Genomic DNA, 60,948 nt, shown 5'->3' with positions numbered 1-60,948 from the left:
ATATATATAGAATGATATATATATATATATATATATATATATATATATATATATATCATTCTATTATTATTGTAGTATATTATTATATTACTATTATATTATTATTATATTAGTCATTTTTCATGACTACATTGAAACTAGAATAGAGAGAAATCAGCATGGAAATTGCAAGAGGTACCATAGATTGTTGTACATGGAAATAATGGTAGTAAATAGTTTTTGATTTATTAAATACAGTTATATATTACAATTATATATTTTTGTTATTTAAACTATATATATATTGTGAAATTATGGTTCTTTTCTCAAAGTGACACACGACCCAAGTCATGCTAGGTTTTTTGGTGAATTTTGACACACCAAGTGCAAAAGGTTGCCCATCATTGCCCTAGGGTCATATTTGCTGGGAAGCTCAGGGGTATAAATTAGCAGCCAGGTCAGGGGCCAGTGCTGGCTGCAACCGTCTTACTTTTGAGAGATAGTCTGTTATCAGCACCATGTCCAGGGTGGAATCTCTGAAGCCTCTTGTTGTTTGCAAGTCGTAAGCCTGTATGTCAAAGACTTTATTTGTTGCCTGCTGTGAAGACTTCTGTTTTACGTTTGCTTGAAGACCGTGCAGTATCATCGAGATTGTACATTCTGTTTTCTAAATTGCATTAACTTTATTTTGGCTGAAGTAAAGCCTTTATTTGCTTTCACTTGTGTCTAAGGCTGTTTCTGGCGTAGAACTGGACAGAAAGCCAGGTAGCGGTAGTGCCCAGAAGCACTTTGCACTGTTAGCATTGTCTGTAACTTCATTGTGCATTACTGCATGGAAAAATACAGTTCTAATAGACATGTGGTCACACCCATCCACTGAAGGGTTAAGCAAGTGATGACGTGGAACTGGAGGGACAGGCTAAAGGGGCTGAGTCATGACCATGTGACAGTCATGATGAGAACTTTGAATGCTATTTTCCTGCTTCTTAGCAGGGGGTTGGACTGGATGGCCCATGAGGTCTCTTCCAACTCTACTATTCTATAATTCTATGATTTCCTGTTGTCCCTGTTTGATGATGAGAAGCCTATGGGTAGAAAAGTAAGTGGCCAGCATGTGCTCTCTCTCTTGCCATGTGAAACTCTTGCTATGCTTCTCGGTCATGAGACACTGGTCATGAGTCTATCTCCGTATATACTGATAGCAGATCAGGGGATCCTGGTGTGTATGTAGCTGTACAAAATCAACGAGTCAAGATTAAAGCCTCCAATGTGAGTTTGGATGAAAGCCAGAGTTCAGGTGTTTCGTTTTTATAGCAATGAACAGCACAAGATTGCAGGTTGTGCAGTAAATATCTGCTAACTTCAGATCAAAGACTCTGCAGTGTTTTGGTTTGATTTAATTGCTTGCCCTGAGACAATGAGCCTCACGTGTAGCACTGGGAGGATGCGATAGTAAAACCTATAAATCATGCACCTATACCACGGGGTTTTTGTTTTCCCCCGGCACTTTTGCCAAGATTTGGCAAATATTCCAAAATCTGGGGGGGGGGGGGGGGGAATCCAAAATTCCAAAGCAATTTTGGTCCCAAGTATTGCAGAAATGGGAGACTCAGTTTGTAATAAAAGAACACCACTCTGGGTCTCCATTCAAACTTGGCGGGTGTACATTACTTCTCCCCTCGTCTCCTCACTCTGCCAAGGTTTCCACTTCTGATTTGCTCTCCTCCTTTTTCTCTTCTATTACTTGAAGGGTTGGCATCACTCAATCAGAAGAGAAGGTCCACCCTGCCTTTTCCAGAAGTGTCTCTATTAAACACAAGGGAGAGACCCACCTAAAACCAGGGGAGCAGAACTGGGCCAAGTATTGATGGGTAACCGGAACTAAAACTGACCCCCCCCCACCTTTGTACCCATAAGACGACCACATCAAGTCCCTTTAGTAGGCTGGGCTGTGGCTCAGGCTGGTTAGCAGCCAGCTGCAACAAATCACTCTGACCAAGAAGTCATGAGTTCGAGGCCAGCTCCTGCCTGCGTCTGTCTCTGTTCTATGTTATGGCATTGAATGTTTGCCTTATATGTGTGCAATGTGATCCACCTTGAGTCCCCTTTGGGGTAAGAAGCGCAGAATATAAATACTGTAAACAAATAAATAAATAAATAGTGAGATGCTGCAGTCTGAGCCCGATAGGGAAATGCAGATGGGAATTCAAGAAGGAAGTTGGGATTTCAGGACAAAAACAATGAGCCACATTCAAAAGAGGAACGCCATCCAAACATGAGTCGAGACTCTTGAGATGCAGGGGATTGTTGCATTTATTGGCAAGGGAAGGAGGGGAAATTGGGACCCTCATTTGTAGAGTATGTGGGGATGGAGCAGGATCTGGGCTCTTTGGAAGCAGGAGAGATGGGCAGAGGAGCTCCAGCCAGACTTTTCTGGTGGTCCCTGTCCATGGATCCAGGCATCCTTCAAGGTCAGACTGTGAAAAGAAGAGGGAATCAGTGTTATGACAACAAAGTAAGCTGCAGATGCATGGAGTTTGTTATTAGTATCTTCCCAAATGGGATGGAAACATGTCAATTTTCCATGCCACAAACGTTTCCCTACATCTTAGCTTCACCCTCCTCTTGCTCCTTGGTATTAATTTGGTTCTAGCTTTCTATTTCCAGGGCTGAAACCTGTGAAACCATATGAAAGAGGTCAGAACATGTGCAGAAGGCTCTCCTCCCAGGGAACAACACAGTCATTTTCCACTCACCTGGGAAACTGAATACCAGTCTGGACTTATCTATGGTCATATTTCCATTGATCTAAGAGTGGTTTCCTGATGTTTGGTTTCAGTGCTGTTGCTCATCCTTGGGAAGACCTGCTCCCTACGTTATTTCTCCTTTGGGGCCCCAAGAAATGAATGAAGGGAACCAGCAGGAGATACCCAGAAGTTGCTTTGGAGGATGAAGGATCCCTAGGTGGACTCCAATGGCCACATCTATATTCCCCCAAAACCCTGTGACTGATCCCACTAGTCACTTCTTTTCAGGATGAAGATTGGTGAGCACTCCTTGGGCGCTTAACTACTTACAGGTCCACCTAATCGTAGCATTGTCTAGCCCACATTTGTTTGCAAGAAGGTCATGGGAGACCTAAAGAAAACACAAACTCCTTTTTAATTTGGTGTGGCATCATTTCTGGATTTTGGATGTCTGCAGGGGAAAATGGTTGCTGGTCCATTTCCTATGTATCCATGGATCATAACCAAATTCATAATTTTGCTTTGATGTATAGATAAGGTTGGCTTATACATGAGTATACATCTAACATCTTTTCACAAAAACATCTGAAAGGGAGCCCTTCCCATTTCTCTTTTAAATCTTAGCTCAGTTAAAGGTTCTTTGGACATCCATTCTGTTTGTTTTACACTTCTGTTTTTTTCTCCTTGCTGTTTGCAACTGTGCCTTGAGGATCTCACTTTTGAGGAAGTCCCATCCACCATTGACTACTAGGAAAGGGGGAAACCGAGGCCTTCCGGCACAAGGGAATGGGACGAACACTTGCCTGGAGTCATGCAAATGTCTATGTCTCCCAAAGGGCAGCACCTCTTGTGCCTGCCACAGTCGTGATCCGAAATGCAAGAAGTTAGCTCCTCCAGATCACTCTCGTCAATATAATCTGGGCAATACCTGGGAATTACTGGAAGACAGAACAAACAGAAAAACTTTGAGGAAACCCAAGCAGCTGCATTTGAATTAGACAAAGGAGACTTAGCCATTGCATGCAAATATTTGGGCGCAGGTTTTATCTATTTTGAACGGTCTTCACTCCTCTTATCCTTGCATGTCATACATTTCCATTGACTATTAACATTTGTAGATTTAACTTTCTATTGATTTCTCCTTCAATCATTCTCCAGTATTCTTACACTCGATCGCATTCCCATATCATGTGATTAAATACCCTTCTTTGTTCACAACCACGCCAACACCTGTCCTTCATCCCTGGTGAAAAAACGTGAAAGTTGTGCAGGAGTTCTGTACCATTTTTTGTAAAATTTTCCTTCTTGCTTCACTTAATGCATTATACAGTAGAGTCTCACTTATCCAAGCCTCGCTTATCCAAGTTTCTGGATTATCCAAGCTATTTTTGTAGTCAATGTTTTCAATATATCGTGATATTTTGGTGCTAAATTCGTAAATACAGTAATTACAACATAACATTACTGCGTATTGAACTGCTTTTTCTGTCAGATTTGTTGTAAAACATGATGTTTTGGTGCTTAATTTGTAAAATCATAACCTAATTTGATGTTTAATAGGCTTTTCCGTAATCTCTCCTTATTATCCAAAATATTCGCTTATCCAAGCTTCTGCTGGCCCATTTAGCTTGGATAAGTGAGACTCTACTGTACTTATACTTTCTACATTATACTTAGAGAACAGGATAGTCCATTTGAGAAGGTGATTAGAAAATGTTTGAGAGAGGAAAAGAAGGTGGCAGGGGATCCGTACGAACAAATTATAACGGGGAAAGAAGCAATGATAGAAGAAAATTTCCAAACATGGAGAATGGACATGGAAATTGAGCGGGAAGATATCCAAAGGGAAATAAGCAGTAGAGCAAAAGAAACGTATGCAGGTTTTATCTAGAGCAGGGGTCCTCAAACTTTTTAAGTGGAGGGCTGATTCACAGTCCCTCAGACTGCTGGAGGCCCGGTCTATGACAAAATAGTCCAAAATTAGGATTGTTGTTGTTGTGCGCCTTCAAGTCATTTCAGACTTAGGTCAACCCTAAGGTCACAAAGAGTCAGAAATGACTGAATGAATAAATAACAACAAAGTCTAAAGTTTAGGACAGAGGCCAGGTCAATGACCTTGGAGGGCCACATCCGGCCCATGGGCCCTAGTTTGGTGACCCCTGATCTAGACGATCTCATAAGACCATAGGTAAGCAAAGAGACCTCCAAAGACCATCTAGATGGTCTCATAAGACCATAGGTAAGGAAAGGGACCCTCAAAGGCCATTTAGATTATCTCATCAGACCATCAGAAGACTATAGGTAAGGAAAGGGACCTCAAAGGCCATCTAGATGGTTTCATAAGACCATAGGTAAAGAAAGGGCCCCCCAAAGGTCATCTAGACAATCTCATAAAACCATAGGCAAGGAAAAGGACCCTTAAAGGCCATCGAGACGGTCTCACAGAACCATAGGTAAGGAAAGCGACCTCCAAAAGCCATCTAAATGGTCTCATAAGGCCGTAGCTAAGCAAAGAGACCTTCAAAGACCATCTAGATGATCTCATAAGGCCATAAGTAAGCAAAGAGACCTCCAATGACCAGGTAAACTTAGGTCAACCCTAAGTCTAAAGTTTAGAACAGGGGCCAGGTAAATGACCTTGGAGGGCCGCATCCGGCCCACGGGCCTTAGTTTGGGGACCCCTGATCTAAAGAGCTTTGCCCACTCAGACATCAGAGGCAGAGAGGGGCATCTCTGTCCAGGTATTACTCACCTTTCCCAGAGGCATCAGGCATCAAGGCACAGAGGGTCAGGAACGCAAAAAGGAGGACAACTGAGGACTTCATGGTGAGGCAGGAGTGAGCGAGTGATTCTCCAGCTCTGCCCACCTCCTTTATATCATCTTCCAAGAGAGTTGGGCAGCCTCATCCCTGGAAGCTCTGCAGGGAACAAAGCACAAAGTATGGCTTGTGAAGTGACATTTATGGCTGAAAAACACTGATGGGATAATGAGTGTATGTCAACAGGAGCCATGATGTCCTGCCCAAAACAACAGCACGAGGAAGCAGATGTTCTGACCAAGAATTGGGGAGGAACACTTCCTGAAGAGAACCAGTGCAATGGTGAGACACTCCTGGAACAGCCCTAGGTAATTTTCAAGTGTAAGCAAACAGTATTTTGGCACCCCCCCCCAAACCAATCACTGAAAAACAAAAGGTAGAAGGTAGAGATGAATAGAATAGATAAAAAAGTTACCTTACAAACCAGAAGTGTATTTACATCATTATATTCATATAGTTACGTTACATAGAAAATAAGTTATATCTCAGAACAGGAAAACTTCCAGAAGAGAACCAATGCAATGGTGAGACACTCCTGGGATTGTGGCAATGAAAAGAGGAGCAGGACCAGGCCAAGGATTGATGGGAATCCAGAGCCTAAACTGAATCCCCAACACGTGACAAATGGCAACACCTGTCCTTTACCCCTGGTAAAAATAAAACTTGAAAGTTGTGCAGGAGTCCTGTCCTGTATCATTTTTGTAACATTTTCTTTCTTGTTTCCCTAAGTACATTATATGTTTCCTTTGCTATATTGTTTATTTCCCTTTGGATGTCTTCCCTCTCAATTTCCATGTTTATTCTCCATGTTTGAACTATTTCGTCAATTATTTCTTATTTTACCGTTATAACTTGCTCATACAAGTCTTTTTTCTCATGTCTGAAACATTTCCTAATCACCTTCTCAAATGGACTGTCCTGTTCCCTAATTCTCTCCCTCCGTCTATAAATCCTTTGTCTTATGGCCCAACTTTGGATCCAATTTCCTGTTCCTATACGGTTCTGAATTTCTATTTGCTCTACAGGATTTCCATCTTCTGTGTCCAGGTTCTCAACTAGTCCCGGGCCTGGGCTGTGGCGCAGGTTGGTGAGCAGCCAGCTGCAACAAATCACGAGGTCATGAGTTCGAGGCCAGTTCGGAGCCTTCGGGGTGAGAAGGGCGGAATATAAATACTGTAAATAAATACATAAAATAAATAGTCTTTTCCAGCTGCATTTGGATTAGACAAAGGAGATTTAGCAATTTCATGCAAATATTTGGGTGCAGGTTTTATCTATTTTGAACAGTCTTCACTCCTCTTATCCTTGCATGTCATACATTTCTATTAACTATTACTATCTGTAGATTTAACATTCTATTGATTTCTCCTTCAATCGTTCTTCAGTATTCTTGCACTCGATCGCATTCCCATATCATGTGATTAAACACCCTTCTTTGTTCACAACCATGCCAACACCTGTCCTTTATCCCTGGTTAAAAAAATGTGAAAGTTGTGCAGGAGTTCTGTACCATTTTTGTAACATTTTCCTTCTTGCTTCCTTTAATGCATTATACTTTCTACATTATACATTATGCTTTCTACATGATACTTAGAGAACTGGATAATCCATTGGAGAAGGTGATTAAGAAATGTTTGAGAGAGGAAAAGAAGGTGGCAGGAGATCTGTATGGACAAATTATAATGGTGAAAGAAGAAATAATAGAGGAAATTTTCCAAGCATGGAGAATGAACATGGAAATTGAGAGGGAAGACATCCAAAGGGAAATAAGATATAGAGAAAAAGAAAAGTATGCAGTTTTTACCTAGAGAGCTTTGCCCACTCAGGACTGAGTGAGGCTTGTCATACAATCACTGGTTAATTATATGAGGATTATTATTTATACAGTCGAGTTCCAGATATCCGACATAAAAGGGTGGGTGGAATGTTGGATAATCGGAACATAATATGGAGGCATAATATGGAGGCCCTATTATCCCTCCCAGCAAGCTATGTGCTTGCCGAAGGGAATACAGTTCAGTAGAGTTCCGGTTAGCCGACTTCCGGTTATCCAACCTACCGTATTATCCGATGTGCTTGACGGAGGGATGGGCCTCGTCCCTCCAACGAGCACTCTGTTTAGGGAAGCCCGTTGCAAGTTGCTAAGCAGCAACACACACCGGGCTTCTCTAAACCGGGTGCTTGCCAAAGGGAAGATTCTCGTTCCTCCGGCAAGCATGTCGGATAATACGGTATGTCGGATAACCGGAAGTCAAATAGCCGGAACTGTACTGTATTTTCTGTTGTAAGCCACCCTGAGTTCCCTTGGGGAGAGGGCGCAGGATACAAATAAAGCGTTGTTGTTGTTGTTGTTGTTAATATTATTGACACAACGACATTGTATGACACAGCAAACATAATATGTATGCTGGATTTTGTATCACAAAATCAAACACTTCCCAAGTTTTTAGGACTGTGTGATGTATTTTCAGATGATGCGCACAGATCACAGTAGGATGGCCATTATTATTATTATTATTGACACAACGACATTGTATGACACAGCAAACACAAATCGTATCACAAAATAACAAGTTGAACACTTCCCAAGTGTCTAGGACTGTGTGATGTATTTTTGGATGATGCGCGCAGATCCCAGTAGGGTGGCCTTTTGCAGTTGGCAGATCATAATTTTGTCAATGTCTATTGTTTCCAAATGCCGGCTGAGATCTTTTGGCATGGCACCCAATGTGCCGATCACCACCGGGACCACCTGCACTGGTTTCTGCCAGAGTCTTTGAAGTTCAATCTTGAGGTCCTGATAGCGGCTGAGTTTTTTGTCAATGCAACTGTCACCTGTTATGGCAACATCAATGATCCAAACCTTTTTCTTCTCCACAACTGTGAGGTCTGGTGTGTTGTGTTCCAGAACTTTGTCAGTCTGGATTCGGAAGTCCCACAATAATTTCTGCCCACCTCCATTTTATCATCTTCCAATGAAGTTGGGTAGTCCCAGCCATGGAAACTGGATAGGGAAAAAAGCCCAAAATGTGCCTTGTGAAACGACCTTTATGGCTGAGAAACACTGATGGGATAACTATCATATATCAGCAGGAGCCATGATGTCCTGCCCAAAAAGCAGCACAAGAAAGTACACGAGGCTCCATCAAGAACTGGGAGGGAGGGAGCACCTGTAGAAGAGGAGGTCCACCAGCATTTCCCAAAAGTTTCCCCAAATCAATTCAAGGGTGAGACATGCCTGGAATTGGAGCGATGGAAAGTAGATCAGATCAGAACGACTTCCGGGTGAGCGCCCATGGCGGCGGACATGGTTTCCTAGAGCTCGGGGAAACCTTACCTGATACCGTACCAATCGGTTCATAGAACCGTCCCCTTGTCATGGATTGAAGTGACGAGGGGGCAGCCAAGCCAGTGGAGAGCCCGACGACCCCAAAGGTTCGCCGCTCCTCAAGAGCAGGGGTCCGAGTGGGTCCGGGACTTCTGGCTAGCTAGGCACGGATCACGAAGCAGGTTTCTCCTGCACAAGCCGCTCGCCGCGCTCATTTCAGTAACATTATGAAGAATACAAGACCGTAAGAGCAACCGGATTTAAGGGGGATCCGGCATAACGTGAGTAATTCTTACTGGATCATTAACTTCCTTATTAAATTCGAGAGTCACAAGTAAAGAAAGAGATAAAGACAGTGGAACCGGCCAAGTGATGAGTGGACAATGGATTTAACCATTTGGTAACACATGGGAGATTCACCCCTTAAAGGGATTTGGAGTTATAAGTGATACAACCTATCTAATAACTTTGATTCTGGAAATACAAAGTGATAAAACCAGAAGTACTTTTTTTATTCTCTTTTTATTCTTCTTTACGGCAGTGAATGCATTGCGGTAATTACTTGCAATTAAACTACAAACAGCGAGGCAATAAATATTAAATGCCAAATACCAAATACAAAAAGCTAGGTAACTGTCCGCCATAGGAAAAAAATAATAATAAAGAAGCTCGGTAGGCAACTATATTTAGCACAGAGACGGGACCGACCTTGGAAACAGCCTTGGATCAGCGGTGTTGTGGCTACACTTTTTAACCCACGCACGCCCGGGAAGAGCTGAAGAGTAGTCTCCAGCTCAACCCGGAAGCGGCTAGCTCCTAGAAGCAGGAAGCGGTGGGGAACAACTTCTAGAGGGCACACACCATAGAGAGGCATTCCGGAGGACGCCCCGTGAAGACTAATAACCTGCCTAGAGCGACTCATAAGTACTGAAACGACGGACAACTAATAGATTGACAAGTAAACACAAAGAAGCCTAGTGAACATCCTTCCAAACCCCCTTACTCACTTCAAACAACAGGCAAAATGACAACCTTCCGAGGGAAATATGAGAAAGACTCAAGAGATATGAAGATTACACCAAGAAGGAATTCCCTCCCAGAGGACACCAGCTGGAAAGACCTCCTACGGGAAATCCAAAGTATCTCATCCAAACAAGATATACTCCAGAAGGAATTACATGAAATGGCCATGAAACAAGATACACAACACAAGCAGCTGCAAGAAGATATGGCAGATCTTAAAAAAGAAATTAAAGAGGAAATAAGTTTGATTAAAGCAGAGGTGATAAAAAATGCTCAGGAGATTTCTGGACTAAAACTCCAAAATGATAAAATTGAGAAATCACAACTGAAGACCCAGAGGAAAATAGAGAGCCTAGAGGCTAAAAACAATAAAGCAGAGAAGTTGCAAGAAAGATTAGAGCAAAACATTACTGACTATCAATTAAGGCTTAGGAACATACAGGAAGAACCTAAAGAAAATATCAAACAAATTACTGCCCAAATTATAGCAAAGATTCTGAAATGCACTGAACAAGAGGCTAGTGACCAAATAGACACCGCTCAAAGAATCCACACCAACTATGCGAAAAAAAATAAAGTGGCAAGAGACACAATTGTTCACTTTGTTAAGAAAAGCACAAAGGAAGAAGTCTTCAGAGGCGCTAAACACTGTCTAACGACATATAAAGATAAAAAAATAATGATATACAAAGAGTTCCCTCAATCTACCCTAAACAGTAGGAGGAAATATTTCTTTCTAACGGATGAATTAAAACGTCTGCAAATTAAATTCAGATGGGAAAGGCAAGAGGGACTGATGTTGACCTATAAAGAAGAAAAAGTGTGGATTAAAAGTGAGGAAAAAGCAGACGACTTCTACAGAAAACTAAAAAGGGACTTATCACAGAAAGCAAAACTACAACCTCCGAGCCTGGAGAAAAATCCAAAGCAAGCGAAGAAAAGAAGGCAAGATTCGCCGAAGGAAATACAGTCTACCCTGCTTACAGACGATAATCCGGAGGGATCCTCGGATGAGGAGGAGGATGCAGTGAGTGATAGATCAACTAATGAATAATTTCTTAGAGTCATTAAGGGTTTTTACAAACAACATCAACGGTTTAAATTCAAAAATTAAAAAAAAAAAGATTATTCAACACTTTATTGAAAAATAACTATGATATCACGGCGCTACAAGAAGTACACATTGCAAACAAAGATGTCAATTACTTAACAAATAATAGATTAGGGAAAGCTTTCCACTCTCTAGATGAAAAGAAAAAAAGGGGAGTCACCTTATATATTACTGAAAAATTAAAACCAGTTAAAGAGTTTAGTGACCAAGAAGGCAGAGTCATCGCAGTCAAAATCTTTGTGGGCAATGAATCCATCCTAATATGCAACGTTTATATGCCAAATGGCCCAAAACGTAAATTTGTAAAACAATTGAGAACTAATATTAATCAAGTAGAAACTGATCATCTGTTAATAATGGGAGATTTTAACGGCATTATGGATTGTAAGATGGATAGATCATCAACGAAAAAGAATAGTAAAAAAAATGTTAAAAAATCTTTCCCCAAAAATATGTACCAGCTCATGGAAGAATTTGATCTATGTGACATTTGGAGACTAAAAAACCCTACCCAAAAAGACTTCACTTACTATTCGAACAGACATGAAATTTGGACTAGAATTGATATGGTATGGGCCTCAAAAAGCTTAGCATCTAAAATACAAGAGATAAAAATACAGGCAAGAGATCTCTCAGATCACTGCCCTATAACTATGACAATCAATAAGAGAAAAAATATGGTAAGTTGGAAATTGGACAATAATTTGATCAAGCAGGAAAAAGATATAGAAAAGCTAAAACAGATAACTAAAGAATATTTCCAATTAAATGATAAGGAAAATGTTGCCCCTCAAACCGTCTGGGACGCCTATAAGGCGGTGGTGAGAGGCTTCTTCATACAACAAAAATCAAGAAATAATAAAATTAAGAACCAAAAATTACTAACAATACAAGGAGAGATAGACAAACTTGAACAAAAATCAAAAGCAAACCCCCGAGAAGGAGATATATTAAAAAAAATAAAATTATTACAAAAAGAAAAGACAAATTTACAGTTAGAATCTATTGCGAACCAATTAAAATGGGCACGACAAAATGCTTTTGAAAATGCTAATAAACCGGGGAAATGGCTGGCCAGAATAATTAGAAAAAAGAAAAACAAACAACAAATTATAAAAATCAGTACAAAGGAAAAAGATGTATTCACAGATGACGAAATTAAAACGGAATTTGAAGAATATTATAAAAAATTATATGAAAAAGATGAAATCAATCCAGAGGAAATAACTAAATATATTTGCAGTCAAAAACTACAAAAAATAACAGATGACCAAAGATCAAAATTAAATCAAGAAATCACCATAGAAGAGATTAAAAAAGCAATTCAAAAATTAAAACTAGGCAAAGCCCCAGGCCCAGACGGCTTTACAGCCGAATTTTACAAAATTGAGCAAGAAGAAACACTGCAATTTTTTAAAAAAATTATGAACAGAGCCATTAGCGAGGGACGAATCCCAGAATCTTGGAAACAAGCTGAAATAATCTTGATACATAAAGACGGAACAGACTCGAGCAATGTAAGGAACTACCGGCCCATATCACTATTAAATAATGATTATAAAATCTATACCAAAATACTCGCAGAGAGATTCACAAACTTCTTAAAAGATTGGATTACAGAAGATCAGGCAGGCTTTCTACCCAATCGGAGTACTAAAGACAATATAAGAATAATTCTCGATGCAATAGAATATTTTGACCAAAATCACCAGCGAGAAGTGGGCGTCTTAGCATTAGACGCAGAGAAAGCCCTTGACAACGTCAATTGGGAATTTTTCAAATTATTATTTATAGAATTAGATATGGGGACTCAATTCCAAAACGGGATAAATGCAATCTACTCAAACCAACTGGCAAAAATTAAAGTAAATGGTCTATATACTGACAAATTTGAAATACAAAAAGGAACAAGGCAGGGATGCCCACTTTCCCCCCTTATTTTCATATTTACTTTAGAAGTCTTGATGAGATCGATTAAGAAAGCAGAAAATCTGAAGGGTATAAAAATTGACAAGCAAGAGGTTAAAGTCCGTGCCTTTGCAGATGACGTGATTTGTATAGTTGAAAACCCAAGAGAGAATATTAAAGATTGGCTAAAAATGATTGAAGAATATGGTGCATTGGCGGGTTTCAAAATCAATAGGAAAAAAACAGTAATACTTACAAAGAATATATCAAAAAAAAACAAGAGGAGTTAAAGGATATATCGGGCCTGGAAACTGTCAAAAAAATCAAATACTTAGGTATATGGATTACAAGTAGAAACAACCAACTTCTGGAATTAAATTACGGAGCAAAATGGCATGAGATTAAAAAAGACCTAGATAGCTGGAAAAATTTAAAACTATCACTTTTGGGCAGAATAGCGATAATCAAAATGAATATCCTTCCTAAATTACTATACCTGTTTCGCAATATCCCCATTATCAGAGGTAAAAAAATATTTACGGATTGGAATCGGGAAATAAATAAATTCATTTGGCAAAATAAGAAACCCAGAGTAAAATTTACAACTATGACCACTCCAAAAGAAAGGGGGGGGCTTTGACTTACCAAATCTACAATTATACCATGATGCTTGTGCACTAGAATGGATAATAGACTGGGTAAAATTGGAAAAAATCAAATTACTAACTATAGAAGGATATAACTTACGATGGGGCTGGCACGGATACCTATGGCAAGATAAGAGGAAAATTGACAAAGAATTTGGAAATCATTTTATTAGATCTGCCTTAATCGCAATCTGGGAAAAATATAAACGATACTTATATAGGAAAACCCCCCTATGGTTTTCGCCTCTGGAAGCAAGTCAGCGCAGACTATTAGGATAGCAGAATTGGCCGACATACAAAGATATCATTAAAAAAGAAAGTATTACAAGAGAACCACCACCAGCAAAAGATTGGAAGGAAATTCAAAAAAAGTATATAAATATTACATGGCTTCAATACTATCAAATAAAAGAATGCTATAAAAAAGATAAAGTAATTGGATTTAATATAAATACGAATTTCTGGGATAACTTACTCAAAAGGGGAAAAAAAATCATAACATTAGTTTACAATAAAATATTAGAATGGAATACGGAAAAGGATATAATTAAGGACTCAATGTTAAATTGGTCCAGGAATGTAGGCAGAGCGATAACAATAGATGAATGGAATACCATCTGGAATAAAAATACTAAAATATGCTATTCAATTGAGCTGAAGGAAAACTGGCTAAAAATTGTTCACAGGTGGTATCTAACGCCAAAAAAAATAGGATCTATGTATAAAGATAGAAACAATCTCTGTTGGCATTGTAAAAAACAGGTGGGCTCATACTTCCACATGTGGTGGAGTTGTAAGGTTATTAAAAACTTCTGGTCGATAATTCACAGAGAATGTAAAAAAATCTTTAAAGTAAATTTTGAATGCAAACCAGAATATTTCTTATTAGGACTATATAACTTTATAAATAAAAAAGACTTGAACTCGGAAACAGGGGAAATCAATAAAGAGAAAATTTTTATTTATGCCATCACTGCAGCGAGAACAGTAGTAGCCAAAAACTGGAAAGAAGGGAAGAATCTCACCAAAGAAGCATGGCTGGAGAAATTAATGGACATCAAAAACATGGACAGATTGACGTACTTGCTGAAAAAGGTTAACGGAAGACCAATGAAAGAAACGAATTGGACACTTCTAGATAACTACATGCAAGAACCAGCGTCCTAAGACAGGAAACGTACAGGAAGTGAAAAGATCGGAAGTTTATCTCCCCCCCCTCTCCCCTCCCCAACATCCCTGATAGAGATCCTTCCCCCTCAGCTGTTACCCTTACCCCATTCCCGTACCCCCCTCCCTGAATCATATTCATCAACCCCACACCATCATCCCTATAGATCCCCCACCTTCCCCTCCCCCTCCCTCTCTGATCCTTCTGTAACTCATAAAAGTTTAATAAAAAGCATTAAAAAAAAAAAAGAAAGTAGATCAGAACAAAAAGAAATGCTCACATGCACTGACTACGACAGCATGAAATTCATCCCTGGGAGGAGTTGCAGAGAAGCAGGCAAATGCCAAGGGTAGAAGAAGAAGTGTAGGAAACCTCCTGGTAGGAACCCCATGGCTGTGTCCATGTCTTCAGCCAAATCTGGCTGGTCACCAAGAAGGACTCCCTGGATTTTTGTGGTGTTTTCTGGCAACCACACTTTCTGGGATCATTTCTCCTTATATTTGTCAATACGATGTGAATTAAAGGCATGAGATTTTAGCAACTACTCTTTCTGGGATCCTTTCTTCTTATATCCTTCAATAGGTCCTGGATTAAAGGCATGAGATTTAAAAACCACGCTTTCTGGGATCATTTCTCCTTATATTCTTCAGTAAATTGAGGGACTCAGAGCAGCTAACAGTTGGCCACAATTCAGTGCTATCAACATAAGACAATGCAACTCAAAATTTATGTAAATCAAGCAGCACAAAACATTTCTAACAACTTATTTATTTATTTATTTATCATGTCAGAAGCAAACCAAGGGTACAGTCGTAATGTATTTAAAACACAATCAAAGTTACTAAATGTCCTTTGACCAGTAGCTGGCCACTTGGAATGGCTCTGGTGTCACTCTAAGAAGGTCCTCCATTGTGCATGTGGCAGGGCTCAGGCTGCATTGTAGTCAGTGGTCCGTGGTCTGCTTTTCTCCACACTCGCATGTCGTGGACTCCAATTTGTGGCTCCATTTCTTAAGGTTGGCTCTGCATCTCGTTGTCGCACCTCAGAATAGTTCACCTTGCTATAGATATCCAGTCAGACACAGAAGAAAGTCTTTTGGAGTTTTATTAAGCAAAGCAGTTATATAAATCAACAGGCAATCAAAAAGGTTTTCAAAGTTGCAATGAAAGAGTCAATAAGAATCCAACTGTATCATAAGTAATGAAAAGGTCCATTAGTCCATAAAACACAGCAAAACTAATAATCCATAAAGCAAGGCAGTAGTCAGTAGATACCAAGAACAAAGCCCAAAAGTACAAAGATCCAGGAACACATGAGATGAGAACATCACATAGAGGAAGCGAGGATTTGCTTTGACAAAGAGCTATCAGTAAAGTACACTTTTAAAAGCAACCCAGAAAGGCGTTTCTTTTCCCAGAGCTGGCCTCTTTCTTTCCCGCCAGCCTCTCACTCCTTCGGACCTGAGAACCCCTCCAAGATAAACGGTCCTCCCTAGATAAATCATTGCTTATGCTATCGTTATCTTGCACCTGAGACGGGACTGAGCTCTCTAGCTCATTATTTCCCATGGGGATGTCAGCCTGTCTGTTATCTATAGTTTCTGGGGTCAACAGTTCATTCTGCTCAACCTGCAAGTCTCCAGCCTCTGAGTCAGCCTGCATTTCCATGCCATCAACTTCTGACTCTGCTGACTCGTGTATCTGAAAACCAAAATCCCCTTCTTCTTCATCCTGACTCTGGCTAGCCTGTGGCTGAGTCACAGCACTCGTGGTGCCAGCGCGCGGTCTGTTCAGCTCCTTCCAAGTCTTCTGCGTGCCCAGGAGGGAGTCTCTCCTCTGGTCTCAGCCACTGATTGAGGTTCTGGGTTCTAGACTGCCGCTTTTGGACTCTCACTTGTTGAAGTATCTGCAAGTATCTCTGCAGATCTTAGGAAGCTATTCCTTGATTTAAGGCATTGGCGTGCTGGCTGATATCCGAACACAGAATGGACCAGAGATGCCACTGCCTTGGTCCTTTCACTGTTGGTTGCTACTCCTTGGCAGATGTCAGGTGGTGCAATACCAGCTAAACAGTATAATTTCTCCAGTGGTGTGGGGTGTAGACACCCTGTGGTAATGCAGCATGTCTCATTAAGAGCCACATGCACTGTTTTAACGTGGTGAGATGTATTCCACTTTGGGCATGCATACTCAGCAGCAGAGTAGTCAAGCGCACGGGCAGATGTCTTCACTGTGTCTGGTTGTGATCCCCAGGTTGTGCCAGTCAGCTTTCATATGATATTATTTCTAGGACCCACTTTTTCCTAACAACTCATATAAATATGTTGTCAAAAGCTTTCATGGCCTGAATCACTGGGATGTTGTGAGCCTTTCAGGCTGTATGGCCATGTTCCAGAAGCATTCTCTCCTGACGTTTCACTCACATCTATGGCAGGCATCCTCAGAGCTTGAGGATAAAACAACACAACATGAAAATATAGAATTAAAACCAGCTGTATTAAAACCAGCTATATTAAAACCCCGCTCTATCTCGTTGCCATAGTTGAAGACCATTGCCATTGAACACAATTGCTCATTGTATTCTCTGAAAGCTTCCTCCCAAAGAAAAGTTTGTGCCAGTTGAAGCTTCCAGATGGTCTTCAAGGGTAGCCCTATGTAGAGCACATTACAGTAATCCAGTCTGGCTGTGACAAGGGCATGGACCACCGTGGGCAGATCAGACTTCTCAAGGAACGGGCACAGCTGGAGCACAAGTTTTAATGGTGCAAATGCTTCCCTGGACATTTGGGCTTCCAGGTTCAGTTATGAGTCTAGGATCACCCCCAAGCTGCAAATCTATAGGATCTATAGGTATCTCTAGGCTGATCCCCAATGCAAGGCTGGAGATAAAGGCCTTCAAGAACAAGGGCATCAAACTAACCCTGGACAGGATTTAAACAGGTTTTCATGCAACCCCATTGACAGCACTTTTGGCTCCCATCACAGTCGTTGTCCAACTTGCACAATTCCATGCACATTATATCTCTCCTTGGAGGAAGATCTGGGCATTTTCCCATGTTTTCTGGAAGACCAAATAAGCAGAAAAGCTGTGAGACAACCCACCCCAAAGGGCCAGAGAGCTACACTTAGATTGGACAAAGGAGACCAGCTCATTGCATTCATATATATGATCACAGTTTATCTAAAGCTGCTGCTACTCAGTCGTTTAGTCGTTTCCGACTCTTCGTGACCTCCTGGACCAGTCCAGGCCAGAGCTCCCCGTCGGCCGTCACCGCCCCCAGTTCCTTCAAGGTCAACCCAGTCACTTCAAGGATACCGTCCATCCAACTCGCCTTCGGTCGGCCTCTCTTCCTTTTTCCTTCAATTTTCCCCAGCATCATGATCTTTTCCAAGCTTTCCTGTCTCCTCATGATGTGGCCAAAATACTTCAGCTTTGCCTCTCATCTCCTTCCCTCCAGTGAGCAGCCATTGGGCATTATTTCCTGGAGGATGGACTGGTTGGACCTTCTTGACAAGGTCCAAGGCACGCTCAGGATTTGCCTCCAGCACCAGAGTTCAAAACCATCTCTCTTCCTTCGCTCAGCCTTCCTTATGGTCCAGTTCTCGCATCCATAGGTTACTATGGGGAATACCATGGCTTTGACTATGCGGACCTTAATTGCCAGTGTGATGTCTAAAGCAGTGGTTCTCAACCTGGGGTCCCCAGATGTTTTTGGCCTTCAACTCCCAGAAATCCTAACAGCTGATAAACTGGCTGGAATTTCTGGTCATTGTAGGCCAAAAACATCTAGGGATCCCAAGTTGAGAACCACTGATCTAGAGAGCTTAGTCCATTCTGAAAAGAGGGATAGAAATACCTTGGAGGAACATCTATGTCCAGGTGTTACTCACCTCTCCCGAAGGCATCAGTCACCAGGGCCCAGAGGGCCAGGAGAGTGAGTAGGAGGACACCAGTGGACTTCATGGTTTTTCAGAACCGAGTGAAGTTCCAGCTCTGTGCACCTCCCTTTTATCTCCTTCCGAGAAAGTTGGGCAGCCCTTCCATGGAAGCTGAGGAGGGAACAAAGTGTAGAGCCTGACTTGGGAAATGGCCTCACTGGGTGAGAAATACTGATGAGATAAACGGGTGAATGGCCGCAGGCGTCACCAGGTCTTGCCCATTGAGCTGCCCAAGAGGCCAAGGCTGCACAGCAATCCAATGCCAAAGCTTCTTTGCTGGTGAGATGGGGTCTTGCACAGGCAAAGGTGTGGAGAACAGTGGGCATGTTAGCAAAACCTACATTCCAACGGAAGATTTCTACAATTGGACTATCTTGGATCATGATCAAGGAAATATATGGAAAGACAGGGAGAAACTGGGGCAGAACACATCAGAACTTTGCTTGTCTTTCTCAATGAAAGGTTAACACATTTCTTTATCTTTCTGAGCCCACAAGAGCACCTGTGACGAGGAACAAAACATTATAACTACATGGTGATAAAAAGGGAACGTTCCATCTCTTTTTGTAAGAAGTAGGCAGAAGGAGAGACATTTCCTTCTAGATTCCTTCCTTCTAAGGTTCATGCAGGACCCATTTCCTGAAACAAGGTGCTCTCCCTTGATTCTCTGGCAGGACATCCAAGACTGTGTGCCAAGATCCCGCCAAACTCCGATAAAGAACTTGTTGTGAAACCTTCTGCAAGAGCCTTCATAGACTTTGGGCACATCCACAAGGACCTGTTATCTAATCTGATCTCTTTTTTCGATAGAGTTACGAGTTGGGTCGATACAGGGAATGCCATGGATGTAGCGTACCTGGATTTCAGTAAGGCCTTCGACAAAGTCCCTCATGACCTTCTGGCAAACAAACTAGTAAAATGTGGGCTAGACAAAACTACGGTTAGGTGGATCTGTAATTGGCTAAGCGAACGAACACAAAGGGTGCTCACCAATGCGTCGTCTTCATCATGGAAAGAAGTGACAAGTGGAGTGCCGCAGGGCTCCGTCCTGGGCCTGGTTCTGTTCAACATCTTTATTAACGACTTAGACGAAGGGTTAGAAGGCACGATCATCAAGTTTGCAGATGACACCAAACTGGGAGGGATAGCTAACACTCCAGAAGACAGGAGCAGAATTCAAAACGATCTTGACAGACTAGAGCAGGGGTCCCCAAACTAAGGCCCGGGGGCCGGATGCGGCCCTCCGAGGTCATTTACCTGGCCCCCGCCCTCAGTTTTATAATATAATATATTGTATATACATATAATTTTGATAATATTATAATGTAATATAATATAACACTAATACCACATAATAATATTAATTATGTATTCTATATTACATATAATATTACTAATAATATTACAGTATAGTGGTATAGTTCAGTATAGTAATATATAATGCTAATATTGTGCTATGCTAATAATATAATATATTGTATGTACATATAATTTGTAAGCCACTCTGAGTCCCCTTTGGGGTGAGAAGGGTGTGATACAAATGTAGTAAATAAATGTAGTAAATAAATAAATAATAAATAAATACATTTTAGACTTAGGCTCGCCCAAAGTCTGAAATGACTTGAAGGCACGCAGCAACAACAACAACAACCCTAATTAACTTGACTATCTCATTGGCCAGAAGCAGGACCACACTTCCCATTGAAATCCTGATAAATGTATGTTGGTTAAAATTGTTTTTATTTTTAAATAATGTATTGTTCTTTCATTGTTGTAGTAGTAGTTGTTTTTGCACTACAAATAAGACATGTGCAGTATGCATCGGAATTTGTTTTTATTTTATTTTCAAATGATAATCCGGCCCCTCAACAGTCTGAAGGATTGTGGACCGGCCCTTGGATTAAAAAGTTTGAGGACCCCTGGACTAGAGAGATGGGCCGAAACTAACAAAATGAAGTTCAACAGGGACAAATGCAAGATACTTCACTTCGGCAGAAAAAATGGAAATCAAAGATACAGAATGGGGGACGATGTCTGACTTGACAGCAGTGTGTGCGAAAACGACCTTGGAGTCCTCGTGGACAACAAGTTAAACATGAGCCAACAATGTGATGCGGCAGCTAAAAAAGCCAACGGGATTCTGTCCTGCATCAATAGGGGAATAGCGTCTAGATCCAGGGAAGTCCTGCTCCCCCTTATTCTATTCTGCCTTGGTCAGACCACACCTGGAATCACACTGTGTCCAATTCTGGGCACCACAGTTGAAGGGAGATGTTGACAAGCTGGAAAGCGTCCAGAGGAGGGAGACTGAAATGATCAAAGGTCTGGAGAACAAGCCCTATGAGGAGTGGCTTAAAAAGCTGGGCATGTTTAGCCTGCAGAAGAGAAGGCTGAGAGGAGACATGAGAGCCATGTACAAATACGTGAGGGGAAGTCCTAGGGAGGAGGGAGCAAGCTTGTTTTCTGCTGCCCTGCAGACTAGAACACGGAACAAGGGCTTCAAACTACAGGAAAGGAGATTCCACTGAACATCAGGAAGAACTTCCTCACTGTGAGAAGGGCTGTTTGGCAGGGGAACTCTCTGCCCCGGACTGTGGCGGAGGCTCCTTCTTTGGAGGCTTTTAAGCAGAGGCTGGATGGCCATCTGTCGGGGGTGCTTTGAATGCGATTTCCTGCTTCTTAGCGGGGGGTTGGACTGGATGGCCCATGAGGTCTCTTCCAACTCTACGATTCTATGATTCTATGATTCCTGAAAGGAAAGCGAATTCGCTTTGGTGAGCCATCCAAATTACTGCTCCAGAGCTGATTCCGCCTCAATGCAGGCCAAGGTCAACTTAACGTAAATGGATTCCAGCAGATTCCATTTACATTTTTGTATGCTCTGATTTTGCTCTTTAAATCCACACATGGCAAAAATGTATTTATTGATATTCGGCCACTCCAACGCTATATCCTGGTCACTGTATCTGGATTTATTGATGGAGTTTTTGTCATTAGGTTTTAAATCTTCATTAAATGATTATATGTTTTATGCATTTATGTTCATGTGGTATTATGTCCCAATTGCTGTATGTTTTTAATTTGTTGTATGTTTTTCTATTGTATTGGAAACCACCCTGAGTCCCTTGAGGAGATAGGGCGGTATATAAATAAAGTATTATTATTATTATTTTATTATGACACAGCAAACAAGATAGATATGCTGGATTTCATATCACAAAATCACAAGTTGAACACTTCCCAAGTGTCTAGGACTGTGTGATGTATTTTCGGATGATGTGTGCAGATCCCAGCTGGGTGGCCTTTTGCAGGTGATAGATCGTAATTTTGTCAATGTCTATTGTTTCCAAATGCCGGCTGAGATCTTTTGGCACGGCACCCAGTGTGCCCATCACCACCGGGACCACCTGCACTGGTTTCTGCCAGAGTCTTTGAAGTTCAATCTTGAGGTCCTGATAGCGGCCGAGTTTTTCCTGTCGTTTTTCGTCAATGCGACTGTCACCTGGGATGGCAACATCAATGATCCAAACCTTTTTCTTTTCCACAACTGTGATGTCTGGTGTGTTGTGTTCCAGAACTTTGTCAGTCTAGATCCGGAAGTCCCACAGTATCTTTGCGTGCTCATTCTCCAAGACTTTTGCAGGTTAGTGATCCCACCAGTTCTTTGCTGCTGGGAGGTGGTACTTGAGGCATAAGTTCCAATGAATCATTTGGGCCACATGGTTGTGCCTCTGTTTGTAGTCTGTCTGTGCGATTTTCTTATAGCAGCTGAGGATATGATCAATGGTTTCATTAGCTTCCTTGCACAGTCTGCATTTTGGGTGATTATTATTATTATTATTATTGTTATTATTATTATTATTATTATTTTAAAACGTTTCACTTAGACTTCTCAGAAGGGACTCCACAACACCTTCTGTGAAATTAAAACTTCTTGGCATGTCATCCTATCCTAAAAGAGTTGCTAAGAATTGATAACTGAGGAAATAGATTGAATATGAATGCTAAATAAACACACCAGATTAGTTCTTAACTCTTGTAATCTTTCATTTGCTCCCTGAATTGTGGAATTTATAATAGACTGAAATGGCTGTACTGCGCTCTCTTCAATGTTCTTCAATACAGTTCGGTTGTTATAAACCAGTTCGGCATTCCTGCATTCTAATCTGCAATGCATTATTATAACTCTTATGATGAATGAAAAAAAAGGAAAAGTAATTATATTCATGGTGTCACAATGACTGCAAACAATGTGTTTGTAATAATCTTCACATATTGCAATGGAAAATTCAGGGTGCTTATTAGTTTGGAAGTGGATTGTGACTATTCACAAGCATTCTGTCTGAAGGACTGATGAAATTTTGTATTGTGTTTATGTGTCTGATGTGTTTATGTGTCGGGTGAGAACGATGGGATACAAATGTATATAACAAATAAGTAAATAAACATGGCTTCGACCTGCATTAACCTATGTTACCAATGCCTTTGGATGGTTCCCATAAAATTATCTCTTAAAACTATTTTTTTAAAAATAACTCCAAAAAATAAGTCCAAACTCTTGAGGTGCAGATGATTGGTGCATTTATTGGCAAGGGAAGGATGGGTGTTAGCAAAGCAGACTTGGGATCCTCATCTATGGCAAGTAGGGACGATGCAGAGCAGGATTTGGACTTTTATGGAGCAGGAGAGATGGGCAGAGAGCTCTGGTCAGATATCTTCTGCATTCGCTATCCGTGGATCCAGGCCTCCTGTGAAAAGAAGAAGGAATCAGAGTCAGGAGGAGGAAAGAAGGTGGAGAGATACAACCTGTTTGCTATTTCTATCTTCCCAGAAGTGATGGAGATTTATCTGTTTCAACTGCCGTAGACTTTTTCCCTAACAAAATCCAGCTCTTAGCTCCACTCTCCCCTTCTTCCTTGGATTTAATTTGGTTAAAGGTAAAGATTTCCCTGACGTTAAGTCCAGTCGTACCCGACTCTGGGGGTTGGTGCTCATCTCCATTTCTAAGCTGAAGAGCCAGCATTGTCCGTAGACACCTCCAAGGTCATGTGGCCATAGGCATGACTACATGGAGCACTGTTACCTTCACACCGGAGCGGTACCTATTGATCTACTCACATTGGCATGTTTTTGAACTGCTAGTTTGGAAGGAGCTGGGGCTAACAGCGGGCGCTCACTCCGCTCCCCGGATTCGAACCTGGGACCTTTCGGTCTGCAAGTTCATCAGTTCAGTGCTTTAACACACTTCGCCACTGGGGCTCCTTTTAATTTGTTTACAGGTAAAGGCAAAGGTTTTCCCCTGATGTTACGTCCAGTCGTGACCGACTCTGGGGGTTGGTGCTCATCTCCATTTCTAAGCTGAAGAGCCGGCGTTGTCCGTAGACACCTCCACGGTCATGTGGCCAGCATGACTGCATGGAGCGCCATTACCTTCCCGCCGGAGCGGTACCTATGGATCTACTCACATTTGCATGTTTTCGAACTGCTAGGTTGGCAGGAGCTGGGGCTAACAGCGGGCGCTCATTCCACTCCCGGGATTTGAACCCGGGACCTTTTGGTCCGCAAGTTCAGCAGCTCAATGCTTTAACACACTGTGCCACCAGAGGCCCCATTTGGGTACAAGGCTGAAATCTGTGTAGAGTTAAGAATGCCTCTCAGTGAGCAGTAGTAATAGGTTAAGATAGTTGTAGGCATCCTCCCTCTATGTCTACCAACCACTTCACACACTGTGCAAGGGATCTGTGGGTATTTCTGTAAGACTGGACATGGGTCTCCTCCAGTGCAAGGGAATTGGACTCACCCTAGACAGGAGGACGGCACATCTGTCCACATCCCCACTTGCAACACTTCTCGCGTCCAGAACACTCGCGATCTGAGTGGCACTTGATATCACATGTTGTAATGGTGCCTGGAGGTGGAGTTGGGCATTTCCCAGGCTTTCCTGGAAAAGAGGGTGTGATGAGTGGATTGGATGAATTGTATGTTTGGGGTCTGGCTGGGGCCTATTACGGTCTATCAAGTCTGAAGACACCATCCTGAAAATGGAGCCAAGAAAACTGCATTATGGAGAACAAAATAGGTGAAGAATTTGATGAACTTTGGCATGAAAAGTTGCAACGAGAGAACCATTGACCTGAGAATTTTAGGTGCGAACAACATAATCAAAGACAGTAACCTTTTAAGTTAAAGAAGATAAACAACTTGTCTGTTCTAGAATTGATGTGGCTCCAGCAGGTTTGTGTCAGGATGCAAAAGCCCAGCATTCACCTAGCTGACCTGTTCACATCCTGCCAGAGCAATGGGGGAGGGAGATAGCCTTAATGATAAGAACCATTTGGTTAGGAGGATGGATTTATGGCCTGCTCTGGTTTTCAAGCATGGGAAGGAACTATTTGACAGAGAGGTGTGAAGGTGGAAAGGGGGGCTGTGGGGGAAGGAGTAGATTGATATACTGGTGGGTTGGCGGGAAAGAGTTAGTGCTAGCTTTGTGTTCATATTGGCAAGACGGATTTTAATAAAGCGTTTCCATGGAACTATCTGTGTGAGCCCTGCATTTTGTCCTATAGCTTCCAAGGACTGACAGTTTGAGATGAATGACAGATGTTATCTAAACATCTATAACCAAAGATGTTTAGATAACCAAATAATGGATAACCAAAAAAACTCAGCATGAGACCCTTTTCCTTTTCGACTAGGCGTCAGATCTACAGGGAAGCAATGTCTGTCCACCCGCCTCCTTCCTCCCAACAAGCCTGATTGACTGAATGGAGGAAGGATAGTGAGTATGAATGTTGAATGTATGGATCATGAATGAATTTTAGAGTAAATGTGGTGTTTTCCCATTTTGTCTGTATCTATATATATAAAAGGGTAATGACATTTCGGCCTAGGACAAAACAACAAAAATACACATCCCAGAAACCCCTCATCCATGCCTCTACGTTCATACAACAAAAAGCTCCAGCTACTCCAGAAAATGGCCAGGCTTTGAGACTACAAGGCTATTCACTGCTATTCCACCTGGCCAACAAAGGATTCCCATAAGCCACAGCAACGCGTGGCCGGGCAAAGCTAGTAATCAATATAAACGTAAAGGTTTCCCCTGACGTTAAGTCCAGTTGTGACTGACTCTGGGTGTTGGTGCTCATCTCTATTTCTAAGCCAAAGAGCCGGTGTTGTCCATAGACACCTCCAAGGTCACGTGGCCGGCATGACTGCATGGAGTGCCGTTACCTTCCCGTTAGAGTGGTACCTATTGATCTACTCACGTTTGCATGTTTTCGAACTGCTAGGTTGGCAGGAGCTGGGGCTAACAGCGGGCGCTCACTCCGCTCCCGGGATTTGAACCTGGGACCTTTCGGTCCGCAAGTTCAGCAGTTCAGCGCTTTAACACACTGTGCCACCAGGGGCCCCCATAATCAATATAGCTATTATAAAAAGTATTCTTGACAAGGGCAAAAAGAAAAGATGTGAGATATGCCATCCTAAAGTGCCAGATGGCTGCCCTTGTGCCTTCCAGTGCAACGACAGCCTGGCTTTGGGGCTCTCATCTCTGCTCTTCCCCTTCCCAGAAGATCTCTCATGTTGAGGTCGAATGAAGTTCTGAGGTTGCTTTGGCTTGACCTCAATTCTCCTGCATTCCGACTAAATTCCTATCAGAGGACTTTATCTTGCAAGGGACACAAACTGACATTGCAGCTGAACTATTGTTATAGTGTGATGCTGTTCGTGCCCCACTGCCGATTCCCATGATTTGCTCTTCCCTTGCTAATGACAGGTAAAATAGTTCCCATCCCACGGCATTCCCATCCCCAATTTTGGTGTAACGGGTCCCTTCCACTTCTATAACAGGAGGCCAGCAGCAATGTGAAATCAGGGAGTGGGATTCCCTTGCAAGAATCAAGAGGGGCTATTGCTGATGCCCAGGAGACAACAGTAGGAACAAGTAGTGGTCCACCTGAGATCTCTTGACTTGGGTCTCAAAGTACTCCTGGACCTCCATGATCCGTTATATCAACCATACTCTGGTCTGACCTCTACATGTGGATGGATCTGAAGGGCTGGACGAAGGAGGTATTCCCAGTGCATGCAAATATTTATTTATTTATTTATTTATTTATTTATTTACAGTACAGTAGAGTCTCACTTATCCAAGCTAAACGGGCCAGCAGAAGCTTGGATAAGCGAATATCTCGGATAATAAGGAGGGATTAAGGAAAAACCTATTAAACATCAAATTAGGTTATGATTTTACAAATTAACCACCAAAACATCATGTTGTACAACAAACTGACAGAAAAAGTAGTTCAATACGCAGTAATGTTATGTTGTAATTACTGTATTTACTAATTTAGCACCAAAATATCACGATATACTGAAAACATTGACTACAAAAATTGCTTGGATAATCCAGAAGCTTGGATAAGCGAGGCTTGGATAAGTGAGACTCTACTGTATTTATATTCCGCCCTTCTCACCCCGAAGGGGACTCAGGGAGGGTTACATTACACATATAAGGCAAACATTCAATGCCTTTAACATAGAACAAAGACAAGACAAACATAGGCTCCGAGCTGGCCTCAAACTCATGACCTCTTGGTCAGAGTGATTTGTTGCGCCTGGCTGCAGCTGGCTGGCTGCTCACCAGTCTGCGCCACAGCCCGGGCCTATTTGAACCAAGGTCTTATCTAGGGAGCCTTCCCCATCTGGAAATGGGGGAAGAGATCCCTTAGAAGGACATCTCTGGCCAGGTACCACTCACCTTTCCCATAGACAGCGGGAGTCAGGGCAGAGATGGCCAGGAGAGCAAGGAGGACGATGCAGCCAGTTGAGGTCTTCATGGCGAGGCAGCAGTGAGTGAAGCTCCAGCTCTGCGCACCTCCTTTATATCCCCTTCCAAGAGTAATTGGGCAACTGAACCCCTGGAATCTGAGCCGGAAGCAATGCACAGAATGCCTTGGGAAATGGCCTTGATACGAGATGTCAACAGGAGCCATGATGTTTTTTTCCAATGATCAACACAAGGAAGTAGGTCACTCTCACATGAACTGGGGAGATCACCTTCCAGTTTTTTTCCAGAAGTGAAATCAAAGTGCTGGAAGGAAGAGCAGAATTGCGCAAAGGACTGATGGGAAACAAGAAGAACCTGAACTGAAACCCCAACCACTCCTGCACTCAGAAGAAGGCCATGGGAAGTCCCTCTGGCACTGAGATGTCACCGTCTCAGCCATCAAGGGAAAGGCCAAGGGAAACTCCAGACAAGCAGCAGGAATAGCTGGGTGGAAATGGCCAGCAAGGATTCTGCAATGTCTGGGCCTGACATTTCTAAGATTCATAGAATCCTAGAGTTGGAAGAGCCCTCGTGGGCCATCCAGTCCAACCTCATTCTGCCAAGAAGCAGGAAAATTGCATTCAAAACACCCCCCGACAAATGGCCATCCAGCTCTGCTTCAAAACCTCCAAAGAAGGAGCCCTGACCACACTCCTTTTGGGGCAGAGAGAGAGTTCCACTGACAAACAGCTCCCTCTCACACAATCAGGAAGTTCTTCCTGATGTTCAGGTGGGATCTCCTTTCTTTCCTGTAGTTTGAAGCCATTGTTCCATTGTGTCTTAGTCTCCAGGGAAGCAGAAAACAAACTTGCTCCCTCCTCCTTACGACTTCCCCTCACATACTTATACATGGCTATCATGTCTCCTCTCCTCCTTCTCTTCTGCAGGCTAAACATGCCCAGCATGTTTAGCCTGCAGAAGCACAACCTACAAACTATCTACAGACCCACAAAAAATCCAACAAATGCTACAGTCAGCGAAGCACAAATGCTACGGTCAGAAGCACAACCTACAAACTATCTACAGACCCACAAAGAAAATCCAACAAATGCTACGGTCAGCGAAGGACAAGAGGGATCCTCTCTCTTCTGCAGGAGTCTACCGGATACCATGCAGCTGTGGACAAGGCTACAGAGGAACCACCAAACGCAGCATTGCCCAAACACGAGTCAAAGAACATGAAAGGCACTGCAGACTATTTCAACCAGAGAAATCAGCCATAGCAGAGCATTTGATGAACCAGCCTGGACACAGGATATTATTTGAAAACACAAAAATGCTGGACCATTCCAACAACTATCATGTCAGACTACACAGAGAAGCCATTGAAATCCACAAGCATGTGGACAACTTCAACAGAAAGGAAGAAACCATGAAAATGAACAAAATCTGGCTACCAGTATTACAAAACTCCAAAATCAAAACAGTAGATGGGAACCAACACTCTGAGGGCTTGACTGAACAAAGGATGCCCCCAGGCAAGAGACAAAACATTTCCAATGCTAATTAGGGTGATCAACTGAAACATTAATGCTGGCTCCCAGTGACAAAGGACTCTTGCCACACCCTGGACTCTACACAGATATATATTCTTTCCTTTCCTTACTTAGTTTCTCCATACCTCACAACCTCTGAGGATGCCTGCCATAGATGCGGGCGAAACGTCAGGAGAGAATACTTCTGGAACATGGCCACACAGCCCGAAAGACATACAACAACCCTATGCCCAGCTCTTTCGGCCGCTCCTCATAGGGCTTGTTCTCCAGACCCTTGATCCTTTGTGTCACCCTTCTCTGAACACATTTCAGCTTAGAGTCAACATCTCCCCTAAGTCGTGTTGCCCAGAATGGGACACCGTGTGATTCCAAGTGTGGTCTGACCAAGGCAGAAGAGAATACAGGGGGAACATGACTTCCCTGGATCTAGGCACAAGACTTCTATTGATGCAGGCCATAATCCCATTGGCTTTTTTAGCTGCCGCATCACATTGTTGACTCATGTTCCCCTTCCTCCCCACGAGGACTCCAATATCCTTTCTCCATGTCCTGCTGTGGAGCCAGGCATTGTCCCCCATTCTGTATCTTTGCATTTGTCCCTGTTGAAGTTCATTCTGTTGGTTTTGGCCAATCATCTTTGTGATCTGTTAAGATCATTTTGGATTCTGCTCTTGTCTTCTGGAGTATTGGCTCTCCCTCCCCATTTGATACTATCTGCAAACTTGGTGATCGTGCCTTCTAACCCTTAATGAAGATATCGAACAGAACCGGGCTCAGGATGGAAACGTGCTGATGGCACTCCACTCGTCGCTTCTTTCCAGATGAAGAGGAAGCATCGGTGAGCACCCTTTGGATTCATTCTCTTAACCAATTACAGATCCCTCTAACCGTAGTTTTGCCTAGCCCACATTTGACTAGTTTGCCAGAAGGTTGTGGGAGGCCTTGTTGAAGGAAGGCCTTCCTGAAATTCAGATACACTCCATCCACGGCGTTCCTTGCATCTATCCAGCTTGTAACTCTATCGAAAAAAGAATTCAGATGAGTCTTGCATGACTTATTTTTGATAAATCCATGTTGACTATTAGCAGGACCACATTTGTCCTCCTCCAATCTGCTTGGACTTCTCCTGTTCTCCAAGAACTCTCAAAGATGATGGCCAGTGGTTCAGAAATGACTTCCGCTGGAAGAGAAGGAAAGAAAGACACTGAGACGATAGAGTATAAATAAAGCATTAAGTATAGTATAGTAAATGTAATGGTTTTCCCCTGACATTAAGTCTAGTCATGTCCGACTCTGAAGGTTGGTGCTCATCTCCATTTCTAAGCTGAAGAGCTGGTGTCATCCTCCTAGGTCAATGATGGGCAACCTTTTGCGCTTGGTGTGTCAAAATTCACCAAAAAACCTAGCATGACTTGGGTGAGGTGTCACTTTGAGAAAAAAACCATAATTTCACAATATGTATAGTTTAAATAACAAAAATATATAATTGCAATATATAACTGTATTCAATAAATCAAAAACTATTTACTACCATTATTTCCATGTACAACAATCTATGATACCTCTTGCAGTTTCCACGCTGATTTCTCTCTATTCTAGTTTCAATGTAGTCATGAATAATGAATAATATAATAATAATATAATGGTAATAATATGATAATATACTACAATAATAATAGAATAATAATAGAATGATATAATATATATATAAATGTAATATGCATAATTCCCATGGAGTAAACAACAAAACCACTGGACCAAATCACACCAAATTTGGCCACAAAAGACAAAGTCATCCAATCAATCTGCATGCGGCAGCGTGTCAGCAAAAATGGCTAGGCGTGTCAGTGCTGACACGCATGTCATAGGTTGGCCATCACTGTCCTAGGTCATGTGGCATGACTGCATGGAGTGCCGTTACCTTCCCGCCAGAGTGGTACCTATTGATCTACTCACATTTGCATGTTTTCGAACTTCTCGGTTGGCAGAAGCTGGGGCTAACAGAGGGAGCTCACCCTGCTCCCCAGATTCAAACTGCCGACCTTTCAGTCAGCAAGTTCGGCATCTCAGAAGTTTAACCCACTGCACCATTGGAGGGAGTTTAATCTCATTTCTAGGACAATCTGGAGTGAAGGTGTATGGAGTCTTTGCTAGAAATCCACAAAAATAAATTCATGGACCTTGCCAGAGATATCGACCCTTCAAGAATTGCTCCTTTGCTGGTCTAAAGAGAGGGCAGAGGGCAGAAAGACCCCCGTATTAGGAGCTGACATCCTTCTCTGAGAAACATAGGCGTCCTATCTCACAACAGCTTGATTCAACACAATCCCAAGTGCCTTTTGTGACTTAAGAAGCCATGTGTGACCCGGATCCGGGCCATCTGAAGGACTGTGGTTTCTCTTATGAGAGCCCAGTGGGTTCAGCCTCAGATATGGAATAGATCTAAACATGAAAATGGTTCAAAATATTGGCATTATATTTGAAACATTCTTTTCTAAGTATACCCCTTGAAGGCCAAGGAAGTAGGTCACTATGGAAAGGAGACTATGGAAATAATATCCACCCATCGCTTCCCAGAAGTGTCCTCCACCTGCCTTTTGCAGACAAGTGAAAACATGCCCTGCCATTAAGCATGAAAACAGTTGCACTCCAGTTACATGCAGTCTTGGATGGTACACACTTCCTTGAACCATTTAAAACCAACTTCAGAGTAGGATACAAAGTTGAGATGGCTATGGTCGCCTTAGTGGATGATCTCTGTCTGAGCACTGACAAGGGGAGAGCGTTGCTGTTGGTGCTTCTAGGTCTCTCAGTGGCTTTTGATACCATTGACCATGGTCTCCTTCTGGAGCACCTGTGGGTTCAGGAATTGAAGGAATTATGTTGCAGTGGGTTCAGCTGTCCCCCTCAGGCTGGTTCCAGATGGTGGTGCTTGGGGATGGCTGCTCCTCAAAAAAGGAGCTGTTGCATGGCATCATCCCACAAGAGGACATTCTGTCCCCAGTGCGCTTTAATATTTACATGACACCACTACCAAGTCACAGAACAAATACATAAATGCTCCTGTCCTTGTTACATACAACAAGCTGTTCTTTCTTTGTTTGCCATCCTTCATCAGAGAGACACAGAAAGCAAGCACATTGCTGCACAGACAAACATCTTAACGAAAAAGAAACTATGGTCTTGCAGAGAGAATGGGCCTCATACATTCTAAGCAGTTTAAAGGCAAACAAGCCCATGTTCTAATGCTAGGGAAATCCTCCCTCTTGTACAAGTTCAAATTCAGAGATGCCTTCTTAACTTCACCAACCATCGACTTAACGTGGAGATGATTGAAACAACAGCAGGGATTGCCTGAACAGTCTGGGATGTTGGAGGCCAGCACAAGATGAGGACTGTTTGAGAGGACTGTTTGGAAAACGCGGATTATCAGGTCTATGTTGTGGACCAGGGGTCCCCAAACTAAGGCCCAGAGGCCGGATGTGGCCCATCGAAGCCATTAATCCGGCCCCCACCACACAAGGGCATAAGGGGGTTGGGCCAAATGACCCCAGGGGTCTCTTCTTCTCTTACAACCCTTATTATTATTATTATTATTATTATTATTATTATTATTATTATTATTATTATTGACACAACGATGTTGTATGATACAGCAAACAAGATAGACATGCTGGATTTCGTTTCACAAAACCACAAGTCGAACACTTCCCAAGTGTCTAGGACTGTGTGATGTATTTTCGGATGATGCGTGCAGATCCCAGCAGGGTGGCCTTTTGCAGTTGGCAGATCGTAATTTTGTCAATGTCTATTGTTTCCAAATGCCGGCTGAGATCTTTTGGCACGGCGCCCAATGTGCCCATCACCACCGGGACCACCTGCACTGGTTTCTGCCAGAGTCTTTGAAGTTCAATCTTGAGGTCCTGATAGCGGCTGAGTTTTTCCTGTTGTTTTTCATCAATGCGACTGTCACCTGGGATGGCGACATCAATGATCCAAACCTTTTTCCTTTCCACAACTGTGATGTCTGGTGTGTTGTGTTCCAGAACTTTGTCAGTCTGGATTCGGAAGTCCCACAGTATCTTTGCGTGTTCATTTTCCACGACCTTTGCTGGTTTGTGATCCCACCAGTTCTTTGCTGCTGGCAGGTGGTACTTGAGGCATAAGTTCCAATGGATCATTTGGGCCACACAGTTGTGCCTCTGTTTGTAGTCTGTCTGCGCAATTTTCTTACAGCAGCTGAGGAGATGATCAATGGTTTCGTCAGCTTCCTTGCACAGTCTGCATTTTGGGTCATCAGCTGATTTTTCAATCTTGGCCTTAATTGCATTTGTTCTGATGGCTTGCTCCTGGGCTGCAAGGATTATTATTATTATTATTATTATTATTATTATTATTATTATTATTATTAATATTAAGGCTGGGTGGCCATCTCTCAGGGGTGCTTTGCATCTGCTTTTAGTACACAGAGGCAGAAGGGGGTTGGACTCAATGGCCCAAGAGGTCTCTTCCAACCCTCATTATTATTATTATTATTGTTATTATTATTATTATTATTATTATTATTATTATTATTATTATTATTATTAAACATTGAGGCTGGGTGGCCATCTGTCAGGGGTGCTTTGCTTGTGTTTTCAGTGCACAAAGGCAGAAGGGGATTGGACTCAATGGCCCAAAGGGTCTCTCCCAACCCTCTTTTTTATTATTATTATTATTATTATTATTATTATTATTATTATTATTATTATTATTAACATTGAGGCTGGGAGGCCAGCTGTCAGGGGTGCTTTGCTTGTGCTTTTGGTACACAAAAGCAAAAGGGGATTGGACTCAATGGCCCAAGGGGTCTCTTCCAACCCTCTTTATTATTGTTTTTATTGCTGCTGCTGCTGTTGTTGTTGTTGTTGTTGTTGTTATTGTTATTATTGCTCGGTGGCCAACTATAGTCCGGCCCTCCAACGGTCCGAAGGATTGTGAAGTGGCCTCCTGTTTAAAAAGTTTGGGGACCCCTGTTGTGGACAGTGCCAACACTCACTGTGGTATAACATGCAGATCAACAATGGTCTCTTCAGCCACCTACGGACACACCCCCAAGACCCCACAGATGGAGGACAATCATCCTTGAACTACGAGAGATCTCCTAAGTAAGTAAGTAAGTAAGCCAACAAACAGTGCTTGGAAGAGTCAAAGAAATAACTGGTGATTATTTTGAAGAACATCAAGATCAAGAACGTGGTCCTAGCCAACAAGCAGGATCTTTGTGGTGCTCTGGGGGCTGAGGAGACAACCAAAACACTTAACATGAACAAGTATTGTGCTGACCGAAACTGGTAAATACCATCCTGTTGTGGAATGACAAAGGAAGGCCTGTCTGACACATTCCAGAAAGTGATTTCCTTTGCAAAATTCTGCATGAAAGCCAAGCAAGAAGATTTTGCTATCTTCAGGCAATATGAACGCGTCCTAATCTAAGCAATGCATTGTTGGTCAGGTCAATATGCCAATTGATTAACCGAACATCTGATGCAACAATTCTGTAAAACAGAATTTATTTAATGTTGAAAGCTTTAATGGCCGGAATCACAGGGTTGTTGTGTGTTTACAGCCTGGAAAACACACAACAACCCAGAATGTATTTATTCCAGTTAATTGTTCTAATTCTTTTTCCATGATCCTTCAGAAACATCCTTTTGCTTAATCTGACTGTGGGTATTTTAAATTCTGAACCACAGTGCTGAATCAAGTATTGAATTAGGATGCTCTTGATTTTCCAAATATCTAGGAAACAATATGTAAATAATATGGTGAATGTACCAAAAGGAAAAAAAGGAGCTGTTATATGGCATCATCCCACAAGAGGACATTCTATTCCCAACGCTCTTTAAATTTACATGAAGTGTTGGAAGAGATCATCCGTAGGCATGGGGTGAGGTGAAATCTGTATGCTGATGACATCCAAATCTCTTTCTCCATGCCTTGAACAATAGTCCCAGCTAAGGATAACGTGCCTCCTCTGACTGATGCCTAAAGGAGGTCATGGGCTGGAAGAGGAAGGACACGGAACTGAATCTGGATAAGACAGAGATGCTTGTCACTAAGGGTCCTAACCCTTAAGGCGATGGAGGCATGTCAACCTGTTTTGGATGGCATTACACTCTTCTTGAAAGAGTGTGTTCACAGCTTGAGAGGCTCCTGGAGGATCTAATGATGGGGGGTACACACTGATCACCTCAAGGTGGGACCCCCGCAATGCGCTCTTTCTGGACTAAGTTCAGAAACTCCAATTAGTTCAAAACATGAAGACTATAAATCACACACTTATCCCGCATTTTTTCCGACAGCCTGGTCCTCTCATTTCTCCTAATGAGAGGGTTAAAGGAGGCTGTAATGAAGTACGAATTTTGATTTACAGATGTTATGTTTAATTGTGTGTATATGTTTTAAAAGGGTAAGTATTAGAGTTACCAGTGCGTGGGGGATGGTAGCCAGCTCAGCATTCTGAGGCAGGTTGCCATAGAAAGGTAGCTGCTTCTGTAGAAATGTAACTATTTTGAAGCTAACAAGAAAGGGGCAGATCTAGCTGGATGAAAAAGGAGGGAATGTTTTGAAGAGAGTTTAGTCTGTGATCAAGGAGTCACAGGGAAAGACTGGTTCTAAGGTAGCGAGAACCAGGGAAGTTCAAATCTCAGTCTGTGATCGGGAAAGTCACAGGGAATAGACTGGTTCCAGGTTTAGGGAAACCAGGGAAGTTCAAATCTCAGTCTGTGCTCTGATGAGGCACATGGAAGATTGATTCTAGGTTGATGGGATCAAGGAGACTCAATTGTTCATTTTGAGTCGGTTTTAAATAAGTTTGGTGACTTGTTTAATGTAGTCTGTATCCTGGAAAGGCACAGAGAATCTGTGATAGTATATCACAGGGGTGACTGTGGTTTAAGTCACTGGATAGTCCAAGTTTCAGATTTTGGGAACCAATCCCAGCTGGACTCACAGAGATCCATTGAAGTAATAGTTTAAAAGGAGCAGAGGAAGAAATTTTAACTACTTTAAGCAAAAGAAGTGATACTTTAGAGAGTTTGATTCATCTCATTCTAGTATTGTAACTGTTAATAAGAATACCTCTAAGTGAAACATCTTTTGTAACCACCAAGCTTGTGCCTGAATAAACTTGTTATTGTTCTTTCAACATCTAAGCCTCTGTCACCCATATTCTAAACCAAGTTACACTACCCTTTAAAGTAAAAGTAAACATCTCCCTGAGTCTTTGGTGGTTGCATCTCTCCAAATTGGTGTTTGTCATTATTGGTCCCTCACAGAGGCCCCCTTCATGTCTCCCAAGACAGATGTGCCCAGAGTGAACCCACCCCCATTCATTTTACAAGATTCCAGGTGGTCCTGGATGACACACACTTCCTTGACCCATTTCAACCCGGGATACTTTAATTGTGCTTTTCCTGCAAGGCAGGGGGTTGGACTAGATGACCCATATGGCCTCTTCCAACTCTAATATTCTATGATTCTATGATTCAGAGAAGGATACAGAATTAGGACTTCTATGATCGCCATAGTGGATGATCTCTGTATCAATACTAACAAGGAATTTGTGTCCCCGTTGGTGCTTCTATACCTCTCAATGGCCTTTGATACTATTAACCATGGCATCCTTCTGGAATGCCTGGAGGACCTGGGAATTGCAGGCACTCTGTTGCAGTGCCTGCAATCCTAGATGGTGGAGCTTTGGGGTAGCTGCTCCTCAAAACAAAAGGTGCTGTTATGTGATGTCCCACAAGCTGCCACTCTATCCCCAATGCTCTTTAATATTTACCTAAAACCACTGGGAGAGATCATCAATAGGCATGGGGCATGGAGCGGGGTGTTGTCTGTAAGCTGATGACACCTAAATATATTTCTCCATGCCTTCCAAAATAGCTTCAACTAAGGACAGCGTGTCTCCTCTGAATGAATGCCTGGAGGCGGTCATGGGCTGGATGAGGAAAAACACATGGAAACTGAATCCAGACAAAACAGAGGCGCTTGCCATCAAGGGGCCTCATCTCAGGATGTGTCAATAATAATAATAATAATAATAATAATAATAATAATAATAATAAATGCAGACTGTGCAAGGAAACTGACGAAACCATTGATCATATCCTCAGCTAATGTAAGAAAATCGCACAGACAGACTACAAACAGAGGCACAACTATGTGGCCCAAATGATTCATTGGAACTTATGCCTCAAGTACCACCTCCCAGCAGCAAAGAACTGGAGGGATCACAAACCTGCAAAAGTATTGGAAAACGAGCACGCAAAGATACTGCGGGACTTCCGAATCCAGACTGACAAAGTTCTGGAACACAACACACCAGACATCACAGTTGTGGAAAGGAAAAAGGTTTGGATCATTGATATTGCCATCCCAGGTGACAGTCGCATTGACGAAAAACAGCAGGAAAAACTCAGCCGCTATCAGGACCTCAAGATTGAACTGCAAAGACTCTGGCAGAAACCAGTGCAGGTGGTCCCGGTGGTGATCGGCACACTGGGTGCCGTGTCAAAAGATCTCAGCCGGCATTTGGAAACAATAGACATTGACAAAATTACGATCTGCCAACTGCAAAAGGCCACCCTACTGGGATCTGCAGGCATCATCCAAAAATACATCACACAGTCCTAGACACTTTGGGAAGTGTTCGACTTGTGATTTTGTGATATGAAATCCAGCATATCTATCTTGTTTGCTGTGTCATACAATAAAACAATAATAATAATGTATTTTTCTACCCCACCACCATCTCCCGGCAGGGACTCAGGGCGGCTACACGGGTCAGAAGCCTGAAATACAAAACAATAAATCAGTTAAAACACATTAAAATACAAAGACAGTTAAAACCAGCAGTTATACAAACAGTTACCTTAACCAAAACAATACAGTAAATCATAAAAACTCAATTAACATATAAATCAGTTAAAAATAAAAACAGTTAAAATAAACCAGTTCAACCAGTTCTGGACAGGGTTACTCTCTCCCTGAAAGACTGTGTTTGCAACTTGGGAGAAGGGCTCCTGGATCCGTGCCTCCAATTGTCAGCCCAGGTAGATGCAACGGTCAGGAGGGCTTATTATTAGCTTCAGGTGATCCACCAGCCGCGTACCTTCCTAGGAAGAAGGTGGGGCACTCCCTGGTAACCTCAAGGTTGGACTTCTGAAATGTGCTTTACGTTGGGCTACCTTTGTACCAAGTTCAAAAACTCCAACTGGTTCAAAATACGGCAGCCAGATTGGTTACAGGAACATCTAGGCGTGACCATATGTGACCTATCCTAACGTCCTTCCACTGGTTGCCAGTTAGTTTCTGGGTAAAGTTCAAGGTGTTGGTTTTGATCTTTAAAGCCCCACATGGTTTGGGTCCAGGTTCCCTACAGGATCGCCTTCTTCCATACAATCTGCCCCAAACACTGAGGTCCCCTGGGGGCAGTTACTGCAAAACCCAACTGCCAACCATCGCCCAGAGGACCTTTTCATCAGCCACCCCAAAAGAAGACTGTGGAATAACTACTGGTAGAACTCCAACAGCTAAACGAGCTGTCAGAATTTTTAAAAACTTCTAAAGACCTATCTCTTTTGGCAGAAGGCCTACCCAGACAGTCTTTAAGCATGAATTTTAAATGTGTATCCTTGGTTTAATCTCTGTTTTGTGTATTTTAATATGTATTTTATAGAAATACATTTTAATATGTAGCTTTTAATAGGTGTATCTGTACTGTTTTTGCAATGTTTGTGTGTTTTAATTATTCTGTAACTCGCCTTGAGCCATGAGGAGAGGCAGGTAAGAAATAAATTATTATTATTATTATTATTATTATTATTATTATTATTATTATTATTATTATTTTATTATGTCACAGCAAACAAGATAGACATGCTGGATTTCGTATCACAAAATCACAAGTCAAACACTTCCCAAGTGTCTGGGACTGTGTGTTGTATTTTCAGATTATGCGTGCAAATCCCAGTAGGGTGGCCTTTTGCAGTTGGCAGATCGTAATTTTGTCAATGTCTATTGTTTCCAAATGGCCGCTGTGATCTCTTGGCACGGCACCCAATGTGCCCATCACCTGCGCTGGTTTCTACCAGAGTTTTTGAAGTTCAATCTTGAGGTTTTAATAGCGGCTGAGTTTTTACTGTTGTTTTTCTATTATTATTATTGATATTATTATTTGATACACAACAAGATGAGTACACAGCAAACAAAATCACTATGCTGACTGTTGTATTGGATCACACGTCAGACGCTTCCCAAGTATCTAGGACTATGTGATGTATCGGCGAATAATGCGTGCATGTGATACTCTAGGCTGCGTGAGCACTGGAAACCAGACACCAAGCCAATAAACAATCTAATATCTTTATTAAAGAATGGAAGAAATAAAACAAAAATAAGCAGAATATATAGTCCAACAATAGACCTTCTAGGAAAGGTCAAATATAGTCCAGTATTATAAAGTCCAATGTCCAGTATTAGAGTTTAAAGATGATAATCCAATTAACCGAAACACACTCAAACTTCCAAGCAGTTTGAGTGGGGAATAATCCAGGTCTTTTGCAAGAGTCTCAGGAAGCTAGTCCAAGGCAAGGGAGTTCAAGGCAAGGCAAGGAAACAAGGCAAGGCAAGGCTGAAGATAGTGGATCCAAACGTGGTCCAGACTTGACTAGAAGGCGAGGCGCAACAACCGGTCTACTCGAGAGTAGAGCGCCACAAGAAACTAGAGGCGACGTTAATCCCCCAACTGACACGTTGACACCGCGCTGGCTAGCCAGCGCGCAGAACTTTTAAGGGACTTCAAATCTCCCTTCAAAACAGGTGTCCAACACTTTTCCCAAGGGAAAAACTGGCTAGAGACAATATCTTCGCCAGATGCAAGCCTCCCTGGAAACTCTCAAGGGAAACGGGTTAGTCAGCAGCTTCTCTGGCTGCTAATCTCGCGCTCCTCCGTAAATTAGCCTTCTCCGAGCGACTTGTTTCCCAAAACAGCTTCGTATCAAAGGGAGGGAAACCACTGAGAACAGGCTCAGTTTCAAGGGCTTTTTTAATGAGCTTCGGGCTTGAATTGTCAACAGGGAGCATCTGGAAGGGAACAGAATCTTGCTGATTCGGCATAAACCCCATATCCTCGTCGCTTTGGTCCGCAACGAATACAGGGTCATGGCCCGAGGGTCTCGGGGACATCACAGTGCAGATCCAAGTGGGGTGGCCTTTTGCAGCTGGCAAGTGGGGATTTGGCCAGTGCTGATTGTTTTCAAGTGCTGGCGGTGGTCTTTAGGTACTACACCCACTGGGACCACCTTTATTGACTTGTGCCAGAGTCTTTGCAGATTTTTATAATAATAATAATAATAATAATAATAATAATAATAATAATAATAATAAGGCTCAAATATCTGATTAGTTTACATGGAAAAATGGCTCAACAATTCAATGAGATGCTGCAGAAAGGAAGTATCAGTGAAAGGCTAACAACTGGAAAAACATACCTGATACAAAAGGATCCAGCAAAAGAAGCAGCACCAGGAAACTACAGGCCAATAACATGTCTGCCCACTATGTTTAAGCTACTGACTGGCATCATAGCTGACAGAATTCAAGACTATCTTGAAGAAAAAAAACATCTTGCCAGATGAATAGAAAGGCAACAAATGGAGGAACAGGGGCACAAAAGACAAGTTATTAATTGACAAAATGATTCTGGAGAACTGTAAAAGTCGAAAGGCTAATCTTCACATGACGTGGATTGACTACAAAAATGCCTTTGACTCACTCCCACACAGCTGGACCATCAAGTGCCCGGACACCATCGGGATCAGTAAAAACGTTGGCACTTTTTTTGAAAACATGATGGAGCACTGGAAAACTGAACTGTTTGTTGGAAATGAGTCTTTGAACTTCAAAGACTCTGGCAGCAACCAATGCAGGTGGTCCCGGTGGTGATCGGCACATTGGGTGACGTGATAAAAGATCTCAGTCAGCATTTGGAAACAATAGGCATTGACAAAATTACGATCTGCTAACTGCAAAAGGCCACCTTTTACTGGGATCTGCACGCATCATCCAAAAATACATCACACAGTCCTAGACACTTGGGAAGTGTTCGACTTGTGATCTTGTGATACGAAATCCAGCATAACTATCTTGTTTGCTGTGTCATACAACAACAACAACAACAACAACAACAACAACAACAACAACAACAATAATAACAACAACTACTACTTGGAAAGTGTCCGACGTGTGACCCAATGCAACAGCCAGCAGAGTGTCTGCTGTGGACTCATCTTGTTGTGTTTCAAATAATAATAATAATAATTTGGCAATGAGGGATTTCTTTCCCAAAGACGTGGGTGACTTTTTGAGACTTCATTTGGATCGTCTGCCAGGAGATGAAGGTAGCCTTGGAGACCCTCAGGGAAAGAAGGCACTTTCCCTTGTAAAAAAAAACAACCACAACAACTTGTAGTGTAGTACATTTATGCATTTATTGTCAAAGCAGAATTGAGAACATCAATGGAATAAGTGGGGATGATGTAGAGTGGGATTCGAACTTTCTGGGAGCAGAAGGAGAGATGTGCAGAAATCTTGGGGGGACTACTGTCCACTTGTCCAGGCCTCCTTCAAGTTCAGACTGTGGAAAGAAGAGAGAGTCAGAGGCAGGAAGAGGAAGGGGGGAGTGAGACATCATGTTTGCTTTTTCTGTCTTTCCCAAAGTGTGGGAACATTGAAATCATCAGCATCTTCAGGAGGCCTGAATCCAGAGGCATCCAGCACCTTCCTCACTCCATAAAAAGATAGTGAGAGTTCGAGGAATGGGAAAGATGCTGGCAAAAAAGATTAAAATATACATACTCAACATCGTTAAAGGAAAATTGGTATAAAATTTATTTCAGGTGGTACATCACACCTATAAAATTGGCAAAAATTAATAAGGGTAAGAATGGGGAAGAATGTTGGAAATGTAAAAAAGAGAAGGGAGATTTTTTTCATATGTGGTGGGGGTGCAAGATGATAAAAAGGTTCTGGAGAACAATACAGAAAGAAATGGAGACTGTACTACAAACAAAAATTGCAGTAAAACCAGAGTACAGTAGAGTCTCACTTATCCAAGCTAAACGGGCCGACAGAAGCTTGGATAAGCGAATATCTTGGATAATAAGGAGGGATTAAGGAAAAGCCTATTAAACATCAAATTAGGTTATGATTTTACAAATTAAACACCAAAACATCATGTTATACAACAAATTTGACAGAAAAGGTAGTTCAATACGCAGTAATGTTATGTTGTAATTACTGTATTTATGAATTTAGCACCAAAATATCACAATATATTGAAAACATTGATGACAAAAATGGCTTGGATTATCCAGAGGCTTGGATAAGTGAGGCTTGGATAAGTGAGATTCTACTGTACTTCCTACTTGGGTTAACAGATTTTTTTGTGGATGCAAATAATGAAAAACTGTTTTTCTTCATGATAAGCGCCGCCAGAATTATGATGGCAAAACTTTGGAAAACAATGGAAATACCCTCACTAGAACAATGGATGCTGAAATTGAAGGACATAAGAAATATGGACATATTAACCCAGATAATTTCAAAAAAAAAAAAACGGACACAAAAACAGACTGGGAGAAATTAAGTAAATACTTCAAGGAAAAAAGAAACTTGGAAATATAGAGGAACACATTGTCTAAGAGTAGTCACTCTCAGGTTCCAAGATTATTGTTCGGGAAAGAAAGGGGGAAAGTAAGAAGTAACTGCAGAGCAGGGGAACTGGAAGACTACATATTGTGGAGAGAGGGTCGCGGGGTAGTGGGTTCAGTTGGTGTGGGGCGCTTTGCTTTTGTTTGTTGTTTATTTCTTTTTTTTCTTTCCCTTTTTATATATTTTTTGTTCTTTTCTTCTATATGTTTTTACATGCGGCTCTCTTCATTTTATTGTATCACAATAATCATAAATAAAAGGTTAAAAAAAAAAGATAGTGAGAGACTGCCAATGCTCAAGTGGGACACAGAAAGGGCACTGCTTTCCACCTCAGGCCCATTCGGGTCCATATTAAGGATCCTGAATGTCCCCTCAGTCCAGTCCTAGTCCATGGCATTTCAAGCAGTTTTTTATTGTGTCAGAAGCAATTTGAGAACATACTGCAAGCTGCTTCTGGTGTGAGAGAATTGACTGTCTACAGAGACGTTGCCCAGGGAACATTGCCCGGATGAGTTGCCATCCTGCTGGGAGGCTTCTCTCATGTCCCTACAAGCTAGAGCTGACAGGCAGGAGCTCACCCCACTTGAAAACCTACTGCAAGTCGCTTCTGGGGTGAGAGAACTGGCCATCTACAGAGAGGTTGCCCAGGGGACACCTGGATGTGTTACCATCCTGCTGGGAGACTTCTCTCAAACCCCCGCAAGCTAGAGCTGAGAGAAGGGAGCTCACCCCATCTCATGGATTCAAACCTGCAATCTTCAGGTCAGCAACCCAACCTTCAGGTCAGCCGTCAAGCTGGCAGAAGGATTTAACCCATTACGCCAGTGTGGCTCCAGCAGTCATAATGACTTATTTTGCAGCAATAAGATATTTTGCTCCCGTTTCTCTGGGCATTTTGTTCTGTGTATTTTCACTGCTGCAGTTTTGCATTGTTTGTAGGCAGCTCTCTGATACAGATATGCAAAATCTTGCCATAAATGGCAGCATTTCCCCAAGAACTGGAAAGAGTCGCTCATGTGTAATAGTCAACTGCAGGCTTATTTCTTGCAAAGCAGCAGAGTGGCATAATTGTTGCACATTTTGGCACCTAGAGTGACTTTTGGGAGGGCTAAGGACTTACTTTAAAAATTAAATAAAAGAGAAACAATTTAGGGAATTCAGGGCAGCAACTGATCAGAATGTGCACAAGGTGATGTATCTAGAGACCCAAAAAGCCTGGTCAAGAAGGTAAGAGGGAAACTGGGCATCAGCTCAGGAAAGGAAATGCCACCTAATTTTTGTGGGAATAGGGGACATTGTGGAGGGTCCTATGCCCCAGTCCCCAAACCAAATACAATCTCTTGGCCTGGTTGAGGATCAGAGGACTTACCATGGTGGCGTGGGGCCATGCAGGTGTTCCCACAGTGAATTTTGCAGCACTTCTGGTTGCCGGGGCATTCACTGTCTGCTTTACAGGGAAAGCTACAGGGGTTCTTGACTCCTGGAGGAGCTTTTGTTGGGCACACACCGGGTTTCACTGGAGGACCTAAAGGAGATATGGCAAAGGGTTAGAGAATTACAGAATCCTAGAGGCCATCCAGTCCACCCTAACAGGCAGAGATCCAGCCTCTGCTTAAAGACTTCCAGAGAAGGAGACTCTCAGGTAGTTTATATCCCACTAGAATTGGAAGGGATCCTTGAAGTCCATCCAATCCAACCTCCTTCTTCCAGGCAGAAACACATCCTCTAATCCCTCCCGACAGATGGCATTCCATCATCCAGAGAGGAAGATTCAACCAGACTCCCAGGCAGCAGCAGATTGCATGGTCAAACAGCTCTGACTGCCAGGATTTTTCCCCCTAATTTTTAGATGGAAATGCTGAGGAGCTGGAGTGGGCCATGCTGGGAAATGATGCTTGTCATAATCTGCTAGTGCTAAAAACAGACACCTGCGCTTATAAAGGAGGCAAGTTGAAGACATCCTTTCCAAACCCCTTGGTCTCTGCTCTGCCTTGGAAACAATTGGTCCGAGTGGAAGAGTCACAGAGAAGTGCCTGGGATGCTGGAAGTATGACTTGCTCCTTTTCCCCAAAAGCAGAAAGGGATCGTTGGCAGGGAATTTTCAGGTTTTGGAGAATAACAAATTTAGTGTATTCAGATAAAGGAGACTTTGCCTGTTATAACGATGGTGAGGATCATTGCCATCATCTTAATCTACCTTTTACATTAGTTCATCTCTGGATTTTGGTCTGTGACATTTTCACTGTTGCTGCAGTGTTTACACATTTTTGCAAAGACCAGAGGTCCCCAAACTTTTTGAAAAAAAGGGGGCCAGTTCACTGTCCCTCAGACCGTGAGAGGGCTATACTATAGGTTTAAAAAAAAAACAAAAAAACTATGAACAAATGCCTATGAACACTGCACATATCTTATTTTGAAGTAAATAAACAAAACGGGAACAAATACATCCTCAATGTTAATAATAGTAATCATCATCATAATAAAAATAATAACGAGGGTTGGAAGAGACCCCTTGGGCCATTGAGTCCAACATCCTTCTGCTTTTGTGCACCAAAACATAATCAAAGCACCCCTGACAGATGGCCACCTAGCCTCAATATAATAAATAAATAAATAAATAAATAAATAAATAAATAAATAAATAAATAGGGTTGGAAGATACCTCTTGGGCCATTTAGTCCAACACCTTCAGCCTTTGGGCACCAAAAACACAAGCAAAGCACCCCTTAATAATTAATAAAAATACTGTGATTAAAAGCACAAGCATTGGAAGGCATTGGAAGGTGAGGGAGGAGGTGGGAAAGGCACACGTTTTTCTTTCCTCACTCACCCCATGTGCCCCTTCCCGGGCCACGGCGGGAAAGGTGCGCAAGGGGCGAGGAAGGAGGGAAAGGCACTCTCCTTCCCTCCTTCTCCTCCGGGCTGCATGCACCTTCCGCTGAGAAGGAGGAGGGAATCATTGCTATGGGGGCTGGACAAATTGTTTCTAGGGGCCGTATGTGGCCCCTGGGCCGTAGTTTAGGTACCCCTGGCAAAGACCTTTTGTAAAACCACACTCCAACTCTCTCTGATATAGACTAATGTTGTTCTCAAAATTATTTATTTATTTACAGTATTTATATTCTGCCCGTCTCACCCCAAAGGGGACTCAGGGCGGATTACAATGAACACATATATGGCAAACATTCAATGCCAACAGACAAACAACATATATAGACAGACACAGAGGCATTTAATAATAATAATAATAATAATAATAATAATAATAATAATAATAATAATAATAATAATAATATTTTATTTATACCCCGCCACCATCTCCCCAAAGTGACTCGGGGCGGCTTACATGGGGCCCTGCCCAGGACAATACAATATAAAACAACATAAAAACAACAAATCATAATACAATTAACCAACAAATTGATAAAATATACAGTATAACACAAAATCAAGAAGCAATCTAACAGGGGCGAGCCGCATGAACACTAAGTTAAAAACTCGGGGTGAGAGAGGAATCAAAATAAAAACCTCAGGGGACAGGGACATCAGATAGTAACATTTTAACATTTTTTTCCAGCTTCACAATTCCGGCCACAGGGGGAGCTGTTGCTTCACCGTCTACGAGTGGCTGTACTTCCTCATTCCTTTCCTTGTGTTTTGCTGGCAGTTTTATGATGTTGTAAATTAGTTAAATTAGCCTCCCAGAGGAGGGCAACTAAAATGATCAAAGGTCTGGAGAACAAGCCCTATGAGGAGAGGCTTAAAGAACTGGGCATGTTTAGCCTGCAGAAGAGAAGGCTAAGAGGATGATAGCCATTTACAAATATGTGAGGGGAAGTCATAGGGATTAGGGAGCAAGCTTGTTTTCTGCTGCCCTGCAGACTAGGACGCAAGGGAACAAGGGCTTCAAACTACAGGAAAGGAGATTCCACCTGAACATCAGGAAGAACTTCCTCACTGTGAGGGCTGTTTGGCAGTGGAACTCTCTCCCCCGGGCTGTGGTGGAGGATCCTTCTTTGGAAGCATTTAAACAGAGGCTGGATGGCTATCTGTCAGGGGTGCTTTGAATGCGATTTCCTGCTTCTTGGCAGGGGGTTGGACTGGATGGCCCATGAGGTCTCTTCCAACTCTACTATTCTATGATTCTATGATCCTGCATAAAGTGTACCTAAATTTCCCTACTTGACAGATGCAACTGTCTTTCGGGGCTGCATAGGTCAACAGCAAGCTGGGCTATTTAATGGTCGGGGGCTTAACCCGACCCGGGCTTCGAACTCATGACCTCTCGGTCAGTAGTGATTTATTGCAGCTGGTTACTAGCCAGCTGCGCCACAGCCCGGCTAGTAATTACAATGTTTACCCCAGTGAAGGGTCACTCTACATTAGTCAATAGCAGAGGCTTTTCTTGCAAAGCAGTAAAATGACATTGCATCACATGTTGGTGCCTCCAGAAAGGAAAGACAGTGACTTTAGGAAAAAGCTCCAGGCCCATGCCAAGCGCAACCAGGCTCAAGGTTCCCTTACCACGCACTGGCAACACACAGGTTTTCCCACATGGAAGTCTGCAGCACTTCTCCCTGCCAGGGCATTCATTATCCACTTCACATCGAACTCTGCACGGATTGGGGTGTCCCAGTGGAACGCTTTTAGGGCACAGGCCTGGCTTCACTGAAAGAGCAAACGGAGAGGTGTCAGAATCAGAGTCAAGCGGAAGGTCCTTATCAGAGCTCTAGAGGAGGAATTTCACAGCTGCCTCCCATTAGGACAAGTGGAGAGATATCAGACCCCCCCCCCCAACAAAAAACAATGTTGTGTAGTACCTGGGTTTTTTATATTAAGCACATTTGGATACAATAGGTAATTCTACACAGGATCAAGAAGGACAGAATCACCTTCAGCACTCAAAGCAGATTAGCCCTAGATCACTATTAGTAGTAATAGTAGTAGCATTTATATTCCATTTTTAGACTCAAAGTGGATAACACTAAAAATGTACAATGTGCAGATTAAAACGTAACAGTTATAATGCAGGTCATTGAATTGATTACTTGCACCGTGGCCTTATTATTGCCCCAAAATTTAGTCTGAGCATTCGTTCTGCAATGCCACCTACATGACATCATGTTCGTTGCATGTCAATTGTCTGGAGTGGACAATGGTATATCTCAGGAATGGGCAAACTTCAGCCCTTCAGGGGTTTTGGACTTCAACTCCCACCATTCCTAACAGCCTCAGGCCCCTTCCTTTTCCTCCTCATCCACTTAAGCTTGAGTATCCAACGCCGACTCAACTCTGTACTTACATCCCAAACATAAAGTTCCGCTCACAGCAGGGGAGATGGCCTCCCTTGATTGATTAGGGACGGGCATTAGCACAGCAGGTTAATCACCAAGCTGCAATAAATCTTGCCAACTGGAAGGTTGAGAGTTCGAAGCCCAGGTCAGGATGAGCTCCTGACCTTTAGCCCAGCTTCTGCCTACCAAGCAGTTCGAAAACAAATGTGAGTAGATAAAAAGGAACCACATTAAAGCGGGAAGGTATTTATTTAGTCTCAGTGTTTCGATCAGAAAAAGGAAGAAGTTTACAAACAAAAAAACTCTTTGACAGGGAAATGGAGTGACAGCACCCCCGGTGGCTGGAATCTAGCACAGCCTCCAAAGATGCCGAAGGATGAGAAAGTCTACATATACCTATATCGGTTGTCTGTCTTGTCACTGTTATAATCAGCATTGAATGTTTGCCTGCCGTATATGTGTTCTGTGATCTGCCCTGAGTTCCCTTTGGGGTGAGAAGGCGGAATTTATACGGTAAATAAATAATAAGCCAAAGAAGCCACCAGAAGGGGCCTGATTAACCTCCAATGGGTTGGTCAAGGAGGTGCTAGCTCCAGCCCCAGAAGAAGTACCCCAAGGCCAGAAAGAACCACTTCTGGTTGTCACTGGGGCTTCCAAAGTGAGGAGAACACTCCGGTACAGATGACTACTCTGGGCACATTGACCAATGTGTCATCCCATGTTGTTGCTCTTATCCTGATTCACCTGCTGAACCATCCCTCTCTGGGCAGAATGGCCCTTTCCTGTAACATTTGTACCCATGTTATTTTGGCTTAGAATCATAGAATCATAGAATCATAGAATCATAGAATCCTAGAGTTGGAAGAGACCTCATGGGCCATCCAGTCCAACCCCCTGCCAAGAAGCAGGAAATCGCAATCAAAGCACCCCCGACAGATGGCCATCCAGCCTCTGCTTAAAAGCCTCCAAAGAAGGAGCCATTGTTCCCTTGCGTCCTAGTCTCCAGGGCAGCAGAAAACAAGCTTGCTCCCTCCTCCCTGTGACTTCCCTTCACGTATTTGTACATGGCTATCATGTCTCCTCTCAGCCTTCTCTTCTGCAGGCTAAACATGCCCAGTTCTTTAAGCCTCTCCTCATAGGGCTTGTTCTCCAGACCCTTGATCATTTTAGTCGCCCTCTTCCTCTGGACGCTTTCCAGCTTGTCAACATCTCCCTTCAACTGTGGTGCCCAAAATTGGACACAGTATTCCAGGTGTGGTCTGACCAAGGCAGAATAGAGGGGGACCATGACTTCCCTGGATCTAGACGCTATTCCCCTATTGATGCAGGCCAGAATCCCGTTGGCTTTTTTAGCTGCTGCATCACATTGTTGGCTCATGTTTAACTTGTTGTCCACAAGGACTCCAAGATCTTTTTCACACGTACTGCTGTCAAGCCAGGCGTCCCCCATTCTGTATCTTTGATTTCCATTTTTTCTGCCGAAATGAAGTATCTTGCATTTGTCCCTGTTGAACTTCATTTTGTTAGTTTCGGCCCATCTCTCTAGTCTGTCAAGATCGTTTTGAATTCTGCTTCTGTCTTCTGGGGTGTTGGCTATCCCTCCCAGTTTGGTGTCGTCTGCAAACTTGATGATCGTGCCTTCTAACCCTTCGTCTAAGTCGTTAATACCTGATTTTTACAGCTTCTGTGAGCTTCCTGAGCTACCCACTGAAATCTGGTACTCAAGGTGCTAATACCAACCTGTGCTACAGCTGCTGCCTGCATCTTTTGGGCTCCTTGGTGCCCACCTGGCCCTGACAGACAATGACTACCTTGATGATAATACTCACCTTTAATCTTGCCCGCCTTCTCCAGGTTGGCAGCCTTGCTTGGTGCAGGAGGCACATCTGATGGCACTGCCACCATCTCCAGGTTGGCAGCCACGCTTCGTACAGGAGGCACATCTGTCGGCACTGCCACCGTTGTAGGAGTCTTCGTTGTTGGCTTTGCTCCCGTAGGATAGGCCGCCAAGCTCTCCAGAACCCCTAAGAGAGACAAGACCATTTTATTAAAATCAGCCTTATCAGCTGTTTTCCTTGCCCGGCTTGATGTTTGCAGGGTGATATCCTGCCATTTCTCAAACTCCACCACCTCATGCCTCATCATCGCTCCCTGGTGGGGACGTGGGGAGGGAATGCTTCCCTGGTGCTCTTCTTCTTTCCCCTTCTTATCTGCCTGCCCTTTTCTTGAAGGCGTGATGAAACAACAATCCTATTCCAGTATCACAGGGGGTTGTAATTGGGTGCTCAAAACTGCTATATACCTTCCTGTTTTAACCATGGTCACCCAAGCTCTTGAAACACCAAAGGAGTTAAAGGAGACATGGCACATTTTTTCCTAATTTTTATGGAAATGCTCCCGAGTTGCTGGAGAAGGGGATGCTGGGAAATTATGCCTGTCACACTCTGCTGGTGCTGAAAACAGGCATCTGCAGATACCCCTTGCCTCAAAGGAGGAGAGCTGAAGTCATCCTTCCCAAGCCCCTTGGTCCCTAGTTCCTTGGAAACACTTGGGCCGAGTTCCAGATCAGCACGGAAGCATCGGAGATGTCTGCTTTTTACAAGGACCTAATGTGGGCCCCTGGGCAAACCCCCTTTGGTAGCCCTTCTTCTTCTATTTCCCCCATCAGGGTTCCTAGAGGAAAATTCAACCGGAGTTGGGTGTGTGTCTAGCTAGTAAGGATGTGTGCTATATAGGTTTCCTTCATTTCCTTTGTGCATTTGTTTCATGTCGACTGTTCATCTACATGAAACAAATGACGACATTGTTGTATGAAACAAGAGGCGACACAAAAATGAAAGCCGCACAGCCATTGTGCTTGATTTCATTTTCTGGCCACATGGCCTCCATTCCTACAATCACTTCCTCATGCGTCAGAGAAGGAGGTGGGGAGGAAGTGATCCTTGGCCAATTGTAAGCCAAAGAATAACTGAATTGGGCTGTGTTGTGGTTCAGTCTGATGATGAAGGGGGATTTGGGTTTCAGCAGGTTGATCAAGGAAATGTTGAAAGCTCTGCATTGTCAGAAATGCAGGCTGACCAAGGAAATGTTGAAGGCTCTGAATTGTTAGAAAGGCTGCAGTCTAACAGGGAAGCTGAAGTTAGTGATAAGTGTGACCTTTCACAGGATTTTGAACATCAACAAAGTCCAGGTGGCTCTGGCAGAGAACCAGAGGAGTTTTCCTTAGATCGAGATACAAGGTTAAGGTTAAGGGTTCATCGTCCCAGGCATTCTCTGAGAATAGCTGAAACGTGTGGGAACTCAAGGACAGAGAAATGCTTTCTTAGCCTGTAAGCATGATTAAATAGAGAGAAACAGGGAAAGATTTTCAGACGAAGCAACGTTGATTTTGGAAGCTTAACTCCTGCCTTGTCTCTGCTCATGGAAAAGGTTTCTTGTTTTGGTTCATGCTTAGTTCCTGAGTTTCGGATTGTATTTTGGAGTTCACACTGCCCTGTTTTTCAGGACTGAGTTGCTATATTCTACAGAGACTTTGAACTATATTCTGCAGATTGACTTTACAATTGGATTGCTGCTTTCTTTACTGCTTTTTATTAAGACTTTGCTATCTTTTACCAATAAACTGTTAAAACCAAGTCTGCTGTGGTGGAGTGTGTGTTAAGAGCAAGGTGAACCAACGCTGAGGTGCAACAGGCTGGGCAAAGAGGGTATATAAAGGAAGACTGCCCCTAAAGCAGCCATTGCTGCTGCTGAGTGCTGGGGCTGGCTGGGTTGATGTTGCTGTGTCTCCGCTTGGCTTGCCTTGCCTTTAGCCTTTTGCCTTAATGCCTAGCTGCTTGCCTGCCTAGTGAGGGCACTGGTGGGGACTGGGATTTTGGGTTTTGGGTTTGGGATTTTGCCTGGCTTCTTGCCTTATTTTTTAAAAAAATCCTTTGAAGGGATTTTTCAAGTGGATGGGGAGTGTGTGTGTGTGTGGGGGGGGATTTCTTCTTTATTCTTAATTTAAAACGCTTCTTCCTCCCTCCTATCGGAAGTCCTCCCATTGCTACCAATGGCACATTTTTTTTTGTTTTTTCGTAAGTGAGACAAAATTTCTATTCATATAGGCACCCCATTTTCGAAAACGGGGACAAATATGAAAATGAGACAAAACGAACACAAAATGAACAGCAATTCCATACAAATGCACAACACTACTAGCTAGAAGGGAAATGTTTCTAGTTTTGGAGTATTCTGATAAAGGAGATTTAACAGTGATCATCATCATCATCATCATAATCACTGAAATCTATAGCACTGTGGCCTTTTACTTTAGTTTCTCTGGGGATTTGGGTCTGTGGCATTTTCATTGCTTCTGTGTTTGCACATTGTTTGCAGACAACTTTTGCAAAACTCACTGGAGGTCTCTGATACAGACTAACATTTTCCTCAAAATTGTAATATTATTGAATCCAGAATACAGGACATGTTGCTCTACATTAGTCAATAGCCAACTAATTTCTTGCAAAGCAGCAGAATTTGGTACAGGATGTTTGGGTACTTCCAGAAAGGGAAGAGAGTGACTTTGAAAAAAAACAAGAAATAAGTCATGGAACACAGCTAGAATGGGCACTAAGTTGCCAATCTAGAGTCTTATAAAGCCTGTCCAAGAAGATGAGAGTGCAATGGGGCAGCAGCACAAAAAAGGAAAAGCCACCCAGCCTTTTTTGGGAGGGGAGATTTGGGGCAGAATGGGCCTCAAGTTCCAATCCCTTGTGAAGCGCAACCAGGTTTATGGTTCCCTTACCATGCATTGGCATCAAGCAGGCATTCCCACATGAAATCTTGCAGCACTTCTGCTTGCCAGGGCATTCGGCATCCTCTTTACACCAAGCTTTGCAAGGATTGGTGTGTCCTGGTGGAGCTGTTTTAGGGCACACGCCTGGCTTCTCTGGAAGAGCAAATGGAGATGTGTCAGAGGGTCAGAACCAACCGGAAGGTAATAATTAGGCATGGGCGAATAAATCGGAATTCTCATTAATCGTAATAAATTCGTTAATCATAATACATTCGAATGGGGTTCCGAGGTGGTTTGGCGCTTCTGAATTAACCTTCCAATTTGAAGTGTTGGAGCCCATCCTCAAAATACCTTCGGAATACCTTTGAATATAAGCATTTTCAACCAATCTCCTGTATCAGGCTTAAGAGTCTCATAGAAAGCAAGCCTAGAGCGTTTTCACTCCTGGATATAACATCAAAAAGGAGGAGGAAGAGAAGGGGCACGTTTTTCAAGAGTGTGCTTCCCTGTGCGCAAAAGTGGAGTGAGGAATGGGTGGAAGGAAAAGAGGGAGGAAAGGGTGCCCTGTTTGTTGCTGCTGCTCTAACCAACCCGGGGCCGACTATCTGCTCTCAGAGGACCCTCTCCTTGTCCAGTTCCCTCTGCAGCCTTTCTGCCCGGGTTTGCTCCTGAAGGCTTCGGGTCTTGCGGTGCACTGCCTCCAAGGATCTCAGCCCCACTGCCATCGAGGAGGCAAGGAAGGAAGGAGGGAAGGAAGGAGGGAAGGAAGGAAGAAAGGAAGGGAGGAGGAGGAGCAGAAAAAGAGAGGAAGGAAGCTACAGAAGTTTCCCTTGGCTTCCCTTTCACTCTCATTCTTTTGCACAAAGTTCTTCAAAGCTTTGCAAAAAAAAAAAAAACCAAAACCCCACAGATCCCAATCCGGATACTCTTCCTCCTTCTCCTCACTCCCAAAGCAGCTCGACCTGAATCAAGAACCAGCTTTCCCTCATTCTCCTTCACCTTTCTCGGCTGAGGAAGAGGGAGCCGCAGCAGCCAAGACAGGAGCACCTCTGTCTTGTCTAGATTGAGCTTCAATATGTTTGCCCTCATCCAGTTCATTACAGATGACAGGCACTGGTTTAGGACCGGGAGAGCTTCCTTGGCTTTAGCTGGAAAGGAGTAGTGGAGCTGGGTGTCATCTGCATATACATGACACCACACTTCAAAACTTCAGATGACCTCTCCCAGCAGTTTCATGAAAATGTTGAACAGAATGGGGAAAAGGACAGAGTGGGTGTCCTAGGTCACTTGGAGCATTGAAAAAGCTCCACTAGACAATTGGGAAGATATATGGAACAGAAAATTGAAATTGACAAAACTAATTGACTAAACAAAAATTGGTTTAAAATGTTTTACTGATGGTATACCACCTCCCACAAATTAGGGAAATGTTATAAAAATGTACATACAAAATGTTGGAAATGTGAATCTCAGGAAGGAACATTTCATCACATGTGGTGGCAGTGTAAGAGAGCAAGAGAACATCAGAAAGGAATACATAAAGAAGTCAAGAAGATCTTAAGGATAAAAATAGAAATGAAAGCAGAAACCTACTCATTAGGAATAACAGACAAAAAACTTGTCAAAAACAAAGAAATATTAGTAAACTAACTACAGCGGCAAGAATAGCATACGTGAAGAAATTGAGATCAAAAGAAATACCACCGATTAAACAGTGGCTGGCCAAGGTTCTAGAAATAAGGAACATGGAGAGACTCATGTACTTAACATCAAGATACCAAGGAATATGGAAAAAAAACAGATGGAATATACAGTAGAGTCTCACTTATCCAACACTCGCTTATCCAACCTTCTGGATTATCCAACGCATTTTTGTAGTCAATGTTTTCAATACATCGTGATATTTTGGTGCTAAATTCGTAAATACAGTAATTTCTACATAGCATTACTGCGTATTGAACTACTTTTTCTGTCAAATTTGTTATATAACATGATGTTGTGGTGCTTAATTTGTAAAATCATAACCTAATTTGATGTTTAATAGGCTTTTCCTTAATCTCTCCTTATTATCCAACATATTTGCTTATCCAACGTTCTGCCTGCCCATTTAAGTTGGATAAGCGAGACTCTACTGTATACATAAAGAGAAAGATAGAAGAATTATAATAGATAATAGATGTGAAAATAAGAAATGCAGGCCAAAAAAGAAAAGAAAGATACAGGAGAAGCTCATATCAACAAAGGAAATAAGTGATTACAACAGATATAAATCCATGAGAATGAAGATTGGAAGTTAAAGACCGGGCTGGCTAGGGCTGTGGCTAGGGCTGTGGCGCAGCTGGCTAGGGGCCGGGCTGTGGCGCAGCTGGCTAGTAACCAGCTGCTATAAATCACTACTGACCGAGAGGTCATGAGTTCGAAGCCCGGGTCGGGTTAAGCCTCTGACCATTAATAGCCCCGGCTTGCTGTTGACCTATGCAGCCCCGAAAGACAATTGCGCCTGTCAATTAGGGAAATTTAGGGACGCTTTATGCGGGAGGCTAATTTACAACACCATAAAACTGCCAGCAAAACACAAGGAAAGGAATGAGGAAGTACAGCCACTACTGGACGGTGAAGCAACAGCTCCCCCTGTGGCCGGAATCATGAAGCTGGAAAAATGTTAAAAATGCCTCTGAGTCTGTCTAATGTATGTTGTTGTCTGTTGGCATTGAATGTTTGCCATATATGTGTTCATTGTAATCCGCCCTGAGTCCCCTTCGGGGTGAGAAAGAAGGGCGGAATATAAATACCGTAAATAAATAAATAAATAAATAAATAAATAAATAAAATCTCATCCTTTTTATTATTCATGTATTTATTTATTATTTATTATTTTCCCCTTTTCTTTTCCTTCTTATTTTTCTCTTTTTCTCTTCTTTTCCCTACACTCCCTATCCCTTTTCTCACACCTTTTACCCACTATCATAGTTCTCCTCTTTTTAAAATATATATATGCAAAACTTCAAGTGGAGAAACAGTGGAGCAAACCTCCTGCCAGGAGCCCATGGCTACGTCCATTTCTGCAGCCAAACCCAGCTGGTCATCCAGAAGGGCTCCTTCCCTCTCTGGACTTGTTTGAGCTCCCATACTCACGCTTTTTCTTGCCATGGGCATCGGAAGCAGAAGAACAAGCAGCCCAGAAGAGGAGGAGGCCCAGGAGGACAAGTTTGGACTGCATGGTGCCCTTTTGGAAAGTGTGCCTCTCCCTTGGCCCAGACAGGGATCTTATAAACCTGAAGGAGAGGGAGGGTCTGGCTGGCAATTGGGCCACGGTTGCCCAAGATGGATTTGCCAATGGGAGAAGATTCCTCTTGGCACAACCTGGTGTCAGTTGAGGTCCAGGAATCTCACTGCAATTGCCTTGCACAAGTTTCCCTGCAGATTCCTAGAGTGTGATCACTTTGCAACAAGTGCTGCTTGGAAAAGATTTTTGCAATGGCTAGAATTTATAGGAAATGTGTGTGTGAGTGAAACCCAGAAGCCATGTCATCATCAAGACCCATCAAGAAGGTGAAGTGTGAACAAAGCTTTATGTTATCTCCAAGGTAATCCATAGTGAGAATCAATGGAGTATGTTCTAGTCCACACACCTATCAGCCCTTCAAGATTTTCTCCTTTGCTGGCTAAAGAGATGAATGGGATGCAAAAAGGCCCCCGGGATAGGAGCTGGAGCTCTTCTCTGAGGCAAATGTAACCAATCTCTGTGCTTTTTATAGACCCACTTATTGCTCAGATCCAGGCTATCTGAAGGACTGTAGGTTCTCCAATGAGTCTTCCCAGGTGAGGAGATCTTCAGGGGAGGCGCTTCACTCCATTCTATGGTTTTCTCACCATTTTCTGGTAGGAATTTGGGAGACAGGTGATAGGGAGGAAGCTGCACCATGGCATCTAATATCAGATCAATATCACCAGATACACACAAATAGGATCAAGTCACGCTCCCTGATAGAGGACATGCAAATGCTCCTGGGTTGGGCAGAGGAGAAGATGTTATCTCTGGAGGGAGAGGATCAATAGAGGAGAGGAGAATGACTTTGATTTTGCTTTTCCTGCATGTCAGGGGTTGGACTGGATGGCCCATGTGGTCTCTTACAACTCTATGATTCTATGATTCTACCATTCTAAGATTAAGCCAATCCAATCCTGACCAGAGAGAAGGGATCTTTCACCCAGAGGTTTTCAACATGATCACAACAGAACTGGGACAATGGAAAGCAGGCCTATTTACATCCCTGGAAAATGCCAAGCTGCCAAGTTTCGTTGACCCAGTTGAAAACAGCAGAAACCATTGACACATGCCCTACCCTGGTCTACAGACATGCAATGCATTCCATACTATTGCTTCACAAACTGATGGGAAACATTTGGAAAGAAGAGACCCTGTTGATCATGGTGATTCCAGCCTGGGCCAGAAGGTCTTCTGTCTCTGTGGTTATCAACATGGCATTGCACCCTCTGTCCTTTTCCTGGTTGAAGAACTTCCATGTCAGACTTCAGTGCCCATCCATGCAAATAGAATAAAGTAGAATGAAGCATGGGGCTGGATGAGGAAAGGGATGGGAAAGGGGTTGAACAGTACAATAAGGGAAGGAGAAACAGAAGTAATGCAAAATAGCCAAACTCCAAGGGAACTCTTTCTGGCGTGAGAGATGACCAGGAAAAAGTGGAAGGAACATTGTCTTGATCATGTATCCCCCAAATGAATGAGGTTGAGATTGTGAAATTGTTGCTTGTTTTGGTTGCTTGTAAGAGTGTAGCCATTCAACTGTCAATGAGCCAAGACCAGATCTGGCATATCTGATGGGCCATGATCAAATGTTCTGCATAATTGCTGAACAGGTGAGGAAACACCTGAGGATGGGGCTACATTGGATAAAAGCATTGGAACAGTGAGAGGTAACAGGAAACAGGATTGCTTGACCTGCCAGGCCCCCAAACAAGATGCAGAGAGCTCAAGGGGGTTCTAGGATCTGCCTTGCCCCCCCACCCGACAGAAGCCCCATTGTTGGAGGAATCATCATCATCATCATCATCATCATCATCATCATCATCATCTTTATTTATATCCCTCTCTCCAAACAGGACTCGGGGAAGGGGAAGAGGAGGGAGGAAGAAGTACTCCAAAAGCAGCATGGCCCAGATTGGTGGGGATGGAGTTTTGGGTTGGCCTAATTAATTCGGCATCAAAAATGTAGTGGTTGGTATTTATTTTCATAAAAGTGGATATAAATCTAAAATGTTGGTACTATATTTGCAACATTCATTTATCAAGTTGACCTGTGAAGACCAAAGAAGTATGAGTCTGTGATTCTAAATCTATGATTCACTAGGGCAGTGGTGCTCAACCAGGGGTTCTCAGGGTGCTTTGGCTTACAACTCCCAGAAATCCCAGCCGGTTTACCAGCTGTTAGGATTTCTGGAAGTTGAAGGCCAAAAACATCTGGGGACCCCAGGATGAGAACCACTGCACTAGAGGAAGGACATCTCCGGGAAGAGAAGGTCCACCCAGCCTTTCTCAGAAGTGTCCTCGGCCCAACGCAAGGGAGTGTCAGGACCCAGGCTGCAGAACACCAATAACCATGCGCAGAGACCAGAATCTATCTAATATCTTTATTAAGGAAATATATAAAGTCAATAAAAACAAGTGTAGAATATAGTTCAGAAGTAGACCTTTCAGGAAAGGTCAAATATAGTCCAGGAAAACAATGTCCAATATGTGATATTAGAGTCCAAAGTTATAATCCACTTGACCGAAACGCACACTATTTGGCAAGCAATAGTGTGGGGAACTGTCCATAGTCTTTCGAGGCTTAGGTAAATCCGAAGGAAACTGGAAAACAAGGCTTGAATCTAGGAAGCAAGGTCCGTGGTTTAAAACGCAAGGCAAGGCAAGACTTGAAACTTGGCAAGATCAAACTTGAAACAAGGCAAACATGAAACAAGAACTGAGTCCATAGAAGTCCGTGGGACAAGGCAAGGCTGGAAACTTGATCCGGGAAACAGGGAACTGGAGTACGAAGTCTACACACGATCTCACTCCTCAAGCTGACGAATTGACTCCGCAAGGTTCCCCTTGCGGGCAAAAACCTATATAGGATCTTGTTTTCCCGCCAGAAGAACACTTTCCCTGGAGAACTAGAAGCGAAACTCATCTCTGTCCAGATGCATAACTCCTTAGAATTTCCCAAGGGAAGCAGACCTAATCAGCTAACTGTTTGGTTGCGATTCTGGCGCTTCGGCGATTCGCCTCCCTAGCGCCTCTATCTTTATTATAATTGTCCTTTCGAGAAAACGGGGGAGAATTCTGCCCAAGGCTTGTTTGGCTAACTTCTTGAGGGCAAACATCCTGCAGGTGCAAGGGCTCCGTTTCTGGCTGAAACGGTGTAAATCCCATGTTTTCCTCTTTGTCTGCCACAATATTACTAGGAACGGGACTACAAGGCCCATGAGACATCACAGGGAGGGACACACCTAGAACCAGAGCACTGGAAAAAGGAGCAGAACCAGGACTGATAAACTATCCAGAACCAAAATCCTAACTGCCTAGATCCATAAGAAGCCTATGGAAAACGTTCTAGTATTAGGATGTTGCCATTTGGGACACATGGGAAAAGAAAGAGGAAATTCCACCTATCTAACCATTCGTTTTTAAAGAATTATCTTTCAAATAGTACTTTATTTGTTAACAAGCAGCAGGATCAGCAGTAGGGGTGGGCACAATATCTTTTTGGTGTTCCAGATTCGGGGGATTCGGCTGCCAAATCCATGAAAATGAGCCTGGCGATGTGCAGCCAAAGCCTTAAACCAGAGGTCCCCGAACCATTTATCCAGCCCCCATGGTGGTGGCTCCCTCCTCCTCCACTGAGGAAGGCACATGCAGTGCAAAGGAGAAGGAGCCTTTCCCTCCTGCCTCGCCCCACATGCACCTTTCCCACCACCGCTGCTACCAAGGAAGGTGTGCACAGCATGAGGGAAGAGGGAAAGGTGCACATATGAGCCTTTTCCACCTCCTTCCTCGTGTTGCATGAGCTTTTCCCGCCTCCTCCCTCGCCCAGTGCACGTCTTCTAAAGCTTAGCTTATGTTTATAAAGATATTTTAATTGTTATTTAATTAATAAGTAATTATTACAGGGTACTTTGCTTGTGCTTTTGGTGCACAAAGGCAGAAGGGGGTTGGACTAAATGGCCCAAGGGGTCTCTTCCAACCATCATCATCATCATCATCATCATCATCATCATCATCATCATCATCACCATCATTGACACAACAACATAGTATGACACAGAAAACAAGATAGATATGCTGGATTTCATATCACAAAATCACAAGTTGAACACTTCCCAAGTGTCTAGGACTGTGTGATGTATTTTCGGATGATGCGCGCAGATCCCAGTAGGGTGGCCTTTTGCAGTTGGCAGATCGTAATTTTGTCAATGTCTATTGTTTCCAAATGCCGGCTGAGATCTTTTGACACGGCACCCAGTGTGCCCATCACCACCGGGACCACCTGCACTGGTTTCTGCCAGAGTCTTTGAAGTTCAATCTTGAGGTCCTGACAGCGGCTGAGTTTTTCCTGTTGTTTTCCGTCAATGCGACCGTCACCTGGGATGGCGACATCAATGATCCAAACCTTTTTCTTTTCCACAACTGTGATGTCTGGTGTGTTGTGTTCCAGAACTTTGTCAGTCTGGATTCGGAAGTCCCACAGTATCTTTGCGTGCTCATTTTCCAATACTTTTGCAGGTTTGTGATCCCTCCAGTTCTTTACTGCTGGGAGTAATAATAATAATAATAATAATAATAATAATAATAATGATAATTAACATAGTCCGGCCCTCCAACAGTCTGAGAGACAGCGAACTGGCCCCCTGTTTAAAAAGTGTGGGGTCCCCTGCCTTAGACGATACGGATCACAGCAGCCATATTTTTTCAGTTAATGGAGGCGAATGGAGCTGAGCAGCACTCTACCTCAGGCAGAGGCGATGTGTGGGCACCCTTGCAAATCAGGAAAGCTGTGAATCCTCCTCTGCTTTTCCTCCCAGCAGTTTGTTCCACCCCTTTCCAAAGACTCCTCTCAGT

At 42.9% G+C, this 60,948-nt stretch overlaps 2 protein-coding genes, 1 long non-coding RNA gene and 1 pseudogene across 5 annotated transcripts in view; 1 reads left to right on the top strand and 3 right to left on the bottom strand.

Annotated features, from left to right (window-relative positions):
* Nucleotides 1–3,533: 3,533 nt before the first annotated feature.
* Nucleotides 3,534–18,709, bottom strand: LOC134298577 (uncharacterized). The gene is made up of 3 exons (XR_010005685.1): nt 18,621–18,709; nt 5,479–5,644; nt 3,534–3,664 (listed from the first exon to the last, which is right to left on the bottom strand). It is a non-coding gene; the product is annotated as an uncharacterized LOC134298577 (long non-coding RNA).
* Nucleotides 18,710–23,232: 4,523 nt separating this feature from the next.
* On the bottom strand, nt 23,233–27,936 carry LOC103280501 (uncharacterized). 2 transcript variants are annotated; one of them, XM_062979215.1, is made up of 2 exons: nt 27,430–27,881; nt 23,233–23,416 (listed from the first exon to the last, which is right to left on the bottom strand). In XM_062979215.1, the coding sequence occupies exons 1-2, from the start codon at nt 27,662–27,664 to the stop codon at nt 23,376–23,378; spliced, it is 276 nt and encodes a 91-aa protein (XP_062835285.1). In that variant the 5' UTR covers nt 27,665–27,881; the 3' UTR covers nt 23,233–23,375. The 2 variants fall into 2 exon arrangements, 1 of the variants encoding a protein (XP_062835285.1); XR_010005680.1 differs by lacking the exon at nt 23,233–23,416 and adding an exon at nt 24,473–24,609 and having other exon boundaries at nt 27,430–27,936.
* A 4,252-nt stretch (nt 27,937–32,188) lies between these two features.
* On the top strand, nt 32,189–34,475 carry LOC134298571 (ADP-ribosylation factor-like protein 14; annotated as a pseudogene).
* Nucleotides 34,476–41,514: 7,039 nt separating this feature from the next.
* Nucleotides 41,515–60,948, bottom strand: part of LOC103280502 (WAP four-disulfide core domain protein 2) — a 25,196-nt gene continuing 5,762 nt past the window's right edge. Inside the window, exons 1-6 of one of the 2 annotated variants that reach the window (XM_062979208.1) lie at nt 55,962–56,078; nt 52,836–52,979; nt 49,879–50,073; nt 47,280–47,423; nt 44,125–44,280; nt 41,515–41,679 (exon numbers count right to left, since the gene is read on the bottom strand). In XM_062979208.1, the coding sequence (XP_062835278.1) occupies nt 41,675–41,679; nt 44,125–44,280; nt 47,280–47,423; nt 49,879–50,073; nt 52,836–52,979; nt 55,962–56,046 (729 nt within the window). In that variant the 5' untranslated portion in view covers nt 56,047–56,078 and the 3' untranslated portion in view covers nt 41,515–41,674. Of the gene's footprint in view, nt 41,680–44,124; nt 44,281–47,279; nt 47,424–49,878; nt 50,074–52,835; nt 52,980–55,961; nt 56,079–60,948 lie in introns of those variants that run through there. The other variant, XM_062979209.1, reaches the window with a different exon arrangement.

The sequence above is a fragment of the Anolis carolinensis genome, chromosome 4 (genome assembly GCF_035594765.1).
Source record: "Anolis carolinensis isolate JA03-04 chromosome 4, rAnoCar3.1.pri, whole genome shotgun sequence".
In the NCBI taxonomy this organism is placed as follows: Eukaryota; Metazoa; Chordata; class Lepidosauria; order Squamata; family Dactyloidae; genus Anolis; species Anolis carolinensis.
Note: the sequence above shows the minus strand (reverse complement) of the source record. Positions and strands in the feature narration are given on the sequence as shown.

Bases quoted from the DNA above. Each gene is read 5' to 3' on its own strand.
- LOC103280501 (XM_062979215.1), bottom strand. From the start codon at position 27,664: ATGGCTCCTGTTGACATCTCGTATCAAGGCCATTTCCCAAGGCATTCT. The intron at 23,417-27,429 runs GTGAGTGGTACC...TTCTTTTCACAG, and splicing joins TCCCGCTGTCTATGGGAAAG to GAGGCCTGGATCCACGGATA.